The sequence below is a fragment of the Haematobia irritans genome, chromosome 3 (genome assembly GCF_050003625.1).
Source record: "Haematobia irritans isolate KBUSLIRL chromosome 3, ASM5000362v1, whole genome shotgun sequence".
NCBI lineage: Eukaryota > Metazoa > Arthropoda > Insecta > Diptera > Muscidae > Haematobia > Haematobia irritans.
The window spans coordinates 55,618,307-55,690,395 of NC_134399.1; positions in this window are offsets into that span (position 1 = coordinate 55,618,307).

Here is a 72,089-nt window from a genome sequence, read left to right on the forward strand (position 1 = left end):
CGTGCTTGTGTATCGTAGGCGCATTCAGCAAGGCAGGAACAAATTCTCTTAATGTCATGCTGCATCTGTTGCCTTTAGACATTTTGGTCAAACAGTCAACTGCAACAACGGCTGCGCGGTTGCGCGAGCTATCGCTGTGGTCGGAAAAAAGTTACGGTCACAGTTCGGTCCTCAAAATAATGCCAGATGTGTCCAACGTAGAGGATTACACTTTGGCGAGTCCACTTTTCGACAAAAAGTTTGAAACTCTAAATCCCAACAGTGCTGCATACAGGCCCCTGGGAAAAACGATATATAGATTTCTACACTGATGGCTCCAAATTGGATGGACAAGTGAGTTTCGGAGTATATTCTAAAGGTCTGGAACTTCGAATATCGAGAAGATTACCTAATCACTGTAGTGTTTATCAGTCTGAAATGTTAGCAATAAGAGAGGTGGCGAATTGGCTGAGAAGTAATATTCCAAAAAATGTTGGCATTAATATATGCTCAGGCAGTTAACCTGCAATAAAATCCTGGGACTCTGTGTTCCTTAACTCGAAAATGGCCGCAAATCTCTTAATGATATGGCTGAGCAGCACAATATTCACCCAATATGGGTGCCTGGCCATAGGAACATTCCGGGGAACTGCGAAGCAGATGAGTTAACAAGGCTAGGGACTACCTTACATATTCCAGGGAACTAGAATCTGTTGGTATATCCCTGGCTATCTGCAAGCTCATACTGCGTGAGAAGGCTGTTATGATGGCAAATGTTCGATGGGAGAATTGCGAGGGTTGTAACGATACCAAGCAAATATTACCCCATTTAAACCTAAACCGCACGCTAGATATGCTAGTGCTCTCGAGATGTCAGATATCACTCCTGATATCTGCTATAACGGGTCGCTGCTTGATAGACGATTTTGCAAAAATTATTGGCGCGAAATATAATGAGCTGTAATGATGCGGAGAAAAGGAACCAATCAAACACCTCTTTTGTAAGTATCCAGCATTTTGTGTAAGGCGTAAGCAAATTTTAGGGGCATATAGCTTTAGATTACTGGTGGACCTGGAAAACGTTAACTTAAGCAGTCTGCTAATGTTTTTGGAACAATCTTGATGGTTCAACAGAAGAAAATTAGGTTCAGCGGTTAAAACTAGAAGTGTCTATATGTAATAGGTACTTTTAGTTAATGTGGTATCACAATGGACTGAAAAGTCTAAGTGAGCCTGAAACTTAATCGGGCTGCCACTTTAACCTAACCTAACCTATATGTCTTATATAACGAAGTTTGGAAGGTGACTACTAAAACTTTCAGTTCATCAAGTGTCTCGATTTCTCTATCATCAACCCGAACAATGACGCTTCCTGGATTCGAAGAATCAACCTTAGGACCTTAGTTTTCAAAACATTAAGCGTAAACTTATTCAATGTTATCCAATCATGAATGAGTGTTAATGTGTCGTTTGCCTTCTGTATAATCTCAGCTGTACTGTGATGCAAAATTAATTGAATGTCATCTACATAAGAATACAATGAACAGAAATCAGAGTCCACAACGCCGAAAAATCATTCAGGTGCATTATGAACAACAGTGGACCTAGTACAGACCCCTGCGCTACTCCCGAGGCTACGATCTTATTCAAGAATCCTGGCCATTAAACGAAACAAACCGTCTTCGCCCAGTTAGTTAGTACGAATATGTCAATGAATTGCACTGTTAGAAAAATACTAGAGATCACAAAGTTTCCTTGACATAATTTTAAGATCAACACGACTAAACGCCTTGGACAAGTCCAAGGACACCAAAAAACAAGCGTCCCCTCTGTCCACATACTCTCTTGCCGACTCGGGACACCCAGTAATGCAGAAGAAACACCGCAACCCCTCCGGAAACCAGTTTGTTTTTTATTGAGCAGTTCATTACCCTCTAAATGTCTTGTAATCTGGTATCTAATAACATGTTCAAACACCTTTGAGAGTATGGGCAGTACGCTAATGGGCCTAAGATTACCAATATCATAAGACGTGCCATTTTTGGGAATTGGTACTACCCGAGCCACCTTCCACACACTGGGAAACGTTGAGGTGACTATATTTGTATTGAATAGACGTAGTATTTGATCACAAAGATATGGAACGATTACTTTTAGAAACCGCAAAGGAATTCCATCAACACCGCATGCATTCGACCTAATTTTACTAAAGAAAGAAAAAGATCCCGTGGTGTTGGATCAACGCCGTTCGGACTCGGCTATAAAAAGGAGGTCCCTTGTCATTGACCTTAACATGAGAGAAGTTCACCACTGTAGTATTACAATGGACTGAATAGTCTAAGTGAGCCTGATACATCGGGCTGCCACATAACCTAACCTAACCATCATCCAAATAACTTTTGTAGGCAATATCTCTAAGGGAAACCGCACCGTCCACCAGAGCTGTGGATTGGGACGCTTACAAGAAGAATCTGAGAGGATACAAGCGAGAACTGAGAAAGGCTCAGCATAACTCTTGGATGATTACTGCAGCAGTATTGAGAATACGTCCGAGGCTTCCGGACTACGGAAGGTGCTAGCATCCACGAGCTCCGCTCCAGGTTTCATTAAAACATCGGAGGGCAATTGGACAACGTCCAGTGAGGAGACGCTGGAGGTACTATTGGACACACATTTCCCGGAAATCAGACGGTTGAACCATGCACTGGCGGTGCCACAGTGGCTCAGCGGTCGTTTCCTATCGAGGAAATTGTATCAGAATCTAGAATAAAATGGGCGTTAAATAGCTTTGGATCATTCAAATCCCCCGGACCTGATGGATTTACTCCGGCGGAGTTACAAGCGGTGGCTGACAGAATTATTCCCTGGTTGTCGGCGATATATACAGGATGTATCAACTTAGCATATATTCCACGACAGTGGAGAGAATCAAAAGTCGTTTTCATACCTAGAGCGGGAAAAGCCTCTCACTCGAATGCGAAGGATTTCCGACCAATCAGCTTATCATCATTCCTACTTAAGACTCTGGAGAGGATGATAGATATTTATCTTAGAACTAGCGTCGATTCAAGGTTGCTCTCGAAACGACAACATGCATACTCGAAGGGCAGGTCTACTGAGATCGCATTTCATGAACTAGTCAGCTTTATTGAAAGCTCACTATCTGTCAAAGAATACACACTCGTGGCGTTTCTAGACATCGAAGGGGCGTTCAATAACGTCCATCCGAGCTCGATATTAAATGTACTGACAACTCTGAATGTTGATCCAGGTATACTTAGGCTGTTAGACGAACTTCTAAGGAAGAGACGCATTTCAGCCAAACTAGGACAAGCAAACATACAAAGGTATGTGAACAGAGGCACTCCTCAAGGAGGAGTTCTATCACCTCTTCTTTGGAATGTTGCTATAAACGACCTTCTGGTTTCCCTAGAAAAAGAAAGGATACAAGTGGTGGCATACGCAGATGATGTGGCGCTAGCAGTCAGGGAAAAATTCCCATCAACAGTTAGAGATATTATACAGAGAGCCCTCCGGATGACTGAGAAATGGGCGAAAGATAATGGTCTTGGGGTAAATCCTGCAAAGACAGAACTAGTCACGTACTGCAAAGATCGCAAAACTCCCACGGTTGGGCCCATTTCCCTAGGGGGTATTGAAATTCCCTTTAGGGATTGTGCAAAATACCTTGGCGTTATTTTGGACAGGAAGCTGAACTTTAAGCTTAATATTGAAGAAAGGGTGAGGAAAGCAACGGTAGCTTTATACTCGTGCAAAAAGGCAATAGGGAAAAAGTGGGGACTAAAACCAAAAATTGTACATTGGCTATACACGACAGTGGTTAGACCTATAATGCTATATGGTGTTGTAGTCTGGTGGCCGGCACTTCACCAGCCGACAAGTTTAGACAAAGTTCAGCGTATGGCGTGCTTGTGTATCTCAGGTGCATTCAGCAAGACAGGAACAAACTCCCTTAATGTCATACTATTCAGTCCATTGTGATACCACTGTGGTGAACTTCTCTCTTATCACTAAGAGCTGCCCGATTATATGTTAAGCTCAATGACAAGGGACCTCCACATTGTAGTGAAACCACTTAGAAAAGCTTTGAAACTAGAGGTGTGCACGTGATACGAAATTGTCGTAACTCACGCGTGAGTCGTGTGTCACGCTCATGTCAACGGCATGAGTGTGCGTGAGCGTGATTGACAAACCAAAATATCATGCGTGAGCGTAAGTCACGAAAATAATATCTTCGTGAGTGTGCGTGAGTAACGAATTACGCTCACGAAAATAATCCCGCTCTCCAACATAAAACGCTTAAAAGTTAAATTTTAGTGACACCTAGAATGTTAAGAGTTTAATAACGCTCTCGATTTTAATCGTGCTCATGATTTCAGACACGTCCCTCAGGTAAATTACTCATAAAATTATTCGTGAGTCACGACATATTTCGTGAGTCACCATATTTTTCGTGAGTCACGACATTTTCGTGCGTGAGACCTATCAAACAATATCGTGCGTGAGTAAGATATTTCCGTCGTGAGTGTGCGTGAGTAAAAAACTTTTTGGTGTTTGGTCGAAACTGGGTTTGAACACACGACCCTGTGTATGCAAGGCGGGCAAAATTCTCGACACACCTCTTAATATTCCTCAAATACCTCTAGAATCCAATTTCACACAAATTGGGTAAAAGCTACGAAATCTAAAATCGGGCGATCAGTCTATAAGGGGGCTATACCAAAACATAGACCGATACGGACCATTTTCGACACACCTCTTTATGGTCCTAAAGCACCTCTATATTTCCAATTTCAGGCAAATTGGATAAAAACTACGGGTTTTAAAAGCCCAAGACCCTAAATCGGGAGGTCAGTTTATATGGGGACTATATCAAAACTTGAACCGATATAGCTCTTCGAATTTGACCTGCCTGCAAACAAAAAACGAATCTGTACCAAATTTCAGGACGATAGCGCCATTATTGAAGGCTGTAGCGTGATTACAACAGACAGACAGACGGACATGCTTATATCGTCTTAGAATTTCTCCCTGATCAAGAATATATATACTTTATATAGTCGGAAATCGATATTTCGATGTGTTACAAACGGAATGACAAACTTATTATACCCCCGTCACCATTCTATGGTGGTGGGTATATAAAATATGTATGTAAAATCTAGCTTCACATACGTCTATTCCAATTAAAGTTAATATTATCATATTTATACCACGTAGGATAATTGGTTCTATATCACGCTCTTCACGAAACTACACAGAAAAAAGGTGTCTTGTTAATTTAATGACCATTTTAACTTGCACATAGTTTAAAAAATTTACGAAAATTAACATAGCTAGAGGAAAACTTGCAAAATTTCAGTAAATGTTTTTTAGTTCACTAACTACGAAATTGAACATTTTTCCATAAATAAATTTCCAACACAGTAGTTAATGCATCGTTGATTATTGATTATTATAAAAATACATAGGCAATATAAAAATCTTACTACGAAATGTGGAAATTTACAAAAAAAAAAATTGTGTCCTAAAAAAAAAATGTGTTTTGTTGCAATAGCGCGATCAGAAAGGGATAGTGTTTGTGGAGTTTTATTTTTTTGCTGCTTTTGTTTGTGTTTACGGCAGGTGTGTGTCCTTTTATGACTATTTATGTCTTCGAGTTTTATAGCTGCATTCAGTTCTTTTGAAAACAAAACATTTCGTGAGCTATTGGTGTTCGTTAATGAAAATACATTTATTTCGAAACGTTTTAGAAACTGAATTATGAATGTTGTGATGTAGAGAAATCAAAAACACTTTACATTGATAAAAAAATAATCGGTTTTTATTTTGTATATTTTTGCAAATCTTTTAAAGTTATGGTTAATTTTAAATTGATTTACATGAAAAATATACGACATCGTGGGTGGAAATAGGATGATCTATATTTACTCTACATCTGGATCGTAGGTTGGAGTTGAAACCATTTTTTATACCCACCACCATAGAATGGTGACGGGGGTATAACAAGTTTGTAATGCATCGAAATATCGATGTCGGATTATATAAAGTATATATATTCTTCATCATGGAGAAATTCTTTCCTCCCAAACGAAATTTTAGACAAACAAAGTTCGTTTCTCATTTGCTTTTCGCTGTAAGGAAGTGTATTTGGAAGAAAGGTATATACTTTTTGTGATAAACGTTTATTCTTTTCCAGGATGTAAAAACAATTTCATAAAGACAAACTCAAAAAAAAACATTCTTTTCTTGCTAATTGCATTTTCCCTCACATCCACGATGTTTTTTAGTTCTTAACACCTTTTCCTGTAATACCAACAATGTAGAAGAAATTATACGATTTTATAAATTGTTAAAATTTTTTTACCTTTCGCCTGGACGGAGAATCGAACCGCGGACCATGCCATTTGTAAGCCAACACACTAACCACTGAGCTATGTACCTGTTATGGTTATCAATAGATAAATATCCATATAAGTTATATTTATATAGCATAGCTTGCGGCGCCCACGAACCGAATAAACAAAGTTTATTTAACAGAAACAAACATTTAGTTTGGCACCGTGGAGCAGTTGCTACGTCCGACTTGCATGCCAAGGGACGTGGGTTCGATCCCTGCTTCGACCAAAGTTTTTTTGTTTTTGTTTTTTTTTTTACATATATTCCAGATATGTTCGGAAGATTCCGAAAAATGTTCAACATTACATTGTAGTATTTTAAATTTTGAACTGTAAAATGTGTCTTATTAACGACCTAAAGAACAGTGTTTGATATAAACGAAATGGACTGTGTTGTTGTTTCAAAAATAACTTTTTTTATTGAAAAAATAAAAATTTTGTAAAAAACGAATTTTTTTGGGGATAAAAGTTTAAAATTTTCGAAGCAATTCAAAACACTCTAACAAAAGAAAAACGTTTTCAGTACACGTTTTCCAAACGTTTTTTTTTTGCGTGTAGACGATCAATTAATCCAATTAATCAAAAATATCGATTTAAATCAGAAAAATGTAAAAAAAATTAAGCTCAGAAAATTTGAATGAGATGTAAATTTGATTGTAAGATAGGTTGAACAACTAATCCCATTACTATTCGAACAACTTCTAATTGATTTTATAATGGATAATTGTGCGCCGCCGAATTGTCAGACTTTTGTCGGCTTAGCCGTCAAGAAGCCGCCACCGGAAGCAAAATTTAAGTGTCAGCCGCCGCCGACAAAAATGGGTCGGCTTCATTCTCTGCCCTACAGTCTTCAATAAGAAAGCCATCTTTTGTCTGCACGCAGGCCAAGTTCTATGTTTTGATATAGCCCCTATATAGACCGATTTCCCGATTTTACTTCTTGGACTTCTCCGTAGTTTTTATCCAATTTGCCTGAAATTTGAAATCTAGAGGTATTCTAGGACCATAAAGGGGGTTTCCGGAAATGGTGATCATGGTTTGATATAGCCCCTATATAGACCTTTCTCCCGATTTTACTTCTTGGGCTTCTAGAATCCGTAGTATTTATACACTTTGAAATCTAGAGGTATTATAGGACCATAAAGAGGTGTGCCGAAAATGATGATTATCGGACCATGTTTTGATATAGCCCCCATTTAGACCGATCTCTCAATTTTACTTCTCGGGCTTCTAGAACCCGTAGTTTTTATCCAACTTGCCTGACATTTTGAAATCTAGAAGTATTCTAGGACCATAAAGGGGTGTGCCGAAAATGGTGATTATCGGATCATGTTTGGATATAGCACCTATATAGACCGATCTCCCGATTTTACTTCTTGGACTTCTAGAATCCGTGGTTTTTATCCAATTTGACTGAAATTGGAAATCTAAAGGTATTTTAGGACCATAAAGAGGTGTGCCGAATATATGGTGTATCGGTAAAGTTTTTGATACAGCCCTCTTATAAACCCGCCCTCCGATTTGGGTCTAGATTCTAGAAATACAATTAGATGTGCTGAATACTTTGTGTATCTCTCCATGTTTTTGGCATAGCCCCCATTAGACCGATCTCCCCATTTAACACCTAGGGTTTTAGAAATTGTAGTTTTTAGCCGATTTGCCACAAATTGAAAATATACTTTTTTTAGAACCACAAAAAGTGTATATGATTTAGTTTTTATCGGTCCATTTGGTAAGGCCTCCATATAGACCGATTTCAGATCTTGAGGGCACAGAAGGTGCACTGATCATGAAAATTGCTTGAAAATTTTCGGATTTTACTTCTCTTAATCATAAATGGGGTAAAAATCTACAGATTTTAGATTTCAAATCATGGCATTATTTCATCATTTTCTTGCACATTTACAAGATATTTATGTTTATGATTCCACTAAAATTCAAAATGGTTCTTATAACTCCAGAATCTGATCTAGTGTTCATAGGTAAAATTATTACATTTATCTTCGGAGAGCGTATTGGTTGAACTGATCTGCTTGGGAAAATATCTGTAATCAAACCCCCCTGAATTTTTCAAAGGCAACTATTTTATTTTAGTCATGGTGGTTGGTATTTAAAATTCGGCCCAGTCGATCTTACTGCTGTGTGCACTTGTTTATTTGTTTTTTATACCCACCACCATAAAATGGTGACGGGGGTATAATAAGTTTGTCATTCCGTTTGTAACACATCGAAATATCGATTTCCGACTATATAAAGTATATATATTCTTGATCAGGGAGAAATTCTAAGACGATATAAGCATGTCCGTCTGTCCGTCTGTCTGTCTGTCTGTCTGTCTGTCTGTCTGTTGTAATCACTCTACAGCCTTCAATAATGGCGCTATCGTCCCGAAATTTGGCACAGATTAGTTTTTTGTTTGCAGGCAGGTCAAGTTCGAAGATGGGCTATATCGGTCCATGTTTTGATATAGTCCCCATATAAACCGACCTCCCGATTTGGGGTCTTGGGCCTATAAAAACCGTAGTTTTTACCAGATTTGCCTCAAATTGGAAATCTAGAGGTATTTTGGGACCATAAAGAGGTGAGTCAAAAATGGTCCGTATCGGTCCATGTTTTAGTATAGCCCCCATATAGACCGATCTCCCGATTTTACTTCTTAGGCGTCTAGAAACAGTATTTTCTATCCGATTTGTCTGAAATTGAAAATCTAGAGGTATTTTAGGACGATAAAGAGGTGTGTCGAAAATGGTCCGCATAGGTCCATGTTTTGATATAGCCCCCATATAAACCAACCTCCCGATTTGGAGTCTTGGGCCTAAAAAACCCGTAGTTTTTATCCAATTTGCCTGAAATTGAAAATATAGAGGTATTTGAGGACCAGAAAAAGGTGTGCCGAAAATGGTTCTCATCGGTTCATGTTTTTGTATAGCCCCCATATAGACCGATCTCCCGATTTTGCTTCTTGGGCGTCTAGAAACTATATTTACCATCCGATTTGCCTGAAATTGGAAATCTAGAGGTATTGTGGGACTATAAAGAGGTGTGTCGAAAATGGTCCATATCGGTCCATGTTTTGGTATAGCCCCCATATAGACCGATCTCCCGATTTTTCTTCTTACTCGTCTAGAAACAGTATTTTCTATCCGATTTGTATGAAATTGAAAATCTAAAGGTGTTTTGGGACCATAAAGAGGTGTGTCGACAATGGTCCGCATAGGTCCATGTTTTGATATAGCCCCCATATAAACCAACCTCCCGATTTGGAGTCTTGGGCCTACAAAACCCGTAGTTTTTATCCAATTTGCCTGAAATTGAAAATATAGAGGTATTTGAGGACCAGAAAAAGGTGTGCCGAAAATGGTTCTCATCGGTTCATGTTTTTGTATAGCCCCCATATAGACCGATATCCCGATTTTGCTTTTAGGGCTTCTAGAAACTATATTTACCATCCGATTAGCCTGAAATTGGAAATCTAGAGGTATTTGAGGACCATAAAAAGGTATGCCGAAAATGGTGCTCATCGGTCCATGTTTTGATATAGCCCCTATAGAGACTGATCTTGGGATTCTAGAAACTATATTTTCTATCCGATTTTTCTGAAATTGAAAATGTAGAGTTCTTTTGGGACCATAAAAAAGTGTGCCGAAAATGGTGCCCATCGGTCCATTTTTTGGTATAGCCCCCATATAGACCGATCTCCCATTTTGCTTCTTGGGCTTCTAGAAACTATATTTAACATCCGCTTTGCCTGAAATTCTTGAGCTACAATAAACTGTATTTATTACATGATTTGCCTGAAATTCGAAATCTAGAGGGATTTTTAGACCACAAATAAGAGTGCCGAAATTGAGGTATATCGGTCCATTTTATGGTATAACCCCTATATAGACTGATCTCTCGATTTTTACTTCTAAGGCGAAAATCTGAAGGTATTTTAAGATCACAAATATGTGAGTAGCAAATGGTGCCTATCGGTCCATGTTTTGGTATAGCCCCCATATACACCGATCTCCCGGCTTTATTTCTTGGGCTTCTAGAATCCTTAGTTTTTATCCGATTTGCTGGAAATTAGTAATTTATAATAAAATTTTAGACAAACGAAATGTCTTTTTCTTATAAAGTGTTTTCGTTTATTCAACGATTGTCTCTAAAATTTGTGTCAAAAGAAAACTTTGCTTTCTCAAAAAAGAAAACACCTCTTTCAGGGTATAGCAGGCGCACTGATCATGAAAATTGCTTTAAACTGAAAGTAAAAGTTCCAGATTTTACTCATCGTATTTAAATAAATGCGGAAAAATCTACAGATTTAAGATTTTAAGTCAAGGCGTAATTTCAACATATACACGATTTGTTTATATTTTCTCTACAATTCTATATATTATCAAGTAACCCACTACGACGAAGAGTTTTCATAGTAAACTATTATACTTGATTCATGGTGGTGGGTATTTAAAATTCGGCCCGGCCGAATTTACTGCTTTATATACTTGTTATAATATTAAATTGAGCCGACGGGCTTTTTGGGCAGCAAATAAATCAATTACTTCTTCAGTCGGCACATTTATTCGGCGATGAACCGACATTAATGCCAATCCATTGAGTCTACTCTCGCTAGTCGAATTTCTAAGATACGTCTTTAATATCTTCATTGTTGAAAGTGAAACTTCGGATGAGTACGTAGTAACTGCAGGGATGGAAAATGCAGTACTATAGAACTTTTTTCAATACTTTTTCACGCCGGTCAGTACCGTAGTACCCCCGCGAATGATTTAGTACCGTTTGTGTAGACATTTTTGAGTCGATATCAGATTTATGGTACAATAGCTTTGACAAAATATTTTAATATTTTGAGAAAGTCTTTATCAATCTTATTTGCTAATAGTCTTTTATAAATATGGCAAAACAGACATGTTCATGTGGGAAGAAAATCTCGATTTTGTAAAAGACATAGTCAAAAACAGGATTTTATTGAACTTCAAGAATGTTTTAGTCGAAAAAAGAATGCGATTCTATATTATCGATTTTTTATTTCGGTAGAAAATGTTGTCAAAATTTTATTTCTATATAGAATTTTTGCAAAATTTTATTTTTATAGATAATTTTGTCAAAATTTTATTTCAATTGAAAATTTTGTAAAAATGTTATTTCTATAGGAAATTTTTGGAAAACTTTATTTCTATAGAAAAAATTTTGCAACATTTTTTATCTACAGATTTTTTTTGCAAAATTTTATTTCTGTAGAACATTTTTGCAAAATTTTATTTATATAGAAAATGTTGTCAAAATTTTATTTTCTTTAAAATTTAGTCTCTTGACAATAATTTTCCAGTGAAATTTTTGTGAAATGTAGTAAAAAGTACCTTTTCGCTCAAAAATACCTTTTTTGTACTTTCTTAAAAATTGTATTTTCCATCCCTGAGTAACTGGCAAAATGACCAAAATTTTTAAAAGAATATGCACGTTTGGAAATATCTCTTTATTGCACTCTCCAAGTGCTTCCATCGCTGAATTAGGCAGGTTCTTTTCGCAGGTTTTGCGCCATTTCATTTACACATGTGTGTTTGGCTGTTTCGTTGTTGTTGCTATGGCCAAACATAGCGAGTCATGTTCACAAAAAGAACAACAAACACAAATAAAAAGCAGAAAGACATTTTCCAAAAATGAAATTTGTGGTGCGAGAACAAAAACAATTTGTTTTTTCGACCGTCGTTTGACGGGCTTTTCAACTAGTATTCTATGATTTGTGCAAGTTTTATAGGTAAGCGGTTTTCAAAATAAAACCTTACACTGAAAAAACAGTGAACCCACCAGGAAGAAAACTTTCGGAAAATTTTAACTAAACAGTATTACAAACGTTGGCATCACGCCGATGTCATAAAAAATAAGTAAATATTTTTCGACAAATTCAAGAAAATTTATTAGACATAATTAAGTTTTTTCACTTGTTAAAGAAACTTTTGTAGTTTGAAGGAAAAACTCGGAGTTCAAAATTGCAAGAATGTCTTTAGTGACATACGAAGTTCATGATGGACGCATTTTTGGTAAAATTTACAAATTGAAAGAAATTCTGAACTATTTTGTGGAAGACACGAATTTAGTTCATCTTTATGCTTTCACTGAAAAAACAGTGAACCCTTTTCCATTGCAAAATGAACTAAACTGTAGTAATATTGACCATGATTTAGCCCTTAAGATTTTTTTCAACTTGTCTAGTTTATAATTTTCTTAAATTTTAGTTCATCTATAACATTGTAGTTTAGTTCATTTTTACAACACCATAAGATTTATATACCCCTACCAAGTTAAAAAGTCAGTATTATTTTGGTTTACTTGCTTATTTTGTGGGAAACCCGATAATAAAAATTGGTTAACAGTCTCTTTAAAATGTCGACGACTAGACTATTTTTAAACCAATCATTCCACAGTATAGAGAAATTAAATAATTAAAGGAACAACAAACTATTTTACTATTTTGAGAATTTTCATACTTTAAAATTAAACTATCTTTAAGCAAAAGTACTTTATTATAAAAACTTATGATGAAAGTTCTTAATACAATGTTTTTTGTGAATAAAAATTATGACCACATGGAAAAGAGAGTAGTTCATTTGAACCCGCTGTTTGGACATTTTGACTTATCCTTTTTTTATTCATCGTAGGTAATTTTTTCACATATCTTGCTGGAAAAAATGGAAACAATAATGAAAATTGTTAAAAATTAACACCATGTAATGAAATAAAATTTTAATTCTTCATTTGAGCTTGTAACTTACCATATTTGGGGGCATTTTATCAAATGGTGTAAGGAATTCAACTTTTCTTTGGAAAACGTATCTCATAAAATTTGTACCTGAAACAATTAGAGAAATAATGAAGTATTCTAAATAAACTCATAAAACTGTGTTGTTATCGATGTGAAAGATATAATAAAATAAATATTCTAGTTGAAAGAAAGCCAAAGTTTTAATATAAAACTTACCAATTCTCTATTAAATTGTACGCTGAGGGGAAATATAAAAAGTTGTCCAAATTTATTTGGGTTACTCTGAAATTAAATATTAAATAAAATTATTAAATAACTTTTCAAAAAATCTAATGAAAAAATAATAATATGCATAAAAAACCAAATATTCTTGATATTCCTAGACAGTCATCAAAATGACGACACGTAATTTCATTTTCGATTTAAAATGCATTTTAGTCTATTGGGAAATGGTAAATTTAAGTTATACTAATTCAACCGTTTTATGAATTTTTGTTTTATACTACTTAAAACCAAATTGAATAAGAAAATAAATGCAAGTTTGGTTCACTTTTTCGCTCACGACGAAAATTATATCGTCTTGAAATCAGCCGTAGTCAAAATGACGAAGGATGACGTTAATGTACAAAATATAAGGATTGCTGTCCAGGGTTAAAAGAAAGTTAAAGAAAACTTACCAATTCACTATTAAATTACAGGCAAAGGAGTACTAAAAATTTGTCCAAATTTTTAAGGGGTTATTCTGAAATTAAATATTTGTTTTTACATTAAAAATATTACATTGGTTTCCAAAAAACTTTATTAAAGAAATACTAAAATAAGGTATTAAAAACCTGTAATTTTGATGATAAAAAGGTCATAAAAACGTAAATATTCTAGTTGAAAGAAAGCCAATTTTTAAAAGAAAACTTACCAATTCTCTACCTTTTTAAATTTGTTTGAATCCGTCTGGAGTTGCTCTGAAATTAAATATCGCTTTTACAACAAAGAAAACCATTAAACTGGTATCCAAAAAAAAAAAAAATTAAAAAAAAACAAGTATATACGGCCGTAAGTTCGGCCAGGCCGAAGCTTATGTACCCTCCACCATGGATTGCGTAGAAACGTCTACTGAATCCGATGGCAAGGTATCATAAAACTTCCTAACAACGTAATATATACCACATAGTCCATACGTGGTATATATTAAACTACAAAAGGGCCGATTAAATACGTATATAATTAAGTTTAAAGTTTCTATAGAAATAAAATTTTGACAACATTTTCTATAGAAGTAAAATTTTGACAAAATTTTCTATAGAAATAAAATTTGGAAAAAATTTTCTATAGAAATAAAATTTTGACAAAATTTTCTATAGAAATAAAATTTTGTCAAAATTTTCTATAGAAATAAAATTTTGACAAAATTTTCTATAAAAATAAAATTTTGACAAAATTTTCTATAGAAATAACATTTTGACAATGTTTTCTATAAAAATAAAATTTTGGTAGATTATTTTTGGCTCGAGTGGCAACCATGATTATGAACCGATATGGACCAATTTTTGTGTGATTGGGGATCGGTTATATATAACTATAGACCGATATGGACCAATTTTGGCATGGTTATTAGCGGCCTTATACTAACACCACGTTGCAAATTTCAACCGGATCGGATGAATTTTACTCCTCCAAGAGGCTCCGGAGATCAAATCTGGGGAACGGTTTATATGGGGGCTATATATAATTATGGACCGATATGGACCAATTCTTACGTGTTTGTTAGATACCAAATTCTAATACCATGTTCCAAAATTCAACTGGATCGGATGAATTTTACTCCTCCAAGAGGCTCCGAAGGTCAAATTTGGGGATCGGCTTATATGGGGCTATATATAATTATGGGTCGATGTGGACCACTTTTTGCATGGTCATTAGAGGACATATACCAACACCATGTACCAAATTTCAGCCACATCGGATGAAATTTGCTTCTCTTAGAGGCTCCTCATGCCAAATCGGGGGATCGGTTTATATGGGAGCTATATATAATTATGGACCGATGTGGACCAATTTTTGCATGGTTGTTAGAGACCATGTACTACCATCATGTACCAAATTTCAGCCGGGTCGGATGAAATTTGCCTCTCTTAGAGCAATCGCAAGCCAAATTTGGGGGTCCGTTTATATGGGAGCTATACGTAAAAGTGGACCTATATGGACCAATTTTTGCATGGTTGTTAGAGACCATATAATAACACCATGTACCAAATTTCAGCCGGATCGGATAAAATTTGCTTCTTTTAAAGCAATCGCAAGCCAAATTTGGGGGTCCCTTTATATGGGGGCTATACGTAAAAGTGGACCGATATGGACCAATTTTTGCATGGTTGTTAGAGACCATATACTAACACCATGTACCAAATTTCAGCCGGATCGGATGAAATTTGCTTGTCTTAGAGCAATCACAGGCCAAATTTGGGGGTCCCTTTATATGGGGGCTATACGTTAAAGTGGACCGATATGGCCCATTTGCAATACCATCCGACCTACATCAATAACAACTACTTGTGCCAAGTTTCAAGTCGATAGCTTGTTTCGTTCGGAAGTTAGCGTGATTTCAACAGACGGACGGACGGACGGACGGACGGACGGAAGGACGGACGGACATGCTCAGATCGACTCAGAATTTCATCACGACCCAGAATATATATACTTTATGGGGTCTTAGAGCAATATTTCGATGTGTTACAAACGGAATGACAAAGTTAATATACCCCCATCCTATGGTGGAGGGTATAAAAATAATATACATAAAAAATATTATTTTCAAAAGAAAGTCATATTAAACAAATACTTACCAATTTATGAATAAACTATACGCCGAGATATTACAAAAATTTTCCAAATTCATCTGGAATTGAATATTAATTTTTTACATTGAATAATGAAAATTTCAATACACTTTCAATTTCAACATATTTTACTAAATATTCTTAATAACTTTTTGCTAAACTACCGATAAAATATTAATAACTTTCATTTAAAAGGTTTAATAAACAAACAACAATATATGTCTCAAAAATCCAAAATATTCCATGCCTTTATATTCCCTTTTCCCTTGTTGCATATCTTCTTAAAAGATGCAACAGCCCACGCCAACGCCAACTATACAACTGAAGCACGCCAAACAAAACCAAGCAAAGCCAAAACATTCACATACAACAACAAAAACACATGTGCCTTTATTGAAAACAACACCTCATCTAGCCAAATAAACCATCCGCGAATAACAAACACACACGCAAACCACTAAATGAACAAAAATAAAAACAACCCCACGCTCATGTATACACAACAAAACTCAAGTAACATCATCTTTACATTAATCACATTCCACTATTCCGATAAAGATCTCTGTACTATGCATTAGTTCATCGCATCTGCTGACAATTTACTCTAAAAATAATATTCGTAAAGGCACATCAGTTTATGAACAATGAAACGTTTAACTTAAATTTTGAAAAATTTTCAAGAAATGTTATCTACCATTTTTGACGAAAATGTCTATAAATTTAATTACATGTGAACTAAAAATATTTCATTGTGTAATTTTTTACCAACAATTATTAACTATAGGAATAGTCAGTAAGAAATTGCTATCCACTTTCAAGTTCATTTTTCGTAAAAAAATATTTTCTCATACAAAAAAATCTTATAGTAAATTGCACTTATTATTTAGAAAATACTTTACATTTCACAAGTAGTTTTATAGCATGACAACCGAATTTTTAACTACCAGCTAAGAAATTTTTTAAGGAAATTTCCATCGTATTTTGTAGGCCATGAACTAAACGATTGCTACTTAGAATTTGTAAAATTTCCTTTCGAGTAGTTAATTTTCGTTCAAGATACGAAAAATGGACTAAAGTTCTGGAAAATTCTTGTAATAAATTATTGTAAAAATCTTCTTAATTTTACGAGACACTTTTTTTCTGTGTTATTTGAGTATATTTTTTTGCTCGGTTTTAGTTAATTTAACTAACGTACACAAAAAATTATTAGAGTAAATGAAACTTTCTCCAAATATAATAATTCCATGAACTAACATAAAGTTAAATTGGCTTTAGTGAAATAGAGAGTTCACTTTTTTTTGAGTGTAAGCTTTTCTTCAACATCTTTTCTTCTTCTATGCAGCTAAAAATATATATTTATTTATATAAAAATATTCATTCATTTCGGGGGGGGTTTGATCCCCTCACCCCCCCTGAATACGGCCTTGGATATGGCCCGTTTGAAATACCATCCGACCTACATCAATAACAACTACTTGTGCCAAGTTTCAAGTCGATAGGTTGTTTCGTTCGGAAGTTAGCGTGATTTCAACAGACGGACGGACGGACGGAGATCGGAGATCGACTCAGAATTTCACCACGACCCAGAATATATATACTTTATGGGGTCTTATAGGAATATTTCGATGTGTTATAAACGGAATGACAAAGTTAATATACCCCCATCCTATGATGGAGGGTATAAAAAGAAAGAATGAATTTGATTGGTGATATTTTTATAGGTACACCAACTCAAATGTATAGGGCATATGCTCGGTTTGGCGATGTCCGTACATCCGTCTGTTGAAATGGCGATAATTTCCGAACGAAACAAGCTACAGACGTAAAAATTGATACGAGTAGTTGTTGATTCGGAGACACTACCATTTAATAGTCCCTCTGGCTTATATTGATCATACATTTTGATAAGTCCCATACGCAGAGTAGGAATATGGTTACCCTAAACATGTTTCAATAGAAAACTGCATCGTTGTCACAACGATGTTAAATTCTTGCGACAAAAGTGTTCCATGTTCCATTATGCTCATGAAACATGTTTGGGGTGATTATATTCCTACTAGAGGTGAGCACGTGTCTCGAAATTGTCGTGAGTCACACTGATGGCAACGACGTGAGTGTTCGTGATTAACAAACAAATAATATCTTCGTGACTTTGCGTGTGTAACGAATTTCGGAAAAATACACTCACGAAAATAATCTCGGCTCGGGACATAAAACGCCTACGAGTTGAATTATTTACAATTTTTGTGACACCTAGGATATTAAGAGTTTAATAAATCTGTCGATTTTAATAATTATCATGTTTTCAGACATCTCCCTCAAGTAAATTACTTATACAATTATTCGAGAGTCACGGTATTTTTCGTGAGTCACGACATTTTCATGCCTGAGTACAAATTTTCTGTTCGTGAGTGTGTGTGAGTCCTTCCAAACAATATCGTGCGTGAGTATGCGTGAGCAGGATTATTCTATAGTGAGTGTCCGTGAGTAAAATATTACTCACGAGCACACCTCTAATTCCTGCTATGCTTGCATACACAATTCTTTCTGTCCAATCTAAAAGCACTCTAGATTGGTGTATGGAATAACATTAAATTTACCACTAATAAACCTTATACCACTCACTTCATTGATACGAGAGATTATTCAAGTGGCAAACAAGAAATCAAAACTATTCATGTGTGAATAGGATAATAAGAGGTATTTATCAAATTCAGTGCTTCGGACGCTACACAAGAGTATCTTAGCCACTAAAATTGTCGAAAATTAATTCATGTCACGACATACTCCAAACAAAATAGTGGAGGACAAACTAATGCTGAAAACATTAATTCACTATTCGTGATTGCACTCCTTGGCATCGCCGTATGATTAATTCGTGCAAAGTCGTTCAAATCATCTTGCAAATTCTTTTTCAGCTATGTTGGAAATATGTACGTCACGTATTTGAATGAATTCCCTAATAGATTTATTATAAACTGATTGCTTTACAACAACATTCAATACCACCATTCAGGGGGGTGGTGAATTGGATGCAAGCCATAAAAAGAAATTGGGGTTTTATAAGGCTTAAAAGATCTTACAAATAGGTCCATAAACTAGAAGAGAGCGAAAAATAGTTTCCTCAATTACATTAGATTTCAGCATTAAAGAGACAGTTTCAGTACAAATTTGATACCAATAATTAAATATTATTTTATGCACTGAAAAAAAAAGCATACCCGGTTCCAAAGATTTTGTCTTTACTTTAAAAAATTTGGTATTGATTCCGAGCCAAAGAAGCGGAGAATACAAGTAAGGATACTTTTAAGACACAATTCTCTTTTAAAATCGGGTTTTGTGTACTTGCTTCTAGGAAGCAAATTTTAATTTTTCGCTTTTTAAGCTTGTTTTCTTCATATGCTATCAAAGTCCTTTAAAAACAAGTTAACGACGACTTTATTTTCCAAATTAAAACTCGACTTCTAGTAGAAATTATGCTGTGTTTCAAGTAAAAAACGTCTTTAAAATAAAGTGAAACATGTTCTATATTTGAACAATTTTTTGCTTTGTAGTCAAGATGCAAAAAGACAACAAATTTAAAGACAATTTCATTAAATTTAATGATTTTTTCTAAATTATTAAAGTCAAGTTAACCTTAGCCCAAACATTTTTTCTTTCATGTTATGATATCCATTTTTGAATCAAATCACTTAATTATAAGGACAATACGACTTCATTGAAAAGTTTATCGACCTTTTGTCAAGGAAAAAAACTTTATACTAGAGAAATGCGTCTTCTATGCTAAGCAAAATTTGCATTCGTATTTTAAAGACATGAAATCTTTGAACTCACGACAATATTTTTTTCAGTGTGAAATTGAATTCTACAATTAACTGAGCTTATCCATAAATAAAACATAATTTATCAGTATTATGGTAAGCGTAGCCACAGAAGGTCCGAGTAGCATTTTTTCGGTTTTATTCTGTCAAAAAGTTGTTAACGTCGAAAACGTTATATACCTGTATAAAAAGTAAAAACGTTGTAAATGTTAGAAATGGTTACAAGATCCTTAAATTTGAATTCTAGCTAATTTTTTAATATCCTAAGACATCAAAACACCATATTGAAAAATTTTCGATTTTTTATAATAGTATATAATTTATATTTTTTTATAATATACGATTTGAAATTTTTACTCAAAAGCAATTTGCAATTTTGCCCAGAGAAACAGACATGTGAAAAACGCTGAATGCAACACTTTTTAAAATTATTGAAACTGTAAATATTGTAAAAATTGTTGTTGCAAAAAACGGATTTATTTAGCTACAACTCGTGGGCGAACAAAATATCACCCACGCGATTTAGATTTATATATCATCCTCGATTTTCATATGGTTATGTGAAATCAAACTAACAACAATACGCCTATAAAATTGTATTAACTCTTTCTTCCATTCGCAAATACAAAAATAATTTCAAAAATATGAAATAAATGGTTTTAAAAACTTAGGGTATGGTCACAATAGGCAAATATTTGACCACACGCAGAGAAGAAACATGATTGTCACAATCATATTCGAAGAGCAAAATAATATGATAGGAGCTATTTTTGCGGCGACCATGTAACATTTTCACCTGCAACCATGTTGGCTCAGTGAACATGGTTTAAGAAAAATAAAATTGTCCTTATCTAAAATGTTATTATATTGATAAAAAAAAAATTGTTTGAATCAAAAGATCAAAATGTTTTTCTTCCAGGTAAAAGAACATGGTCATAACCTAAAGTGTTATGATCTTTATGAAAAAACTTTTTTCGTCGTCGAAAAAAGGACGCCACTTGAGAAAAGAAAACTCAAAATTAACATAATTTATTTGTTTTTATTTATTTATAAATTTATTCATTGTTTATTTGTATTTATAATACTTTTTCACACTCTATTTTGGTTCCGTTTCAACGATATAGGAAAATGCAGAACAAAAAAAAATAGGTATATTTTTTCAATTACACTTCCATTTTTTGTGTTCACATAAAACCACGTGCCACTTCTGAATAAATAAATTAACACAAAACACAATAATTCCCTATTCTCCGTCCATTCTGAGCAACAATCAACACACGACCCAATATTAGTTTACGACGTCTTTGACGAAGCACTGAGGGAAGTCTTCGTGATGTATTAGCCTGGAATTTCTTCTCCAGGAAGTGTCCTGAATCTTTCACAAAAATTCCGGAATTTAATTTACTTTACATATATATTTTAATTTTTCCCATTTTTAAGAAAAGAGAATGAAATCAAATCGCTTTCAAACATACATTTTGTTTTAGATTTTCATACTATGTAAGTGCACATATTCGAATCATCAGCAGTCACTTAGCTTTTTGGCTACGCTTTTTCTGGGATATAAGTCATGGACTAGCACAGACTTGCCAGACCAAAAGTCATGATAGAAATTGGCCAGGGCATTGATTTCATACACACACACACATAACGTGGTGCGGTAATTAAATTACGCCTATGTTCATTTTATTTCACCAATATTCGAGTCGCTTCTTCTTTCATATCATATGGATTATGAGTCTTATTGAGATGATTGGAATTTATTATATTCGATCTGATAAGGTCTGATGTGAACGGACGTTTGGTGCTCAGCAGGATATTAATTTAATTTGCAGGTGTTTAATTGGGCGACTGAGCATTGCACGTTTCGTGTAATGCATTTTAATTATTGAAGGAATTCAATAGGAAGGCTTTTATAGCTTTTGGCTATAATTTTTCCATTAAATTTCGTCATCACATTTGAGGAATTGTGTTACGGAAAAATATCCCGTCGAAAATATAGTAATGAGAGTCTTATGTGCTGTCCCATAAATGAATTAAAACGGAGGATACCCATATGATGCTTGTGTTGCACTTATGGTTTAAATCTTTCGTCTGTAATAAATGCAGATAAATCAAATGCAAATATCAGCGCAAACTAATATTGACTTTTAAAAGTAAATTATAAAAAAATTGAATGCACTACTTCCATTTTAATTTTTTTATCCTCCACCATAGGATTAGGTTGAGGGTTGTGGTGAAATTTAGGGTAGATCTAGCAATTTCTGTCCGGCTGTTGAAGGCGTTTTTGATAAACTTTGCAAAAATGTAGCCCCAAAAAATTTAAATGTTTGGTTGTACAATTAATCTCATTATCATTTGGATGACATCAAATTGATTTTATAATGGACAATTGTGCGCCGCCGAATAGACAAATTTATATCGGCTTAGCTGTCAAGCCGCCGCCGACAAAATTGGATCGGCTTCATTCTCTGGCTGCCACTATATCTAAGCTAACCTACCTATATCTCTAATACACTGAAAAAAAAGCATGCCCGCTTCCAAAGATTTTGTCTTTACTTTAACAATTTTGGTATTGATTCCGAGCCAAAGAAGCGCAGAATACAAGTAAGGATACTTTTAAGACAAAGTAGTCTTTTAAATTTGGGTGTTGTGAACTTGCTTCTAGGAAGCAAATTTTAATTTTTTGTTTTTTTTTCAGCTTTGTTTTCTTCATATGCTATCAAAGTCCTTTAATAGCGAGTTAAAGACAACTTTATTTTCCAAATTCAGTCTCGACTTCAAGTAGAAATGATGCTATGTTTCTAGTAAAAAAAGTTTTTAAACTAAAGTGTTGAAAAACATGTCCTATTTTTTAAGGATTTTTTGCTTGATAGACAAGATGCAAAAAGACAACAAATTTAAAGACAATTCCATTAATTTTAAATAATTTTTCTGAATTATTAAAGTCAAGTTGACCTTATCCCAAAAATGTTTTCTTAAATGTTATGATACCCATTGATACATTTAAGACAGAATTCCCACTTAAAGTAGAATTTTGCGTACTTGATACTAGGATATTCAGACGGATCTTAAGGATATCCTGGACAGATCACATCTCAAACAATGAAGTATTGAGGCGAATGATACCGAAATTCAAATAATCAGAATGATAAAAATGAGAAAAACTGCTTATTTAGGACACCTTATGAGAAATGGAAAATATAATATCCTCCAAAATATTATAAGAACCAAAATAGATGGACGCCGACCGAAAGGGAGACGAGAAATAATATGGTTAAAAAAATATTCAGGAATGGACAGGACACCAAAATGAAATAAGCCTTTTGAGTGCAGCCAGACACAGAGGATTAATTATAATTGAATAACTTTTAATTTTGTAATATATGAAAAAATATAACTCTGTAATAATTAACATTGTATGATCGTTAATATCCGAATACAGATTTGTAAATAAAGAAGGAGAAGAATTTTTTTCTGTTATTCTGCTTTTTTATTCATGTGCTACCAGAATCCGTTTAAGACGTGTTGGCGACAACTTAAATTTCCAAATTCAGATTTTTTTTCAGAATTATTAAAGCCAAGTTGTCTTTAGTCCAACAAAATTGTCTATCAAGTAAAAATACCCATTTTTAGGTCTAATCACTTAACTACAAGGACAAAACGACTTCATTTAAAGGTTTATCGACTTTTGGACAAGGAAAAATTTTTATATCAGAGAAATTCGTCAACGAATATTAAGGATTTGAGATGGTATCAAGAAAATCATTTGAAAATATCAGCTTTCATATGATTCGAGACCTAAATTGTGTAGGTTTATACATTAGCGTAGCTAGACAATTTTCCTAGGGGGGCTATAGGCCCCCTAGCTAAAACTTTATATTTAGACTGAACTTATAGGTTCAACTAATGTTTTATTTCATAAAATTGAATAAAAAAAGTAGACATCAAAATAACTCGACAATCAATTTATAATAAAGCAACTAAAAGTACCCTACGGGAAATTGGTGCAAATTGCCACTGACGGACCTATCACAGAACTGGTACCTGTGCTCCACGATCAGAATAACTTTTTTTCGACATATTTCAAAAGTTTTTTTTCATTTCAGGTTCGATTGGGAGCCCAAATTGAAAGAGATTTCTAAGAGTTTGTCCGAGACTGGTTCCTGCTAAATTGTCCCAGGACGTGTCCTTTGGGATGAGTCCAAGACGCATCCTAAAATGTAAGTTTACTCCGTCAATGACAAACCCATGTTAAAGTGGACGGTCCCTTCCATACGTTTTGATCAGAACTGGGACTGGTCCACACACACCAGGGACTAGTCCTGTACCAGTTCTGTGGTTGATCCATTTCCCGTAGGGTAGTTCCACACTTTTCCCAGCAAAAAATTGGGAGTTGTTCTAAAGGCATAACCTTAAAAGCACTTCCAAAAATGTCTTCACAAAGAAGTTAAGTAGTTTAACTACACAGGAAGTTTTTTTACTTCATTTTTTTATATTTTAATGCGTAATTTTTTGTTTTCTTTTTTCAAATAGTTTAAAAAAAGAGTGAGAATAAATAAAATGGTACAAATTATTCAAATTGTGCCACAAAAATGCTAAATCCATTATAGAAAAATCGATAATATTTGAAAGTATTCGAGGGAAAGCGTTTCAAACAAGCGTTAGAATGCATTAAAATCATAAAAAAATATAAAAATTATTTATTTGGGAAAATATCACAAAATTTTTAATTCACATTCAAAACACTGAATTCGGATCACACCTTAAGAAGTGATGCAAATTCATTGCAACAGCTGTTGAAACGGTGGACATTCGTTCTATGACAAGTTCATATTACATTCATCGCTTCTCCGCCAATTTTGTACCACTTCCAGACCCAAAAAGAACATTTTCACTTCTTTTTTGCAGCATTATTAAGATATTAATTTATGAAAGAATAGTCTTAATATCAATTACTATTTTTTATTCAACTAAATCATAAGTTCAACCACAGCTTTATTTCATAAATATCAGACTTCTACCACAACCCAAGTAATTCGATTGTGCATGAAAGTCTTTAGTGGAACTTTGTGCGTTGTACGAGTATATACTTGTTTAATTTTTATAAAAATTTAAAATCGTAAATAGGGTTTCAAATTCTGGGGGGGGGGTCTAAAATTTTTCTGGGGGTCTAAGCCCCCTCCCCAGAGGCCTTCCTACGCTTATGGGTTTATAGCGGGGAAGGTTATTGATCAAATAGATAATTTTACTCGGTCTATATCGGGGCTATATCAAACAAACTCTAATATTGCCCTTTGACTGTATGTCGGACATGCTTACAACTTCATCACCAGGATGTGAGCTTTTGCCTATAGGAAAATCTATTGTATGCGATCCATGGTGGATGGTACAAAGGATTCGCGACCTGTCGAATTTTCAACCATTCAAATGTGTTCTACATAACAATTACACCTCCCCTTTTGAAACTGCGTCTTGGCCACTGTTATTGCTGTTTATTATCGTTGATAAAAAATGTAACAAACTAGAAAACAATTAAATGAAATTGGCTGAAAAATGCAATTTAAAATTAATGATGTGTTTGTTATATATACTCACTCAATTTGCGGATTCGATATAAAGCGCTAACGAAAAATGTAACCAACTACTCCAACAACGAAGAAAATATTCTGAAGGAAATTTAATTTCCTATAACGATCTGCTTGATGCAGCACAAAATGATATTTTATAGAAAAACAAGAGAAGCGTCAACACACGGACGCGGAAAATAACTAGGATGGCTGGGTTGTAATAGCAAACGGGAAATCAATAAAATTTACATTAATACAAGCGAAGTCATTGTGAGCAAACATTTTCTTTCGTAAGTGTATCTACAGTGAGGAGCAAAACCAAGTGCATGTTGACCACTTAGCACAATGCTTTATTAGCTTAATAAAAAATGTCAATTGTGTCTAATTGCAACAAAATTTATTTAATTTTTACTTTATTGCCTGATAAAAAAACTGTACTTTCAGATAAATTATACACCTATACTAATGCATTTATTAAAATAAAATACAAGTAAGCCTGAACCCAGTTTTGAACTTTATACACAATACATTATAATCAAATGTTTTAGTATTTAGCCCATAGTTATTTGTTTCTAACTACGGGATTAGCTCATATTCACATATTTTCTTCTAAGTTGTCTGTTATTTTTTTGGTATATCCAACTAATTGTGATGAACTTGGCTCTAGATCTCATCGCTATTTTTTGGATCTCTTTGGTATAATCTCAAGCACTTGAGACCATAAATTCTCAATAGGATTGATTCAGCGTTGCCAAATTTGTTTCACCAAAAGCCGCTAGATTTGCCCAAAAAATAGCTAAACAGCAAAAAAATAGATAGAAGAAACCTAAAAAAATTTTATATCAAAAGTCACATTTTTGATTGAAATTTAAAAGGCTTAATAACTTTATTTCATTTAAAATGCATGTTAATTTAATTATATTAATTTTAATTGTACTTCTGTGAGACTGTAACAATATCAAAGTCATATTAGCTTCGTTTGCGTACTCGATTCATTTTGATTACTATTACAAATTTTTACTGGAAGTCCTTCTCTTACACCAAAAAGAACATTTTCCTCAGTAAAAACTTGCAAGAGGTAGCACACAATTATCAGCTGGTTTTAATCATCAACAAATCCAATGAGCGATATATTGCACAATGCTACATATAAATATAGTAGAAAATATCAATATGTTTCGTTGTAATTGGTTTAAAAACGCTGAATTAGTAATAAATTCGTGAATGTGTATATTATTGCTAATTTTACCCAAGAGAGTAAACTCTTGCAAGTTGTTGTCTAATTTTCGTAAATGTAATTGCATTCCATTAACAATTTTGTTTTTATCGGGCGTATAATTATGTTTTGATGCTATCAATACGATATTTTTTTATTGTATTGTTTGATGTTAAAAAAAATAATACCGCATTCAAAACTTTAGTTCCTTCATTTTCTCTAGCATACACTTAAAACAAAGCATGCCCGATTCCAAAGATGTTGTCTTTACACTAATGATTTCGATATTGATTCCGAGTCAAATTTGAATTTATTCGTTGTTTCATCTTTTTTTCATGAGCTACCAAACTCCTTTAAAAACGTGCTAACGACAATTTAAATTTCCAAATTCAGACTCGACTTCAAGTAGAAATTATTCTATGTATCAAGTAAAATACGTCTTTAAAAAAAAGTGTTGAAAAACGTCTTCTATTCTTGAACGCTTTTTTTGGTTAGTGGTCAAGATACAAAAACTCCACAAATTTAAAGACTATCTATTAATTTTAAGAATTTTTCAGAAGCCTAACAAAATTTTCTTTCATGTAAAGATACCCATTTTAAGTTGAATCATTGAACAATAAGGACACTGACAAAAAGACTATTTTGTAATAACAAAATACAAAAAGCTTTTACAATGGTCAAAATGGAGAGTCTCTTCCTATATAGTGGGATTTTTTTTGTAACATTAAAAATTGTATGGAAATGGAAGAAACTTATTTCAATGCCACCATCGTAAATCAGAGTCACTATATTTCACTATATGCATATTCCCAGAAGGAATACACCATCTATATTTGAAATTAAAGCAACTATCATTATTGCAATAAATGTGAAAATATTTTGAAATTATGTAATTGCCAATGTTGTTATATAAGGTAAAATTACCCATTGTTTATAAAGGTTTACTTAGTCCATCATTCTATTGGAATGCCGGTTTACAGAATTTTGACCAATTGGTAGGCCGATAGAACCTGGGCTAGAATCCACGGATATATATATCGGACAAGGCAACTATTATTACTTGGTACCATATTCAAATAGAAGAATGCAATTTGTATTGGGTAATAATTACGATTTCAAATTCAATTAACATAACATTAGAAATACGAATTCCAATACTAGGTCGATTATGTTGAAATATAAAATTATTGACTTTTTAAAATCTCTGTAACTTTTTTGTTTATGAATATAAGTAAATACTTCAAAAGCAAAAGTTTCATATTTTGTTAAGATCTTTATAATGGTTATCAGAAATTGGCATCATAGGGGTATACGAAGCGAAATAAAAAAATTAAAAATCAAGTCGGAGTCAAAAATGACCAATGCACCTGATCAACCACGAACAAAGATATGCGTTTCTTTTCGATCGGACTTCAAATGACGACACAGCACAATAAATTGTATTTCGGGGGGTCGTAGGGTGCACGAAAAAAAGTTTTGGTGTCCTGAAATTGACCCTATCTATTGGATATCCTGAGTTCGGTATAGAAAAGGCAGGTTGAGTATGGTTTTAAGAGCTCTGTTTGGTAGAACTGGTAGCTTTGTGATATGTATGTCAGCAGCACTTCCCCAGATAATGGACGGATAATGCTGTAGCTTGTTTTGGACATTTAGTCTAGACTTTCTGCAAAGAAGAGGCTACAGCGAGCGAAAACATTTAAGAGCTTTATTGCAAGTGGATTCTATATGATACTTGAATGTTAGATTCTTATCCAAATGTACACCAAAATATTTTACACAGCTTTCTAGTGGTATTACGACATCATCATGTTGGAGCTCTTTTGATGGCACACGTTTCATGGATCTATTGTATGTTAAGGGAAGATAATAGCTTGCGTTTTGTTTGTGTTTATTTGTACTTTCCATTTTTATAGTAGTGTGCACATTTGTCTATGTTAGCTTTAAGTCTTTTAACGATTGTATTTGAGACCTTGCCTTTTGCTATTATTGCCAAATCATCGACGTAGAGGGCAATATCAGATACGGATTTTGGGACAAAGTCCGAAATGTACAATGAATATAAAACCGGCGATAAAACGGACCCTTGTGGGATATGTCTGCCGGGATATGTCTTGCAGAGGAAGTGTGATTGTTCAGAAACACTTCAAATTAGAGGTGTGCACGTGACACGAAATTGTCGTGACTCACGCGTGAGTCGTGAGCGTGATTAACAAACCAAAATGTCGTGCGTGAGCGTGAGTCACGAAAATATTATGTTCGTGAGTGTGCGTGAGTAAAGATTTACGCTCACGAAAATAATCCTGCTCACCAACATAAAACGCTTAAGAGTTAAATTAATTTACAATTTTAGTGGCACCTGGGATGTTAAGAGTGTAATAACGCTCTCGATTTTAATAATGCTCATGTTTTCAGACGCGTCTCTAAGGTAAATTACTCAAAAAATTTTTCGTGAGTCACGACATTTTTCGTGAGTCACGATATTTTTCGTGAGTCTCGGTATTTTTCGTGAGTCACGACATTTTCGTGCGTGAGTGTGCATGAGTACAAATTTTCTCTTCGTGAGCGTGAGTCCTACCAAACAATATCGTGCGTGAGTGTGCGTAAGTAAGATTTTTCCGTCGTGAGTGTGCGTGAGCGTGAGTAAAAGATTACTGACGTGCACACCTCTACTTCAAATGTTCTGTCCGCTAGGAAAGATTTAATTAATTTAATTATATACATCGGAAATCCAAATATATGCAGCTTATATATTAGGCTGTTGTGCCAAATACTATCGAAAGCTTTTTCTATGTCCATTAGTACAATGCCTGTAGAGTACCGCTGGTGCTTGTTTTTCTTGATAAGGTTTGTTATTCTTTTAATTTGGTGAACCGTTGAGTGTTGTTTTCGGAAACCAAATTAATTAGGTTATTGTCATCAACAAACACATTTATTCTAGTGCGTAAACATTTCTCCAGGAGTTTGTCTAACGAGCTCAAAATACTGATTGGCCTGTAGCCAAGGGCGTAGCCAGGATTTTAATTCGGGGGGGGGGGGGGGGGGGGGGGGGTGGGTTCAACTTTAAAAAAAAAAATATTCATATAATCTCATGTGTAGAAAATTTTATTTATCCAAAGGTATGTATACAATATTTTTATAATATTAAATTGAGTCGACGGGCTTTTTGGGCAGCAAATAAATCAATGACTTCTTCAGTCGGCACATTTATTCGGCGATGAACCGACATTAATGCCAATCCATTGAGTCTACTCTCGCCAGTCGAATTTCTAAGATACGTCTTTAATCTCTTCATTTTTGAAAATGGACGTTCGGATGAGCACGTAGTAACTGCAGGGATGGAAAATGCAGTACTAAAGTACTTGTTTCAATACTTTTTCACCCCGGTCAGTACCGTAGTACCTCCGCGAATGATTTAGTACTTTTGTGTAGACATTTTTGAGTCGATATCAGATTTATGGTACAATAGCTTTGACAAAATATTTTAATATTTTGAGAAAGTCTTTATCAACCTTATTTGCTAATAGTCTTTTACAAATATGACAAAACAGACATGTTCATGTGGGAAGAAAATCTCGATTTTGTAAAAGATATAGTCAAAAACAGGATTTTATTGAACTTCAGGAATGTTTTAGTCGAAAAAATAATGCGATTCTATATTATCAATTTTTTATTTCGGTAGAAAATGTTGTCTAAATTTTATTTCTATATAGAATTTTTGCAAAAATTTTATTTTTATAGATAATTTTGTCAAAATTTTATTTCAATTGAAAATTTTGTAAAAATGTTATTTCTATAGGAAATTTTTGGAAAACTTTATTTCTATAGAAAAAATTTTGCAAAATTTTTTTCTATAGAATTTTTTTTGCAAAATTTTATTTCCCTTCGTTTTGTTTTGTTATTGTTGGTTTTGTTCTTTAAGCATTGTTGTTGTTTTTTTATTGCAGCTTAAAACCATACATTGACTAAACTATAAGTGTAGCTTAACCAACAGAGGAAAAGAATGTTTGTCAAATTTATTTGGGCAAAGCCCTATAGACTGCAAGATGGTTGAATGGACGCACGTTTCGGAATTACCACATTCCTCATCAGCATCCCCTACTTGCAGCAAAACTATCAACCAATTATAAGAATAAATTCAGGCAGTTCATTAAACCCAACAATAAACCACACTTGAACCTTCCGAAATAAAAGGTTTTTGTATAATAGCCGGCTATAGAAAATTTTTGCAAAATTTTATTTATATAGAAAATGTTTCAAAATTTTCTTTTCTTTTAAAATTCAGTCTCTTGACAATAATCTTCCAGTGAAATTTTTTGTTGAAATTTAGTAAAAAGTACCTTTCCGCTCAAAAAAATACCTTTTTTGTACTTTCTTAAAAATTGTATTTTCCATCCCTGAGTAACTGGCAAAGTGACCAAAATTTTTAAAAGAATATGCACGTTTGGAAATATCTCTTTATTGCACTTTCCAAGTGCTTCCATCGCTGAATTAGGCAGGTTCTTTTCGCAGGTTTTGCGCCATTTCATTTACACATGTGTGTTTGGCTGTTTCGTTGTTGTTGCTATGGCCAAACAAAGCGAGTCATGTTCACAAAAAGAACAAGAAACACACATAAAAAGCAGAAATACATTTTCCAAAAATGAAATTTGTGGTGCGAGAACAAAAACAATTTGTTTTTTTCGACCGTCGTTTGACGGGCTTTTCAACTAGTATTCTAGGATTTGTGCAAGTTTTATAGGTAAGCGTTTTCAAAATAAAACCTTCAGCTTTCCTTCAACATCTTCGATAAGATTTTTCTATGCAGCTAAAAATATATATTTATATAAAAATATTCATTCATTTCGGGGGGGTTTGACCCCCCTCATCCCCCCCCCCCCTGAATACGGCCTTGCCTATAGCTACTGGGTAGTCTAGGGTCTTTACCTGGTTTTGGTATAGCTACGACTTTTGCACATATGAAACAGTATGTAAATAATTTTGAATCGATATGTAGTCTATTTTAGGATTTGCCATTTGTACATAAATATGAAGTATAACTTGAAGCGAAGGATTGAACCGTTACATAAAAATATTTCTTCAATTTCCACGTTGTAGGCATAAAAATGACTATTAAATCCATGCTTTTTTATACTCTGTACGCATGAAATATACTCTGGAAAGTAGCAAGTATTACAAACAAGTGCAAATTTAGGTACATCATCTTCGTATATACCAAAATTGTGCATTGGCTATACACGGCAGTGGTTAGACCTATAATGCTATATGGTGTTGTAGTCTGGTGGCCGGCACTTCAGAAACCGACTTGTTTAGATAAAGTTCAGCGTATGGCGTGTTTGTGTATTTCAGGCGCATTCAGCAAGACAGGAACAAATTCCCTTAATGTCATGCTGCAGCTATTGCCTTTAGAAATTTTGGCCAAACAGTCAGCTGCAACAACGGCTGTGCGGTTGCGCGAACTGTCGCTGTGGTCGGAAAAAGGTTACGGTCACAGTTCTGTCCTCAAAATAATGCCAGATGTGCCTAACGTAGTGGATTACACTTTGGCGAGTCCACTTTTCGACAAAAAGTTTGAGACTCTAATCCCCAACAGTGAGGCGTGGTGCACACAGATCCCGGGGAATAAAGAATATATAGATTTCTACACTGATGGCTCCAAATTGAATGGACAAGTGGGGTTCGGAGTATATTCTAATGATCTGGAACTTCGAATAACGAAAAGATTACCTAATCACTGTAGTGTTTTTCAGGTTGAAATATTAGCAATAGGAGAGGTGGCGAATTGGCTGATAAGTAATGTTCCAAAAAATGTGGGCATTAATATATACTCAGACAGTCAACCTGCAATAAAATCCTTGGACTCTGTGTTCCTCAACTCGAAAACGGCCATCGACTGCCGCAAATCTCTCAATGAGATGGCTGAGCAGTACAATATTCACCTAATATGGGTGCCTGGCCATAGGAACATACCGGGAAACTGCGAAGCGGATGAGTTGGCAAGGCTAGGGACTACCTTACATATTCCAGGGGAACTAGAATTTGTTGGTATGCCCCTAGCTACCTGCAAGCTCATGCTGCGTGAGAAGGCTGTTATGATGGCAAATGTTCGATGAGAGAATTGCAAGGGTTGTAACGACACCAAGCAAATATGACCCCATTTCAACTTAAACCGCACACTAGATATGCTAATGTTCTCGAGACGTCAGATATCACTCCTGATATCTGCTATAACGGGTCGCTGCCTGATAGGCGATTTTGCAAAAACTATTGGCGTGAAGTATAATGACTATTGTATGAGCTGTCATGATGCGGAGGAAAAAGAATCAATTAAACACATCTTGTGTGAGTGTCCTGCATTTTGTGTAAAGCGCAAGCAACTTTTAGGAGCATATAGCTTCAGATTACTGGCGGATCTGGAAAACGTTAACTTAAGCAGTCTGCTAATGTTTTTGGAACAATCTGGTTGGTTCAACAAAGAAAAATAATCAAGAAGGTTCAGCGGTTAAAACTAGAAGTGCCCATATGTAATAGGTACTTTTAGTTAATGTGGTATCACAATGGACTGAATAGTCTAAGTGAGCCTGAATCTTAATCGGGCTGCTACTTTAACCTAACCTAACCTTCGTATATACCATCTAGTACTACGACATTTTATTTATACCAGATGTAATTTACATATATTTGACTCGATAATGAGATGGGAAAATGTATAATGTATAAATGCAATGTCTGATGATGTATAGTTTGTAATTTTGCCTAAAACAGAAAATTTTTGATTGTGATCTTCATAGTTTAAACTTTATTTACCAAATATCACTTTTAGTTGATATTTGGTAAATAAAGTTTTTATTAGATTAACGCGGTTGTTGCAAGAATTCGCACATTTTTTAAAAAGTTGGTGAAATGCCTTAAATCTCATAGATGAAATGTATTTTAAAGGTCCAATCTGCGCTAGAACTCTCGGATGGTGGGTTAAATTATGAAACTTCGGTTTCAAATCAGTCTTTGACAACTATAGATACAAATTATTATGTTCCGATACTATTTCTGATAAAAGAGAATAAGATTTAATTTGTAGGGAGTCTGCAATGCAATATAAACTCAAGATTTCTCTAAGCAAGTAAAGATTCCATTCCTCGCATTCCGATACAAGGTCTCCAACAAGCAAAGAGATGTTGCATTTCAGATGCTGGCAACCTAAGTTTTGATTTAAGAAGAGCGTTTTTGCTTAAACTTGGTGGTTAATTTTCACATGCTGGTCGATAATTAAATTGCTCTAAAAAACTTATATTTAGTAATCAGTGCATTCAAAATAAATGTCATGTCGTAGTGGAAAACTCCTTCTTAACAATCGTGCATAACATCTACATCAATATTGTCAACTACATGAAAATTCTTTAGATTATTCCACGGAGAGTTTTCTTTTACGTCAGTTAGTTTTGCATTTGACACCAAAATATCTTCTTCGTAATTTTCCCTATTGCGGAGTGACTCTATATCCTCGGTACACGAACTTTGCGTAGCACAACGATTCAATTTGCAGAATCTACAAAAAGAATTACTATTGAAGCTTTCCGAAAATCCTAAAATCGAATTCAACCCTAAATTGTAACCTAAGACCAAAACAGGTATTATTACAACTCTCGTGAATCCTCGTACTTCTTTCTGCTAACGTATACCTTTTGTTTCAAGGATTTTGAGACAACTTATAAATGGGTTTAATACGCGACTATTTCCTAATAGTTTCCGATCCTTGGAAAAAAAGTAACATTCCCGTAAAAATATTACAAAGTTTGGTTGGAAGCCATATAGTCTGGCAGACAAGCAAACTTAACATACACTCCGCAAACTTTCTAACTACCTGAGTGGCTTCCTAACGGGTTGTTTGGCTCAAAATCATCCGAAAATACATACATTGGCAAATATAATGTTTTTTCAGATGTAGGATACGAAGAGAGGATTCGGGCCCAGTGATTTGATTGAATATAATTAGATATTACTCCCTTATTATTCTCTGCCCACAAATAGTTCATGTATGAAATATTTTTTTCAGGGAAACTAATTTCTGAAAAAAGAACATTAAAAATTTTTAGCAAAGGAAAAATACCAACAACATAATTAATTTTTTTGAAAATAACTGAATTATGGAAGCCAATCTGTTCACATAGTTCCTGTTTAATAGTATTGTATTCAATATCAAAAAAATATCTGCTTTTCTGTAACTCCAAAAAAATATTATATATTCGGAATGACTATTTGTGGACTGAATAAGATTTTGTAACACATTTAATAAATTTAGTCTTTGAGATTTTTCTTGCCAATCGGATTTTAAGAGTACTGAATAATTTTGCACTAAATGGTATTTAAAAAACGACAAAATTATATTACAGTTGGCCAATGCTATGCTGCGTGGTATTTTTTCATTGCTATAAATTGTAAGAAAATTGTTCAGAAACTCTGTTCTTATTTTGTTGGTATTAAAAACTTTGGGATTTTCGAGGTGACCTATAAATTTTGGTTAGGATGGAACCAATTTATTTTCACAATATTCAAAACTTTTTGTAGACGAATATTCAGATTCTACATTATTGGCAAAAGAAATGTGAATTTTCAAATGGTATCGAAAAGATTCGGCATGGGTATATTTTCGATTGCAAAAATTACAACTAAAAGTTGAGCTTTTTTTGAGCTTGTTTATAATGCCTTATAATATTATTAACAGTTAAGAATGTATTTTCATATATATGGCAAATAAATGGCATGGTAAGGTTTAATCGGCTTCAAGTGATCTATAAAATCATATGTATGTTAAAAACGCAAATTAATGTATGAACATGTAAAAAATGTACACGAATATTGTTATAAAAGATAAGGTAAAAATCAGATACGTAAGTCGTTAACTAAAGATTCTACGTGTGGAACCTTAGCCTCGGGGAGTGGAATTAAAATATGGCTAATTGAATAAATTTCCAAACATGAACACAAATCCGTGGGTATGACACGTTAAAAACATAAATGCTATATTTAAAACTTCCAAGATGTCGCATGATTTATAAACATAGCCTGCTATGCTGAAGTCGGCGTATATTATTTCAGTATTATTTCGTATAAATTTTATTTGTAGATCGCTGGCTTCCGGATCTTCCTTTAGATCTGTTAGAGACTATAATTTTATTATTAGAAAATGTATATATAGTTTCTTGTTTGATTGTAGAAAAAATGTGTCAATTGCAATAAAAGGTGGCGCTCTAATTTTTAAAAGTAACACACTCTTTTATCGAAAAATACGAAGTAAATAAATTTTATATGTTTTTTTTTTTTTTTACACTGAAAACATATTGTAGGCAATGATTTCATGTCCTTAAAATACAAACGCCATTTTGCCACTAACGTCAACTTCGATTAATAATTCAGAAAAATTCATTAAAATTAATGAAATTGATTTTTTGAAATGTGTTGTTGGTATCGTGACTACAAAGCTAAAACGGACATGTCTTTCAAAACGTAATTTTAAAGACGATTTGTACTTGAAACACATCATTATTTCTATATGAATCCGAGTCTCAATTTGCAAATTTAAATTTTCGTTAATACGTTTTTAAAGGATTTTGTAATCACATGAAGAAAAAAAGCTAATAATTATTTTTTCCAAGAGACAAATACGCAAATTTCAATTACAAGAGAATTCTGTCTAAAAAGTATTCTTATTTCAATTCTCCGTTTCTTTAGCTCGTACTGAATACCAAATTCATTCGTGTAAAGACAAAATCTTTGGAACCAATCATGCTTTTTTTCAATGTGCACTTTCTGTAACTCCGTAACTTTTTTCGGTGTGAGATTATTAAGATAGGTTTTTTTTTTCAAATTAGATATAAATAAACCCAAAAATCATTTCATCTACATTTCATCGAAAATCAATTCTCTAAACTAACAGTTCATACCCTACGGGAAATGGATCATCCTCAGGACCAGTACAGGACTAGCCCCTGGTGTATATGGACCAGTCCCAGTTCTGGTCAAAACGTATGGAAAGGACCGGTCACTTTAACATGGATTTGTCATTGACGACTTGGACAATTTAGTAGGAGCACTCCATAGACAGGTACTCATGAGCCAATCTCGCACAAACTATTGGGAATTTGTTTCCTTTTTGACACGAATCGTATTAGAAGTGGAGAACTTTCGAACTATGTTGAAGAATGGGTTATTATGATAATCGTAATGTTAAGCGAGTATGGAAATCAATAAATTATGACTATTTAAAAATTGGAGCACCGGCACCAGGACTGGTGATATGTCCGTCACTGGCAATTTGCACCAATTTCCCGTAGGGTAGTAACAATGCCCGAGTTACCTACTACAGAAAATTTTCTTTACATATTTTTAATTGTGTTTTCATTGAGAAAGGAAAAATGCTCAAAATTATAGTATAAGTTAGTATAAATTATAGTATAAGTCGGTGTAACATACACCGATCTCATAAAAAGATACGGGATAGAAATTTACGGAAACTATTACACACAATATGGCAAAAAAGGCAGCACAAAATCCTTTGTGAAAAGAATCATTTTGAAATTGTTTTTACCTTATATTCTTTTATGAACCTCATCTGAATTTCGTCCACTAGACTCGCTTCTTTTTCCAGAATTTGTTAAAATGTATGGAACCAAAAGAAGGCTCAGCTGTGCCTTGTATCCTGTAAAAAGTATCAAGTTTAATATCGGAAACTATATAAAGTTTTGTCGGATATTTCATACTTTTGTCGGAAGCTTCATCTATATCAGATAGAAGTTTAAGGGAATGGTTGTCGCGCAGCTATCTAGCCCTTTTCACAATTTCTTGGTAAATTAAAATCCAATTATCCGCTTGTTTGTGGGATCAATAGCAACTAAATCAACTCCCACCATATTTTTTTATGTAGTCGTGAGTGGAAATGGAACTTTGTAGTTCCTCCATACGAAATTTGTGCGTTTCCGACCACTTGCACAGGACTAAAGTCCAGTCGGATGAATTTTTTTTCTAAAAATTCAATGCTATCGACTAATTCATCTGTATCTAAAAAAATATATATATATGATAAATCTGTTAATATTATATATAAATTAATACATATATAATATATTATATGCAGTGCTGTTCAAAACAACAAAAACTATATCGCCTTTTCTTCCTTTTACAATTTCCAAAGTTTCCATAGATTTAAGTCAGAAAAGGGGGTATTGTACTTTTCCTATTTTCGTTGTTGTTATACACCTGCATTAAAATCGTCGATAATCTGCTGTTTTAATGTGCTCATTGAACGTATTACCTCCATTTTATCAAATTATTCCACAATAGTGCATAAAGGATTACGATCAGTTTATAACAAAATTTTGCAATGAACTAAACACTATTTCTTTGATGCTCTTTTGGTACGTTTATTCTACTTTCTTTTAATAGCATTAAGGAAGAGAATAGCATTAAAGAAGAGAATAATACACGGTGCTAAGTAATTGCAAATGCTTTGAACGGATCGAATCACACGAATCTTTATCATTGTCTTTGTTGTTTTCGTTCAGTCGTTTTATTTTTAAATGCATTTATCGTCTGTGATGCGCATTTAGACTAATTATCTGTACGAAGTAATGTGTACTTCGTATCATTACATGTGCTACGGTACACTATGTATACTTCGTACAGACAATCAATCTAAATGCGAATCACATATGATAAATACATTTACGAATATTTACCTTTCAGGAAATATCAATAGTTTTCAAAAGCCCATTCATTTGCCCAATAAGAAATTATCAATACAACTCCATAAAATTCTTATTATGGGAGATTTACTGAGATTATGTTTATGGTTTAATTGTCTGACTATGTGTTGTTTAAAGGTGAGTACTATGTTCGATTAAGTACTATGTTCATTAAGTTAATTAAGTCAATGATTGAAAATTATAAAACGTTTAATTAAAAAATTAATTGGTACAATTAACTTTTTAATCAAACTCGGATTTTTTTAATTTTTAACAATAAAGAAAGTAATTGAAAATAGTTACGTTTTTAATGAAAAAATACTTAAAATTTTCAACCAACATCAATTAAATTTTTTCTTGAAACAATTAAAAAGTTAATTGAAATTTACTAATGAAATCAATTAATTTTTTAATCAACTATTTTTTTATGTCCAATTAAAACTGTGACTGATAGTATCATTTTCGTAATTAATTGGATCAATTAATTTTGTGATTGAATCAGAATTTTTTTTGTGTGTACTTAAGATAAACTTACACAGAAAAAAAAGTGTCTCGTAAATTTAAGAAGATTTTTACAATAATTTATTACAAGAATTTTCCAGAATTTTAGTTCATTTTTCGTATCTTCAACGAAAATGAACTACTCGAAAGGAAATTTTACAAATTCTAAGTAGCAATCGTTTAGTTCATGGCCTACAAAATACGATGGAAATTTCCTTAAAAAATTTCTTAACTGGTAGTTAAAAATTCGTTTGTTATGCTATAAAACTACTTGTGAAATGTAAAGTATTTTCTAAATAATAAGTGCAATTTACTATAAGATTTTTTTGTATGAGAAAATATTTTTTTACGAAAACTGAACTTGAAAGTGGATAGCAATTTCTTACTGACAATTCCTATAGTTAATAATTGTTGGTAAAAAATTACCCAATGAAATATTTTTAGTTCACATGTAATTAAATTTATAGACATTTTCGTCAAAAATGGTAGATAACATTTCATGAAAATTTTGCAAACTTTAAGTTAAACGTTTCATCGTTCATAAACTGGTGTGCCTTTACGAATATTATTCTTAGAGTAAATTGTCAGCGATGCGATGAACTAATGCATAGTACAGAGATCTTTATCGGAATAGTGGAATGTGATTAATGTAAAGATGATGTTACTTGAGTTTTGTTGTGTATACATGAGCGTGGGGTTGTTTTTATTTTTGTTCATTTAGTGGTTTGTGTGTGTGTGTTTGTTATTCGTTGATGGTTTTTGGCTGGATGAGGTGTTATTTTCCATAAAGGCACATGTGTTTTTGTTGTTGTAGGGATGTTTTGGCTTTGCTTGGTTTTGTTTGGCATGCTTCAGTTGTACAGTTGGCGTTGGCGTGGGTTGTTGCATCTTTTAAGCAGGTATGCAACAAGGGAATATAAAGGTATGGAATATTTTGGATTTTTGAGACATATATTGGTGTTTGTTTATTAAACCTTTTAAATGAAAGTTATTAATATTTTATCGGTAGTTTAGAAAAAAGTTATTAAGAATATTTAGTAAAATATATTGGAATTGAAGGTGTATTGAAATTTTCATTATTCAATGTAAAAAATTAATATTCAATTCCAGATGAATTTGGAAATTTTTTGTTATATCTCAGCGTACAGTTTAGTCATAAATTGGTAAGTATTTTTTTAATATGGATTTCTTTTAAAAAGAATATTTTTTATGTATATTATTATTTGTTAATTAATTTTTTTTGGAAACCAGTTTAATGTTTTTCTTTGTTGTAAAAGCAATATTTAATTTCAGAGCAACTCCAGATGGATTCAAACAAATTTAAAAAATAGAGCATTGGTAAGTTTTATTTTAAAAATTGGCTTTCTTTCAACTAGAATATTTACGTTTTTATGACCTTTTTATCATCAAAATTACAGGTTTTTAGTACCTTATGTTAGTATTTCTTTAATCAAATTTTTTGGAAACCAATGTTATATTTTTAATGTAAAAAACAAATATTTAATTTCAGAATAACCCCTTAAAAATTTGAAAAAATTTTTAGTACTCCTTTGCTTGTAATTTAATAGTGAATTGGTAAGGATTCCTTAACTTTCTTTTAACCCTGTACAGTCATCCTTATTTTTTGTACATTAACGTCATCCTTCGTCATTTTGACTACGGCTCATTTCAAGACGCTATAATTTTCATCGTGAGCGAAAAAGTGAACCAAACTTGAATTTATTTTCTTATTCAATTTGGTTTTAAGTAGTATAACACAAAAATTCATAAAACGGTCGAATTAGTATAACTTAAATTTACCATTTTCCAAAAGACTAAAATGCATTTTAAATCGAAAATGAAATTACGTGTCGTCATTTTGACAAATGATGACTGTCTAGGGTTAACCATAATATTTTTATGCATATTATTATTTTTTTCATTAGATTTTTTTGGAAACCTATTTAATAATTTTAATTAATGTAAAAAATAAATATTTAATTTCAGAGTAACCCAAATATATTTGGACAACTTTTTATGTTTCCCCTCAGCGTACAATTTAATAGAGAATTGGTAAGTTTTATATTAAAACTTTGTCTTTCTTTCAACTAGAATATTTATTTTATTATATCCTTCACATCGATAACAACACAGTTTTATGAGTTTATATAAAATACTTCATTATTTCTCTAATTGTTTCAGGTACAAATTTTATGAGATACGTTTTCCAAAGAAAAGTTGAATTCCTTACACCATTTGATAAAATGTCCCCAAATATGGTAAGTTACAAGCTAAAATGAAGAATTAAAAATTATATTTCATTACATGGTGTTAATTTTTAACAATTTTAATTTTTGTTTCCATTTTTTCCAGCAAGATATGTGAAAAAACTACCTACGATGAATAAAAAAAGGATAAGTCAAAATGTCCAAACAGCGGGTTCAAATGAACTACTCTCTGTTCCACGTGGTCATCATTTTCATTCACAAAAAACATTGTATTAAAAACTTTCATCATAAGTTTTTATAATAAAGTACTTTTGCTTAAAGAAAGTTTAATTTTAATGTATGAAAATTTTCATAATAGTAAAACGGTTTGTTGTTCCTTTAATTATTTAATTTCTCTGTACTGTGTAATGATTGATTTAAAAATAGTTTAGTCGTCGGCATTTTAAAGATACTGTTAACCAATTTTTATTATCGGGTTACCCACAAAATAAGCAAGTAAACCAAACTAATACTGACTTTTTAACTTGGTAGGGGTATATAAATCTTATGGTGTTGTAAAAATGAACTAAAATACAATGTTATAGATGAACTAAAATTTAAGAAAATTATAAACTAGACAAGTTGAAAAAAATCTTAAGGGCTAAATCATGGTCAATATTACTACAGTTTAGTTCATTTTGCAATGGAAAAGGGTTCACTGTTTTTTCAGTGTACCAGGTAATGGATGACCCTTTCTTTTTGAAATAAAATATTGACAAAATTTTCTATAGAAATAAAATTTTGACAAAATTTTCTATAGAAAAAAAATTTTGACAAAATTTTCTATAGAAATAAAATTTTGACAAAATTTTCTATAGAAATAAAATTTTGACACAATTTTCTATAAAAATAAAATTTTCACAAAATTTTCAATAGAAATAAAATTTTCACAAAAGTTTCTATAGAAATAAAATTTTCACAAAATTTTCAGTAGAAATAAAATTTTCACAAAATTTTCTATAGAAATAAAATTTTGACAAAATTTTCTATAGAAATACAATTTTGACAACATTTTCTATAGAAATAAAATTTTGACAACATTTTCTATAGAAATAAAATTTTCACAAAACTTTCTATAGAAATAAAATTTTCAAAAAATTTTCTATAGAAATAAAATGTTGACAAAATTTTCTATAGAAATAAAATTTTCACAAAAGTTTCTATAGAAATAAAATTTGTACAAAATCTAGAGGTATTTTAGGACCATAAAGAGGTGTACCGAAAATATTGTGTATCGGAAAAGTTTTTGATATAGCCCCTTATAAACCCGCCCTCCGATTTGGGTCTAGATTCTAGAAATCCAGTTAGATGTACTGAATACTTTGTGTATCCCTCCATGTTTTTGGCATAGCCCCCATTAGAGCGATCTCCCCATTTAACACCTAGGGATTTTAGAAATTGTAGTTTTTAGCCGATTTGCCACAAATTGAAAATATACTTTTTTTAGACCCACAAAAAGTGTATATGATTTAGTTTTTATGGGTCCATTTGGTAAGGTCTCCATATAGACCGATTTCAGATCTTGAGGGTACAGAAGGTGCACTGATCATGAAAATTGCTTGAAAATTTTCAGATTTTACTTCTCTTAATCATAAATGGGGTAAAAATCTACAGATTTTAGATTTCAAATCATGGCATCATTTCATCATTCTCGTGCACACTTACAAGATATGTTTATGATTCCACTAAAATTCAAAATGGTTCTTATAACTCCAGAATCTGACCTAGTGTTCATAGGTAACATTGTTACATTTATCTTCGGAAAGCGCATTGGCTGAACCGATCTGAATATCTGTCATCAAACCCCCTTTAAATTCTCAAAGGCAATTATTTTATTTTAGTCATGGTGGTTGGTATTTAAAATTCGGCCCGGCCGAACTTACTGCTGTATACAGTTGTTTTTTTTTTTTTTTTTGTAAATCTCTAGTTTGTATGTTACAGCAATTCCCAAAGGTGAGTACTAAGTTTGAGTTATTATACGTCTTTGACGCAAATTTTAATATAAATTAATGGGGAATAGCCAAAAACAAGTTTTTATGAAGTTTATATTCTTTAAAATGGATTATTAAAGAAAGCTAAACTCGGACTTAATATCCACCTTAAATACTAAATGATATACTGGCAAGTGGAAAATATTTCTAATTTTATAATATTTTTTTATTTCAAAAATAGTCTGAGAAGAAATGTCGAATGAGTTCATGGATATGATTCCACTAATGTACCTACGGGATGGATTTTTTTTCAATGCGGTAAGTTTTTCTATAAACGGTTTTTCGTCCGTTTGTATAGATGGTTATGGAAATTTACTTGTACGAAAAATTCCTTAGTTGTATACAGGCTTGTTCTACCTTTGATTCCTTACTGCTTTTTTGAAAAGTATACTGACAAACTGTTTATTTGAAACCAATTTCTTTATATAGTTTTCCTAAAAAATTGTTCATTGTTCAGGAATATTTTTAATGGGTGTGAATACATTCTTCCCACAGCGTAGTAATAATGAACTAAAATACTATGCAATACATGAACTAATTTATAAGAAAATCTTGAACTTATCTAGACGAAAAAATCTGTGGCGCCAATTATGGTCATTTTTACTATGGGTTAGTTCAGTTTTCGTAAATAGTTCCCTTTTTTGGTGTACAACCACAGCAATGAATACACATTCACCAGATTAGTATTATTAAATTTAAGAAAGGCATTTGATTCAATGAATCATTCAGTACTTGTCCATAAACTTTCTAGCCAGTTTCGTTTTTCGGATACTTCAGTTAAATCAATTCGATCTTTTTTGAATGGTAGGCAACAATATGTGCAAGTGAGGAATAATGTATCAGAGTATATTGATTTACACAGAGGAGTCCCTCAGGGGTCAACATTAGCCCCTCTGCTGTTCACATTAGCCCCTCTGCTGTTCACATTAGCCCCTCTTCTGTTCACATTACCCTGAATTTATGCGAATAACATCCAGTCCGAATTTGTCAGCCATATTAATAACGATTTGGAATGCATACGTCGATGGACATGTCTTAACGAAATTATAGTTAATACCTTCAAAACAGTGGCTATGCAGTTTGAAGACATTTTGCCTAATTCTCTTCCCATTTTTTCGACGGGTCTATAATACAGTACGTATCTCATAATAGTTCTCTAGGAATAATTTTGAATGAGCGTTTGTCTTTTAGTTTTTACATTAGCAAGATTAGTTCTAGGGAATATCTCACTCTCAGAAAATTAATTAAACTCAAACAGGTACTTTGTCCCATTAAAGGTAAGGAAGCTTATTGCTAGAGCAACATTGATGCCTATTTTACTATATGGTTTGGAGGTTTATACCTCAACTACTGCAGGAAATATGAAAAAACTTGAAAAATGTTTAACAGAACCATTCGAGTTGCTTGCGGTTTGAGGAACCATGATCACGTCTCGTGTGCTGTTAAAGACTGAAATACTCACGTTACTCCTTAAAACTATAAAATATTCTAAGCCTTCTTACTTACTTGATCTCTTTCAGTTTTCTCACTCTGTAAGAAAATCCATAATTCCATAAAACAGCCGTAATTTTTCACTCATGTGAATGAAATAAAGTTAATTTTTGCTACAAATACCTAAGCTGGCCATTGTTTTTCTTATTTATTATTATTAAAGGTCAAATAAAAATTTGAGAAGTTTATGCGATATGATATGATATAAGTTAGTTTTAAGATTGTAGTATTTAATAGTAAATTAAGTAAATATTATTATTCATAATTTCCCTACTCTTACTCTGAATTTACTTTGTTATTATTTTAGGCCTGTAAGGCTTTTCAATTACTAATGAAATAAATTAAATGAAAAATTCGTTACTTTAAATCCAAATGAGCCCAGATATGCAGCATCCGAAGATATTAGTTTTCTGCAAAGACATTATATTACATTCTTTGATTTAAACTAGTTGACGTAGTTTCAGCCTAAATTTACCATATGTATTTTATTTTTATCAGGAAGTCATCAAATTATCCTTCCATTGACCACGACAATGACAGTGAAGGAACTAGTTCTTATTTATAAAAGGAACGATGAGTCCGAATCACTATGGTGAACGATTTTGCCCAAGAGTAATTATGATTTCTGCAAAAATGTGTATTCTTGATTAGGAATAGGCAATAAGGATCCTACTTTGTCATATATGACTTGATTTTGTACTTTCAATATTGGCTTAAACTTCAATTAAATATATTGCCAGGACCAAACGACCTCATTTGAAAGCAATTTTGATTGTGCTGGCTATAGTTCCATACCAACAGTTGAAGCAAAGGGACAAATGCATTTCAGAGCAGGATTCTTATTGCCTGATGATGAATATAAATTTTTGCAGATATATTTCATTGGCACTTCTGAAACAGAATTCACCACGAGATATGCAATTGGTATGGGACTATGACGCAACAATGTAATGAAGGCAAACCTAATAACTAATTTAATTTAATTAGAATAAGTAAGCGATAATTTATAATTATAAAAATTACATTTCTTACATCTTAAAATACATAAATATGAAACAGCATAGAATACGAGTGCTAGCTCTGCGGGCCGGGCCCAGCTAGTAAAAAGTAAAAACCATCGGCGATTTAAATATTTAAAACTTCAAACGAAACCAAAACGATTTCCAATCTGTTTGCTTGTCTACTTAACTTCAAAGTTCAAAACCAAATTAAAGGTTTTGTGCAATAACAGGTCTATTGAGACCGCATTACATGAACTAGTCAGCTTTATTGAAAGCTTACTATCTGTCAAAGAATACACAATCGTGGCGTTTCTAGACATCGAAGGGGCGTTCAATAACATCCATCCGAGCTCGATATTAAATGGACTGACAACTCTGAATGTTGATCCAGGTATACTTAGCCTGTTAGACGAACCTCTAAGGAAGAGACGCATTTCAGCCACACTAGGACAAGCAAACATACAAAGGTATGTGAACAGACGCACTCCTCAAGGAGGAGTTCTACCACCTCTTCTTTGGAATGTTGCTATAAACGACCTTTTGGTTTCTCTAGAAAAAGAAAGGATACAAGTGGTGGCATACGCAGATGATGTGGCGCTAGCAGTCAGGGGAAATTTCCCATCAACAGTTAGATATATTATACAGAGAGCCCTCCGGGTGACTGAGAAATGGGCGAAAGAAAATGGTCTTGGGGTAAATCCTGCAAAGACAGAACTAGTCATGTACTGCAAAGATCGCAAAACTCCCACGGTTAGGCTCATTTCCTTATGGGGTATTGAAATTCCCTTTGGTGAGTGTGCAAAATACCTTGGCGTTATTTTGGACAGGAAGCTGAACTTTAAGCTTAATATTTAAGAAAGGGCGAGAAAAGCAACGGTAGCTTTGTACTCGTGCAAAATGGCAATAGGAAAAAAGTGGGGACTAAAACCAAAAATTGTACATTGGCTATACACGACAGTGGTTAGACCTATAATGCTATATGGTGTTGTAGTCTGGTGGCCGGCACTTCAGAACCCGACTTGTTTAGATAAAGTTCAGCGTATGGCGTGTTTGTGTATTTCAGGCGCATTCAGCAAGACAGGAACAAATGCCCTTAATGTCATGCTGCATCTATTGCCTTTAGACATTTTGGCCAAACAGTCAGCTGCAACAACGGCTGTGCGGTTGCGCGAGCTATCGCTGTGGTCGGAAAAAAGTTACGGTCACAGTTCGGTCCTCAAAATAATGCCAGATGTGCCTAACGTAGTGGATTACACTTTGGCGAGTCCATCTTTCGACAAAAAGACCCCGGGGAATAAAGAATATATAGATTTCTACACTGATGGCTCCAAATTGGATGGACAAGTGGGGTTCGAAAAGATTACTTGATCACTGTAGTGGTTTTCAGGAGAAGTGGTGAATAAGAGAAGTGGTGAATTGGCTGAGAAGTAATGCTCCAAGCAATATTGGTATTAATATATACTCAGACAGTCAACCTGCAATAAAATCCTTGGACTCTGTGTTCCTCAACTCGAAAACTCTCAATGAGATGACTGAGCAGCACAATATTCACCTAATATGGGTGCCTGGCCATAGGAACATACCGGGGAACTGCGAAGCAGATGTGTTAGCAAGGCTAGGAACTACCTTATATATTCCAGGGTATATCCCTGGCTTCCTGTTGGTATATCCCTGGCTACCTGCAAGCTCATACTGCGTGAGAAGGCTGTCATGATGGCAAATTTTCGATGGGAGAATTGCAAGGGTTGTAACGACACCAAGCAAATATGGCCCCATTTAAACTTAAACCGCACACTAGATATGCTAGTGTTCTCGAGACGCCAGACATCACTCCTGATATCTGCTATAACGGGTCGCTGCCTGATAGGCGATTTTGCAAAAACTATTGGTGCGAAGTATAATGACTATTGTATGAGCTGTCATGATGCGGAGGAAAAGGAATCAATAAAACACCTCTTGTGTGAGTGTCCTGCATTTTGTGTAAGGCGTAAGAAAATTACTGGCGGACCTGGAAAACGTTAATTTAAGCAGTCTGCTAACGTTTTTGGAACAATCTGGTTGGTTCAACAGAAGAAAATAATCGAGAAGGTTCAGCGGTTAAAACTAGATGTGCCCATATGTAATAGGTACTTTTAGTTAATGTGGTATCACAATGGACTGAATAGTCTAAGTGAGCCTGAATCTTAATCGGGCTGCCACTTTAACCTAACCTAACCTACAATAACACATTATTTTAAACTACTTCAGTGCAATAATATAATGCATAGAGCGTATACAAGAAGTTTTCTTCTAAGACATTTCCTCGTAACCACACGAACAGAAAACAAGTATATAAAGCAGTAAATTCGGCCGGGCCGAATTTTAAATACCCACCACCATGAATCAAGTATAATAGTTTACTATGAAAACTCTTCGTCGTAGTGGGTTACTTGATAATAAAGGGTGATTCTTTTGAGGTTAGGATTTTCATGCATTAGTATTTGACAGATCACGTGGGATTTCAGACATGGTGTCAAAGAGAAAGATGCTCAGTATGCTTTGACATTTCATCATGAATAGACTTACTAACGAGCAACGCTTGCAAATCATTGAATTTTATTACCAAAATCAGTGGCAGAAAATCCGCTTTTTTATCGACAAATTTTGTTCAGCGATGAGGCTCATTTCTGGTTGAATGGCTACGTAAATAAGCAAAATTGCCGCATTTGGAGTGAAGAGCAACCAGAAGCCGTTCAAGAACTGCCCATGCATCCCGAAAAATGCACTGTTTGGTGTGGTTTGTACGCTGGTGGAATCATTGGACCGTATTTTTTCAAAGATGCTGTTGGATGCAACGTTACGGTGAATGGCGATCGCTATCGTTCGATGCTAACAAACTTTTTGTTGCCAAAAATGGAAGAACTGAACTTGGTTGACATGTGGTTTCAACAAGATGGCGCTACATGCCACACAGCTCGCGATTCTATGGCCATTTTGAGGGAAAACTTCGGAGAACAATTCATCTCAAGAAATGGACCGGTAAGTTGGCCACCAAGATCATGCGATTTGACGCCTTTAGACTATTTTTTGTGGGGCTACGTCAAGTCTAAAGTCTACAGAAATAAGCCAGCAACTATTCCAGCTTTGGAAGACAACATTTCCGAAGAAATTCGGGCTATTCCGGCCGAAATGCTCGAAAAAGTTGCCCAAAATTGGACTTTCCGAATGGACCACCTAAGACGCAGCCGCGGTCAACATTTAAATGAAATTATCTTCAAAAAGTAAATGTCATGGACCAATCTAACGTTTCAAATAAAGAACCGATGAGATTTTGCAAATTTTATGCGTTTTTTTTAAAAAAAAAAGTTATCAAGCTCTTAACAAATCACCCTTTATATAGAATTGTAGAGAAAATATAAACAAATCGTGTATATGTTGAAATTACGCCTTGACTTAAAATCTTAAATCTGTAGATTTTTCCGCATTTATTTAAATACGATGAGTAAAATCTGGAACTTTTACTTTCAGTTTAAAGCAATTTTCATGATCAGTGCGCCTGCTATACCCTGAAAGAGGTGTTTTCTTTTTTGAGAAAGCAAAGTTTTCTTTTGACACAAATTTTAGAGACAATCGTTGAATAAACGAAAACACTTTATAAGAAAAAGACATTTCGTTTGTCTAAAATTTTATTATAAATTACTAATTTCCAGCAAATCGGATAAAAACTAAGGATTCTAGAAGCCCAAGAAATAAAGCCGGGAGATCGGTGTATATGGGGGCTATACCAAAACATGGACCGATAGGCACCATTTGCTACTCACATATTTGTGATCTTAAAATACCTTCAGATTTTCGCCTTAGAAGTAAAAATCGAGAGATCAGTCTATATAGGGGTTATACCATAAAATGGACCGATATACCTCAATTTCGGCACTCTTATTTGTGGTCTAAAAATCCCTCTAGATTTCGAATTTCAGGCAAATCATGTAATAAATACAGTTTATTGTAGCTCAAGAATTTCAGGCAAAGCGGATGTTAAATATAGTTTCTAGAAGCCCAAGAAGCAAAATGGGAGATCGGTCTATATGGGGGCTATACCAAAAAATGGACCGATGGGCACCATTTTCGGCACACTTTTTTATGGTCCCAAAAGAACTCTACATTTTCAATTTCAGAAAAATCGGATAGAAAATATAGTTTCTAGAATCCCAAGATCAGTCTCTATGGGGGCTATATCAAAACATGGACCGATGAGCACCATTTTCGGCATACCTTTTTATGGTCCTCAAATACCTCTAGATTTCCAATTTCAGGCTAATCGGATGGTAAATATAGTTTCTAGAAGCCCTAAAAGCAAAATCGGGATATCGGTCTATATGGGGGCTATACAAAAACATGAACCGATGAGAACCATTTTCGGCACACCTTTTTCTGGTCCTCAAATACCTCTATATTTTCAATTTCAGGCAAATTGGATAAAAACTACGGGTTTTGTAGGCCCAAGACTCCAAATCGGGAGGTTGGTTTATATGGGGGCTATATCAAAACATGGACCTATGCGGACCATTGTCGACACACCTCTTTATGGTCCCAAAACACCTTTAGATTTTCAATTTCATACAAATCGGATAGAAAATACTGTTTCTAGACGAGTAAGAAGAAAAATCGGGAGATCGGTCTATATGGGGGCTATACCAAAACATGGACCGATATGGACCATTTTCGACACACCTCTTTATAGTCCCACAATACCTCTAGATTTCCAATTTCAGGCAAATCGGATGGTAAATATAGTTTCTAGACGCCCAAGAAGCAAAATCGGGAGATCGGTCTATATGGGGGCTATACAAAAACATGACCCGTTGAGAACCATTTTCGGCACTCCTTTTTCTGGTCCTCAAATACCTCTATATTTTCAATTTCAGGCAAATTGGATAAAAACTACGGGTTTTTTAGGCCCAAGACTCCAAATCGGGAGGTTGGTTTATATGGGGGCTATATCAAAACATGAACCTATGCGGACCATTTTCGACATTTTCTTTATCGTCCTAAAATACCTCTAAATTTTCAATTTCAGACAAATCGGATAGAAAATACTGTTTCTAGACGCCTAAGAAGTAAAATCGGGAGATCGGTCTATATGGGGGCTATACTAAAACATGGACCGATACGGACCATTTTTGACACACCTCTTTATGGTCCCAAAATACCTCTAGATTTCCAATTTGAGGCAAATCTGGTAAAAACTACGGTTTTTATAGGCCCAAGACCCCAAATCGGGAGGTCGGTTTATATGGGGACTATATCAAAACTTGGACCGATATAGCCCATCTTCGAACTTGACCTGCCTGCAAACAAAAAACTAATCTGTGCCAAATTTCGGGACGATAGCGCCATTATTGAAGGCTGTAGAGTGATTACAACAGACAGACAGACAGACAGACAGACAGACGGACAGACGGACATGCTTATATCGTCTTAGAATTTCTCCCTGATCAAGAATATATATACTTTATATAGTCGGAAATCGATATTTCGATGTGTTACAAACGGAATGACAAACTTATTATACCCCCGTCACCATTTTATGGTGGTGGGTATAAAAACATGTTTGGACATGGTTGCCGCATCCATTTAATGCTTATCTAGAGTATGTAATTGTCGCGAAAACCATGTATTTTGTCTTTTTAAACAAATGTTCGAGCGGAGAAAAATATATGTTGGCAATAAGCATTTAAACGGTTCCCAGATGCCGCAAATATGTCCTATTATTTAAATGATAGAATTTGAGACCATTACATGGTCGGGAAAATTATGTGCCTGACCATTCAATTTTTTTACTTTTTTGCAGGGAAAAAAGTATTCTTATAAGTTACGTATAGACATGTTTAGGCCATAAAGACCATGTACATGGTTTTCGTGACCATTTAATTTTTTTGCAGCCAACATAATTTTATAAAAACATTGACAGGTACACACGATTTTCATTTTGCACGTCAGTCGTGTGTTGATTGTTTCTTGGAATTGACGGAGAATTTGGAATTACTGTGTTTTGTGTTATTTATTCAGAAGTGGCACGTGGTTTTATGTGAATACAAAAAAAGGAAAGTGTATTTGAAAAAATTTACCTGGTTTTTGTTCTGCATTTTGATATATGGTATAATTTATTTTTATTTGCAGTTACATGATGTCTGCGTTTGTACATTTGATGGGCACGAAGTAAATATTGAATGATTTCTTATTATTGAAATTGAACCAAAATAGAGTGTGTAAAAATATATGATGTTTGCTTGCACGACATTATAAATACAAATAAACAATGATTTAATTTATAAATAAATAAAAACCAATAAATAAAATTAATTTTGTGTTTTCTTTTCTCAAGTAGCGTCCTTTTTTCGACGACGAAAAAAGTTCTTTTTTCATAAAGATCAAAACATTTTAGATTGTGACCGTGTTCTTTTAACTGGAAGAAAATCATTTTTGACGAATACCATAACATTTTAGATCGTGACCATTTTCTTTTGATTCAAACAAAATTATTTGTATCAATATAATAACATTTTACATGAAGACAATGTTATTTTTCTTAGAACCATTCTCACTGAGCCAACATGGTTGCAGCTGAAAATGTTACATGGTCGCCGCAAAAATAGCTCCTATCATATTATTTTGCTCTTCGAATATGATTGTGACAATCATGTTTATTCGTGCAATTACGCGAGTACCTTGATAGATGAATATGCTATGGACCTTAAATGAAATGAAAGTCGTGCCGTAGTAGATTATGACCCATTTCATTTCTTCTTCCCATGCATATGTATGATATAATATTGAACTGGATGTTCAGCCGTTCATAATGAGACTTAATTCCTCAAGCAGCCTGAGGCCCTAATTTTTTTATTTTTCAGTAGAGACAATAAACTAGTAAAAAGGAAATAAATCTCAGAAGACAAAAAGAGGCATAACGGCATTTTTTAATGAAAGACTTGTAAAAAAGGGAGAATTTTACAGTATGTATAATTTTTTAATGAAAAGTGAAAATTTCAAAATTTTGAGTTACTACGCTTTCTCTCTGGGTGTAATTGAGTGCTGGTTAAAAGTAATTAATACTCAAAAATCACCTTATTGAGAATGAAAAAGATAAATAACTAAACGTACAGTCTTTTCTATTAAAATATTATTTCAAAAGTATATTTAGCTGGAAATATTATTGAATAGCTTGTAACTGAACATGACATAGAAAATCTGGAAATTCCTAACTGTGATACCACATTAACTAAAAGTTCTTATTACATATGAGCACTTCTAGTTTTAACGGGGTAGACTTTTGTAAATTTCATATTTGAATAATCGACTTTTGATCGTGCGCAAAATTGACTAATAGAGTTTTAACCAACTAGTCGAAATGTGGTATTGTAATCTACACCGATATTCTTCTTTTACAAGTATTTAAATCGCACGAACCATAATTGTTACACAGAGAAAAATTTCCGTAGTTAAACTAATGCTAAATTTAACTTATTTTTATTGGAAAAAATTTATTTGCTTGTAGTTAAATTTTATTATTTTTATCGAAATTTTCCACAGCTGAATGAAATCTTACTTTTTTTAACTATGTCTCAAAAATTTTATGAACTAAACGTGAGTAGAAAGTTCAATGACCGTACACATAAGTTCAATATGAACTAAAGCAAAAGAAGATTTTCGTACGATTCCCAAAAATAGTAAGAATGAACTGCTGTATGGTTAAAATGGTCATGATTTGGCGCCAATGATTTTCTTCTTTACTTTTAGTTAATTTTTTTTTTTGAGATGATGTAATTTCGTGAACTGCAGTTAAAAAGTTCAACAGGGCATTACAATTTCCTGGTTTTAACAACGCTTTGAGGAAATCTCAAAACGTGGTGTAAAATTTAGTTCAATTTTCATGCGAGGTAGTTCATTCTTCCTAAAAACAGTTCACTTTTTTTCGGTGTACCATGGTTTTATACTCAGCCGACTTCTTTAAAAAATTTGTTTAAACACAACTTCTTTTTTTCTCTTTTTTTTCCATAGAATGGTGACGGGGTATGTTATAATAAGTTTGTTATTCCGTTTGTAACACATCGAAATATCGATTTCCGACTTAATAAAATATATATTCTTGATCAGGGAGAAATTCTAAGACGATATAAGCATGTCCGCCTGTCTGTCTGTTGTAATCACGCCACAGCCTTCAATAATGACGCTATCGTCCTGAAATTTGGCACAGATTCGTCTTTTGTTTGCAGGCAGGTCAAGTTCGAAGATGGGCTATATCGGTCCAAGTTTTGATACAGTTCCCATATAAACCGACCTCCCGATTTGGGGTCTTGGGCTTACAAAAACCGTAGTTTTTATCCAATATGGCTGAAAGTGGAAATCTATAGGTATTTTAGGACTATCAAAAAGTGTACCGAAAATGGTGCCTATCTCCCGATTTTAATTATTGGGCTTCTGAATCCGTAGTTTTTACCCAATTTGCCTGAAATTGGAAATCTAGAGGTATTCTAGGAAAATAAAGAGATGTGCCTAAAATGGTGTGTATCGGTCCATGTTTAGATATAGCCCCGATATAGACCGATCTCCCGATTTTACTTCTTGGGCTTCTAGAATCCGTAGTTTTAATACAATTTGCCAGAAATTTTAAATCTAGAGGTACTCTAGGACCCGAAAATGTGAGTACAGGTCCATGTTTTGATATAGCCACCTTATAGACCAGTCTCTCGATTTTACTTCTTGGTCTACTAGATTCCGTAATTTTTACCCAATTTGCCTCAAATTGGAAATCTAGGGGTATTCTAGGACCATAAAGAGGTGTGCCGAAAACGGTGTGTATCGGTCCATGTTTTGATATAGCCCCCATATAGACCGATCTCCCGATTTTATTTCGTGGGCTTCTAGAATCCGTAGTTTTTACCCAATTTGCCTGAAATTTGAAATCTGGAGGTATTCTAGGAAAATAAAGAGATGTGCCGAAAATGGTGATTATCGGTTCATGTTTTGATATAGCCCCCACATAGACCGATCTCAAAATTTGATTTCTTGGGCTTCTAGAATCCGTAGTTTTTATCCAATTTGCCTGAAATTGTAAATCAAGAGGTATTCTAGGACCATTGAGAGTGTGCCGAATATGTTGTGTGTTGATATAGTTTTTGATATAGCCCCCTTATAAACCGGCCCTCCGATTTGGGGTCTAGATTCTAGAACTACAATTAGATGTGCTGAATACTGTGTGTATCCTTCCATATTTTGGTATAGTCCCCATTACACCGAACTCCCGATTTAATTCCTAGGGTTTCTAGAAATTTTAGTTTTTATCGGATTTGCCACAAATTGAAAATATACTGGCATTTTAGACCCATAACAAAGTGTATATGATTTAGTTTTATCGGTCCATTTGGTAAGGCCTCCGTAGAGACCGATTTCACTTATTGAGGGTATAGAAGGCACACTGATCATGAAAATTGCTTGAAACTGAATGCAAAATTTCCAGATTTTACTTCTCGTAATCATTTAAGTAATTGGGATGAAAATCTACAGATTTTAAATTTCAAATCAAGGCGTTATTTCATCATTTACTTGCACACTTACAAGAGATGTTTATGATTCCTCTAAAACTCAAACAAAAAATGGTTCTTATAAATTCAGAATCTGATCTAGTCTTCATAGTTAAAATCTTTACATTTATCTGTGGGGAGCGTACTGGTTGAAGTGATCTGCTTGGGAAAATATCTGTCATCAAACCCCCTGAAATTTTCAAAGGAAACTATTATATTTGATTCATGGTGGTGGGTATTTAAGACTCGGTACAGCTGAACTTACTACTGTATATACTTGTTTTTTTTTTTTTTGAGATACGGCACTGTTTTCTTTAATAACAGTACACGTTGAGATGAGAAAATGCAAGCAAAACTGACCAAAGGCAACACTCGCACATCAGTGATGACAAATCAAAAAGTTACTTAGGGTACAAAATTCACTTTTTAGGACAAAATTTAAACTCCACAATGTTATGTTGATAGAGTTGAATCGGTTCAGAAGAGATTTCTACTTTTTGCGTTACGTGGTTTAGGTTGGACTGATCCTCTGGATCTCCCTCCTTATGTAAATCGCTTGAAATTGATAGATTTACCGACTCTGGAGCGTAGACGTTTAGTGTTTGATGTAATTTTTATTAGTAGACTCCTGAAAGGTGAAATCAACTCACAGCAATTGATTAGTAAACTTGACATTAATGTTCCTTCACGTGTTACGCGACAATACATTCCATTGAAACTACCCGTCGTTAGAAATAATTACGAGGAACACAGTTCCTTTTACCGCCTCTGTAGACATTACAATGAATTTAGCAACGTATTTGATTTATCTGATCCGATTCATATTATTAAACGAGTTTTGATACACGTCGTCCAGCATCGTACACCACTTTAAGCTTTGCCATGGAACTTCGTTATAATTCTACCTAAGTCCTTACTCCGTACCCTGGAAAATTGGCTGTCTCGAGAACTGTTCCAGTAAAATTCTCTCCTGTTCTGATCGCATCACTGTTCCTGCCTTCCAAGTTGTTCCTGCTAACCTATATCATCTGTCAGCAAATTGTTCCTGCCTCTACCGTTCTATTTGTCTCTTCAATTTACTGCTTCCTGATTTACTGTTTCCTGATTGTTGTCTCACCAATTCCTATAATCTGATGGATTCGAATGTTCCTGTCACCAGCTTACATTTTTGTTCCCGTTTGTGACAATCCCGTTATTATGCCAACGTACACCAGTTTTTTTCTTCTCAACTTCTTTTTTTCTGGTCGTAATTGTCACATTTTAAAGAAGTTGAGGCTATCTATTTTGTTCATTTTATCCAGTTTTTTTTTTATCGTTACATAATTTTTTTTCTGGTCCGCATTTTTTGTTTAACGTTAAAGTATATATAAACCTATTGTACTAATGAATTTATCTTCAAGCTGGCTTACCATAGCTGAATAAATAAATAAATAAATAAATAAATAAATAAATCAATGTAAATCAGCCACAATAGTCGTTAATTAAACAATAACAATTATTTCTTGTATATTTTATTATGTTCGGCGTACTGATTAAAAATTTCGAGGTTACTTTATTGAAATTATTAATTTTGATGTAGATAATTTTACTCAATTAATGAGGGTGGCATTTTTCATACCCAGTTTGTCCAGATTTAAATGGAATTTGTTTGCTTTCATTTATCTTTCTAATTATTTTACAAAAAATTTCCGCTAAAATCAAGTGAGTTTAACTCAAAAAACGAACATTGCACTGGTCTTTACACACAAAAAAAAAATTTTCTGATTCAATCACGAAATTAATTGATCCAATTAATTTTTTAATTGAAATGTCTTCAATCACGAAAATGATAGTATCAATCACAGTTTTAATTGGGCATAGAAAAAATTCTTGATTAAAATATTAATTGATGTCATTGGCAATTTTCAATTAATTTTTTAATTGATTCAATTAAAAATTTAATTGATTTTGAATGCAAACCCTAATTAAGTTTTTATTTAAAAAGGTAACTATTTTCAATTACTTTCTGAATTGGCTTAGAGTTTTTATTTGGATTAAGAAATGTTCATCACTTTTTTTAACTGACTTAGTCTTCCGAATTTGATTAAAAAGTTAATTGTATCAATTAATTTTTTAATTAAAAATTTTAAAATTTTCAATCATTGACTTAATTAACTTTATGTTCTATCTTGATTAAAAAGTTAATTGTATCAATTAATTTATTAATTGAAAAAATATTCAACTTCAATTAACTTTTTAATTGGAAATATTTTGGTTAAATTTTTTTCTGATTATATATAATCAAATCAAAAGGGAACTCAAAAATGTAGTTTTTTGATTAATGTTCAAATATATATACATATATCAAAAAATAAATCAAACTACTTATTTAAATTGGTATTTAATTTTTTCACTAGAAACCAGTAATAGCTATTAAAAAAGTTTATACACAGAGAAAATTTAAATGTATTTCAGATTATGTATACCTTTATCATTTGTGTAATGTGTACCAATATAGGTATAAACGCACATTTCTAATGATTGGTACAATATTTTCCATCACTGGCATTTAGTTTCGAATCCCAGCAAAAAAATTTGGAAGTTCTTCTTAAGGCACAACTTTAAAAGCACTTCCAAAAATGTCCTCCCAAAGATGTTCTTTATTTTAACTGCACAGGAAGTTCATTTGAGTCAATTTTATAACTCGCTTCTTTCATATTTTTAATGGGAAAGAAATTAATAAAATAGTGCAAATTATTTAAAGTTTGCCGAAAAAAATGCTAAACCCTTTAAATTGCTAAGACAAATTAAAAATTATTTATCACAAAATTTCTTTATTCACATCCAAATCACTGGATTCGCATCACACCTTAAGAATTGATGCAAATTCAGTGCAACGTCTGTTGAAATGGTGGACATCCGTCCTATGACAAGCCCATGTTAAAAGCATCGCTTCTGCGCCAATTTTGCACCACTTCCGGATCATCCAAAAAGAACATTTTCACTACATTTTTGGTGACACTTTTTTTACTGGGATGGTTATTTTTGCATTTGACCCATACACTCACACATTTCCAACAAGCACGAAAACTAACTGTAATTGTTTATTCTTTGTATTCTGTTCTTTCAGATGTGGATTTAATAATGCCATATTTTTCCATATAGCTTGCATTGCCATAATTTGCAATCATTGTTGCCACACGGTCAAAAAATGGTTCCCAATTGAAAAGACAAATCTCGCAAAGACAATGAGATATTTTGGTAATATAATTTATTACACTATTAATTTAGCCTAGTACAAAGATAACATTTTCGCATGACAAATTTTTATTCTTCACATAACAAAAGTTTGAGCGGAATGATGCTTAGTACTAAGTTCAGAATGAATAACCGTGAATACATATTGATTCAACTGTGGAATTTTTGCAAGGCATGCTTATATTTCACACAAATAAGTTAATAACCGTGCTTGGGACTCTATTCACGGTGACATTTGCTGATATTCTTTTTTCAGAAACGAAAAAAATATAAAAAGATATATAATACCTCATACACATTACACTTCCAAAATCTACGTTAACTAGATTTCAACTGTCATTTGCTTTATAAAAAAGGGATTTCAAATCTACTTTTAGTAGATTTCGAGAATAATGTGAATGATCTATTATGTTTTTATTAAATTTGTCAAAACTTAAGGTGGGGACTATATTTTGTTTTCGGGATGAAAATAACTTTATTTTCGCGATCACTTTTCCTTAAATATTCAAAATTATAAATGAAAACAAGCATATTCCTGTAAAGTTTTGCCGAAATCTAGAGGAACAAGAAACTGCGCATCAGTTGAGTTAATTATTTGATTTATACTGAACTGTTTTAATAAAGTAACCTAAAGAACAGGAAGAATAAACTTTACAAAAAGTACAAAAAATCTGGCTCAGCTACTGATTACGCAAATTACTTAATCGCTCGTAATCCGAAATGATTTTACAAATTTGTTAATTCCAAACGTCAATCGAATGGTTATCCAAGAAATCTTCACTATGGCACTGTTGAGGCGGGTGATAATGTATCTATATGTAATATGTTTTCCAAATTCTTTGCAACAACATACTCCCATAAGAATTTCAAGCAATCTGATGTGTACCCATATAATATAATGGAACATTCTACACTCTCCACTCCTTTTATATAACCTTATATTGTGGTGAGTTATATGGAAAAGATAAAATGTTCTTTTCGTCCGGGGCCTGATAGGATCACCAGTAACATACTAAAGTATTGTGCTCATTCTCTATCGACTGCTCTTTCTACTCTATTTAAGGAATCTTTGCGTACTGGTCTCTTTCCCACTCTGTGGAAGGATTTATTTGTCATTCCACTATTTAAAAGTGGAAACAAGTCTGATATTACTAACTACAGATGCATTGCTAAACTGAGTGCTATTCGAAAACTAATGGAGATATAATATATATCTGATATTTTGGTTTATTAAGTCTCCTCTTTTCTATCACCCAAACAACATGGCTTCCTAAATCTTGTTCAACCATAACAAATGTCTTGGAACTGACTACAATGATTAATGAAGGCTTTAGAGATCGTTTACAAACTGATGTTTATACTGATTTTAGTAAAGCGTTTGACAAAGTAAATCACTCACTTCTACTGTACAAATTACATCGCATGGGTTTGAGTGACTTAATGGTATCCTGGTTTGAAAGTTATCAGACAAATCGTACTCATTTCGTTTCATTATTTCGGAATCGATACATGTGCCTTCTGGTGTTCCTCAAGGCAGTCATCTTGGACCTTATTGTTCTGTTTATTTATAAATGACCTTCCATCAGCAATTCGATTTGGTAATACAGTTATGTATGCTGAGGATGTTAAAATTATGAAAATTATCCGGAATAGTGATGACCAAGCATTACTTCAATCTGATCTAAATAGCATGTACAACTGGTGTTATCTAAATATGATGGAACTGCACGTAATAAAATGCAAGCACATCTTTTTGTACAGATTGAACCACGTTTATACAAATTATTTTACTATATTAATAACGACATGCTTGAAACTGTTGAATCCTTTAAGGATCTCGGAATACTGTTGGATCGGAGACTAAATTTTAGATCTCACATATCTATGACCGTCAATAAATTATATGGATCACTTGGATTGGAGTACGGAGTTTGCTGACCCATTTGTAACAACAAATTTGTACACTTCACTTGTGCGTCCATTCCTTGAATATGGATATGTAATATGAGACCCACAGTATCAAATTCATTGCAAACGTGTTGGATCTGTACAAAAGCAATTTCTACTATATTGTTTACGTCGGAACAACTGGACTCCTAAAACCATGCCATCTTACATGGAAAGACTTTCACTTGTCAAATTGCCTACACTGAAAAGCATCATCGCAGAAAATAGCATCAACATGTGAGTTTGTGTGTATGTGTGTCAGAAGTCGGTTGCAGATATTTTTTCAAGAGCACAGTTCATCAGAGGTCTACGCGACAATACAATACGGGAATAGTGGCTTCAAAAACTGGAGAACTCTTTCAGTCAAATAGTGGAAAAAGCAAAAATTTTAGAAGCTGCAAAAATAAATAGCAATGAAATATCAAATACAACCAGTGATGTGCATCATATGCGCCAATCGATCATCAGAAGAATTGTAATCGATATCAAAATAAGCGATCGGCGTTGCCACTTAGCACTCAATTACAAGGATTTGGGAATAGATGGATTATGTCTACGATGTGGTAAAGGTAACCACCTATCGAACGAGTTTAAAATCGATAAAAACGAACTTCGATGTTCCATATGTTAAGGAAGTGTGCATAACAACAAAATTGCAACAACGTAAACAGAATTCATATACAACATCATATGTCGAATCGTATTCATCGGATGACGATGAATACACCTTATGATAAAACGAAACCTATCACTTTAGTTTGTGATGCTAGTCCTACGGGAGTAGCAGCTGTCCTATCACACGTGATCGGAACTGAATATCGTCCAATTGCATTTATTTCTAGAGCGTTAACTGCTGCAGAGAAAAATTACAGCCAGCTTGACCGCGAAGCATTGGCTATAGTTTTTGCCCTCGATAATTTTTTTATGTATCTTCATGGTAGAGAATTTACATTAATTACAGATAATAGACCATTATCAAGAACATTTCACCCGGAAGCAAAAACACCAGCAATGACATCTGCGTGATTATTACGATACGCATCATTCCTTCAAGGTTTTAATTATAAAATAGAGCATAGAAAAGCTGATAAAATTTTACATGTCGATTGCCTATCAATATCTCCTATTGAAAGTCCATTATTCAAGAAACATTATCTGGACAAAGAAACAGAAGCAATTCAAGATCAAAAAATTAATGAAATTTCTACCTTATCAATTGCAGCGGTGTCTATAGCAGATGAGACAGACCGTGATATGGAACTATCGCAGTTAAAAATGTCATTAATTAATGGAGAAGTTTCAGATCCAGAATACTCAATTCAAAATGGCGTCTTATTCAGGGACAATAGGGTTGTCATATCCGCGACGAAATTCTACAGGAACTGCATACGACTCATATTGGTATTGTTAAAATGAAACAATTAGCAAGAATGTATTGCTTCTGGAAAGGGATCGATAAAGACATTGAGCATATGGTGAAGCAATGTCAAAACTGTGCGATGGTGAGAAATAATCCTCCAAAAGTTGAACAACATCATTGGGATGAGCCTACAGAACATTTTGAGCGTATACATATAGACTACGCTGGTCCACATTTAAATCATAATTTTTTTAGTACTGGTAGATGCGAAATCAAAATGGCCTGAAATTCGAGTAATTAAAGAATCGCCAACTTCAGAAAACACCATACGATTATTAAATTCAATTTTTTCAGCACATGGATTTCCTCAAATAACGCGACAATATTTCAAAGCTCTACTTTTAAGTGATATTGCGGTGAAAATGGAATGTTTAAAAAATTTATAGCTCCAGGTCACCCGGCAACGAATGGATTAGCCGAGAGATATGTTCAAATTTTAATAAAATTTGCAACTTCGTGTTACATAGCAGCCATATTTAAATCGTTACAGTATGTGTTTAATATCCAATCAGATAATGTCGTTGCGTAATTGATCATATTGTCTTTTTATTGTTTAATAAAGTAGTAGTTATGTTTTAATATAACATTACGTGTTGATCATTATTTTATAAATGGATTCTGAGCGGTAAAAACACAACAAAGGATTACGTAGACGAATAATAAAAAAAGTAACCGCAAAAAGTTCGACGCGAAAAGCCTTTAGATGGAAATGTTTAAAAACAATATAATCTTTTCAAACTAATTCAATAAAATAATAATTATAATCATAATGCTGCTTTTCGGCACGAAACCCCTTTACTAAAAATCAGTATTTTGTGCATAGTAAATAAGCGTACCGCCAGATCATTCATACATATGGCTATAAACTAGAAAACACCGTTGTCAAAGACGTAAATATATAACATTAAATTTTTAATGGCATCTAGTTGTTTGATTGTGGCATGAACCTAACATGACACCACGACATGATATTTTAACTACTTCCTGAGAGTTTCTTTATATTATGAATGAAAAATAAAGAACGCGCACAATGGTCCCAAATCGCTTTTTCGGGATATAATTCTGCAACTTTTGAACGGATAAAGATATCAACATATTTTTTCTTTGCGTGACAGCTGAGGTGTTTTTCTCGATTTAGCAAGTTTGTGAGTCCCTTCTTTGGTTGAACTGTAGGCGTTGAAAGTTGGTCACCTTGTTTTAGCTGTCAAATCCGCAATTGTGAACCGATTTCAATGGTTCTTTTATGTTGATATCTTTATCCGTTGAAAAGTTGCAGAATTATTTCCAAAAATAGCGATTTGGAACCACTGTGCGCTGGTTCAAATTTCACCAGCAGAAATTTTTGTATTAAATAGTTTCCTACAAAATTATTTTTTTTATATTATACATTGTTTTTATTTTGTTGTTTTTTTTTCGGCATATATTTCTGTATACATATATTTTCCCATTAAAAATCAAAAAATTAAAAGTGATCTTAATTTGCAAAACCTTTTCAAAGAACTTCCATGGAAGTGAAAAGATCAAACGGCACAGGCTCACACCCCAGCGGGATTTTTTTTTTTACTTTTTTATTGGTTTTCTATTCCTTTTGTGAATTTTAATTGTCCAAAACTTAAATTTTCACTTAAAACGGGATAATTCCTAACTTTCTAAGACTTGTCCAAAAGGATTGCATCGAAAGTGAAAACAAACTATAAGGGATCCTGGGATGCGCTTTAAAAGAAATGTATGTGGACTTGTCCAAAAGGACTGCAGCGGAAGTGGAAAAACTTGATGGGGGATTCCAGGATTCGCTTTAAAAGAAATGTTTGTGGACTTGTCCGAAAAGACTGCATCGGAAGTAGAAAAAACCTGATGGGGGATTCCGGGATGCCCTTTAAAAGAAATGTTTGTGGTACAACTTCAATTTTTTTTTTTGCTGGGATGCCATGCAAAATTCGCGTTTGACAGGTTATGAAATCTTTGGCCCCACGACAATATTTTTGTCAGTGTACAAAGCAATTCACATCTAATATTTTAACTTAGTAATAAGTACCTTGAGAATATTATAATAACATAATAAGGACACCATAAACGAGTCAAAAACTTTACAACAAGGAGTATTTGCTGCAAAAATGCTTCGTATTATGGTGGGAATCATTCTTAGTGTTTCAATTGAGCTTTGAAATATGTGGAAAACCTTATTCTGACAGCAAGACTTAGATAAAAACACCGTTTTGTTCATATGTCAATAGAAACATGTCGAATAAAGTTAAGAATCGCTCAAAAGGTCATGAAAAACGCTAAAAGGGTCATGGAAATCCCGATAACCGACTAGCGGGAAAATAGCTAGATTGTCAACGCTTGAAATAAGAAATATGCAAAATACAAAGAAATAAAGTTTTTTCAACATATATCCCCACTTTGGGGTTTTTGGGGATTTTTGATACCAATTTTGGGAATTGTATATTCAGCAATCTTCCTTAAAACAATTTTCCCTTCAAAAATCAATAAAAATCATAATGATATCACAGATTTTTTTGAAAAAAATTATTCCGTGACAAAAAACTTCAAAGTTTCGAATTTCTTCTGGGGCCATATCAAATACTGAAAAAATCCGGTGTTGCTGCAGAAGCCAGAGTTTTCCTAGATTTGCTCGAAATTTTGCACGAAGAGTCTAATTACTAGTACAGTGAAGTGTGCAAAATTTGGTGGAAATTGGCTCAGATTTAGATAGCTCACATATATATCTATTGTGCGATTTACGCTTACATGGCCACCGGAAATTAATTTAGGCCACAGTTTTACTCCGATTTGGAGAAGGTTTAACATTTTAGTTTTTAGTTTCGACCTTAACCCAAAAAGTTTTTCAGCGATGGATTATATCCTTTCAAAAATCCTGGTGACACAGAAATGTGAAAGGCATTCAGACTTTTATTTTTTTATTTTATTTTATTTATTTGCTTTCCCATGCACAAGACCACGAAAGTCTCATATTTCAGCATGAGAAGTTTAAAATCATAATGTACAAGTAAATAAATATAATATAATTACAATATTAGGTTTCATGAAAAAAAGAAGAATTAATCAAAATAGAACTATGAGCAAATAACCTTAATATTTTATATTGAAAAACTGATTACAGACTGAAAAAACACTATTAGAATTTAAGTTTGACAATTGTGAAAGGAGACAAATAACAAGAATTAAAGTCAAATTTATAAAATTTATAATAACAGATAATGGATAAAGAATATTAAAATTCAAAATATGAAAAACAAAAACAAACAAAAAAAATTTAACGAAAATTTTATAACAAATAAAGGAAAGTTAAAAATAAAGATAAATATTGAATAAAAATAAAAGTACATATTGCATGAATACGAAAACAAATTTTAAGAATTAAAACTGGCTAGCAAACAATATAGAGTAAAAAATGATAAAGAAACTAGTTTAATTATTACTCAAAAACGAGATAAAATTTTTCTTAAAGGCATCTGCGTTACTTATACATTAGATATTATAAGTAAGTGAGTTCCACAGACGGATGAAGTTAATAAAAAATTGCCACTCAGAGACCAAACAGTTATGACGAAGCAAAATTAATCTTTTTCCTCTATTAAATCTTGAAAAACGAAGGCGTTGAAATAAATGAACAGGGTGACCACAATAGATAACCCTATGCAAGAAAACAAGGACTCTTAACTTAAGTAGATTGGGAAATGTCATGTCATACAAGCATACTGAGAAAGCCGAAACTTGTCATTGAGATAAACGTAAAATAAGGCAGCACTCATTGATAACTTCTAGTTCACCACTTCTGGTATCACAATGGAATGAATGGTCTAAGTGAGCCTAAAATAATAGGCGGCTACTATGCCTAACCCAATATAACCTTTTAACAAATTCACTAACGGACTGTAACCTAATTCAACCCACTGTCCCACACGCATGTAAATTCCCATCGTCTAGAAAGTCATCGTTACTGTGATTACTTAAATTTATGTTGAAGTGAAAATCTCAAAATTGCAAAAAAAACATAAATATTATGCCATCTATTCGTCCAAAAGACGGCGAGGAATTCAATGAACCACTCAACGATTCTCTGTGGCGCTTTAAATAAATCCATTTATTCTCTTATGCAAATAAATGTTCTACACCAAGAACATGAAACGAATCCATTCAGCACTTTATGTTATTTTTCTTATTATTCACATAGTGTCGGGAGCACCAGTAACCACAACAGTATGTCTTCATCAAACGAAGAAAAAAATCACTTACCCTACAATTTCTGAAAAAAACAGCGATGTCCTTTAGTGCAATGGCAATAAGCAAAGCAAACATGCAGACCTTCAATCTTTATTTGTATTCTGTTCAAGGGAAAGTTTTAAAAATACCTTAAAAAAGAAAGAGTGAAAACTGAAAAATGTGCCACGAATAACGAAATATTTAGTGAACACCACAGACAAGGCAAAGGATGCGCTCTTAAGTAGACGAATCTATGGATAACAACTTCCTGGTAAAATCTTGCATACTGGTATTAAAATCTCCAACATTAAAACCTTTTTATAACCTCCACGATATAATGGTGATTGGGGTATAATAAGTTCGTCATTCCGTTTATAACTAATCGAAATATCGATTTCCGACTATAAAGTTATATATTCTTGATCAAGGAGAAATTCTAAGACGATATAATAGAAGCCCAAGTCAAATCGGGAGGTCGGCCTATATGGGAACTACACCAAAAATTGAACAGATACACACATTATACAGAATATCTTATGTTCTTCGTTAATACCTCTAGATTTCCAATTTTAGACAAACCGGATAACAACTACGGTTTCTAGAAGCCTAAGATCCCAAACCGGGATTTTGGTTTATATGGAGGCTATATCAAAACATGGACTAATATAGCACATCTTCGTACTTGACCTGCCTCCCAACAAAAAACGAATCTGCGCAAAATGTCAATATATCATCATTATTGAAGGCTGTAGCATGATTACAATAGATAGACAGACGGATGCACATACAAAAAAACCTGACTCAATTACTCAATTAATTGATCCAATTAATTTTTTAACTGAAATGTCTTCAATCACGAAAATGATAGTATCAATCACAGTCTAAATTGGGCATAAAAAAGACTTGCTTAAAAAATTAATTGATTTCGTTAGCAAATTTCAAATAATTTTTAAATTGATTCAATTAAAAATTTAATTTATGTTAATTGCACAACTCAATTCATTTTTTTAATTAAAGGCGTAACTGATTTCAATTACTTTCTCAACTGATTTAATGTTTTTAGTTTGATTAAAAAAATTGATTGCTTGAAACAATTTTTTGATAAAAAAACAAAAAAATCCATCGAATTTTTTAGCTTACTTAGTTTCCTGAATTTGATTAAAAAGTTAATTTATTTATTGATTATTTATTGATAATTTATATAAGCTTGTGTATAATAGAATACTAAGATATATACAAATTTTAAAGCGATTAGTCGTAGAGACTTTGCAACTTGAATATTTACAAAAGAGTTTTGATACATTTGATAAAACAAATTTCATAAAAAAAGTAAAGAAAAGTTAATTGTTATTGTTCTTTATTTGCTTTCCCATGCACAAGACCACGAAGGTCTCATATTCCAGCATGGGTAGTTTAAGATCATTATGTACAATTAAATAAATATTATATAATTACAATGTAAAGTTAACTTAAATTATTTAATCAAAAGAAAATCTATAAGCAAAATAACATTAATATATTAAATTGAAGGAAATTTAGAATTTGAACAATATATACATCACAGACTGAAAAATATTAAGATTTAAATTTGAGAATAGTAAAATAAATAAAATAAAATTTATAATAACATTGACTTGGGTTGTGGTAGCAGTTGCCGATGGCAATGTTTGAAGTCTGATATTTATGAGATAAAGGTGTGGTTGAACTTATGATTGGGTTAGTTTAGTCAATTTAATTAAAAAATAGTAATTGATATTAAACTATTCGTTCATAAATGAATATCTTAATAATGTTGCAAAAAAGCGTCGTCAAAAAAGAAGTGAAAATGTTCTTTTTGGGTCCGGAAGTGGTGCAAAATTGGCGGAGAAGCAATGAATGTAATATGAAATTGTCATAGAAGGACATTCGACGGACCGTCTCAACAGCCGTTGCAATGAATTTGCAATTTGATCCGAATTCAGTTTTTTGAATGTGAATTAAAATTTATTTGATATTTTCCCAAATAAATAATTTTTATATTTTATTTATGATATTTATTTTTTTTTAATGCATTGTTTGAAACGTTTTCCCTCTAATATTTTCAAAAATGATCGATTTTTCTATAATGGATTTAGCAGTTTTGTGTCAAAATTTTAATAATTTGTACCATTTTATTTATTCTTACTCTTTTTTAAACTAGTTAAAAAAAGAAAACAAAAAATTACACATTAAAATATGAGCAAAATGAACTTAAAAAACTTCCTGTGTAGTTAAAATAATTAGCTTCTTTGTGGGGACATTTTTGGAAGTGCTTTTAGAACAACTCCCAATTGTTTTTACTGTGTGGAATTATTTTAATTGTTTTATTATAAATTAATTGTCGAGTTATTTTGAAGTATAATTTTTTATTCATTTTTATGAAATAAAATGTTAATTGAACCTATAAGTTCTGTCTATAAATTTTTAGCCCCCTATGAAAATTGTCTAGCTACGCTAATGATTCCAAATCGCTCTTCTTTATGTAATAATTCTTCAACTTTTGAACAGATAAAGATACCAAAATAATTTTCTTCTTGGTGTTGAAGCTGAGGTGTTTCCTCTCAGTTTGTGGGTCCCTAGTGGGTCCACGGGCTGGCCTGTAGGCGTTGAAAGTTGGTCACATCGGGATTATGAAATTTTGTTTTAGCTGTTAAATTCGCAATTATCAACCGATTTCGATATTTTCTTTACTGGATAGAACTTGTATTACCCTTGCGAGAGTTTTGGGTGGATCCTTGTTTTATTTTCTTGTTTTGTTAAGAGGATAACACTTCAGCTTCCACACGAAGAAAAATCTTTCTTATCTTTATCCGTTCAAACGTTGCAGAGTTATTTTCAATAAAAGCGATGTGTGAGAGCTCTCATTTTCGTGGTGAAGAGTGATCAGTCCTAGGCAGTTGGTTTTCCTGATTTCTTGGAAGACAACTGGCAAACAAATGGTTGTATACCGCTCAGAATTGACTATTCTGCGTTGTTATAGTGATACTATTGCGACATGTCATGTTTTTCCGAAAAAATCCGGCGATAATTTTCTTGCAAGTAGAGGTGGGCGCGTGACACAAAATGCTAGTGATTCACGTCGGAATCTCGTTAGTCATCAATGAAATTTAAAGTAAATCTCGTGAATGGGACACAAGAATATCTAACGAAAAATAGACACTTTCAAGACATTTGTAGTGACATATATTACTACATAGGGTTACGTGTACACTTTTAATACCAACCCCCTATATACCGTGTGAATGTGAAGTAAATCGGATAAAGTAATTTGTATTTAATATATTTAACAAAAGTTTAAGAGGGTGTACTGCATTTAAATCATGGGAACATCCGTAAAATTTTCTTAGAATTTACAAAAAGCTCGACCAAAACCAAGATACATAACAACCGGCAACTTTCCATGGTTCCATTTGTATTTGTCTAATATTGAGAAATGTCAATTGAAACTGCAAAAAAAACTGGACGTTTATGTTTGGTTTATAGCGAACATCGGCCTTTAACATGTAAATAAATATTGGCCAAATAATTTCGAATTTTAATACGTAGTAAATTTAACTAATTTACTGTCAATTTGCCGCCGGAAACCCCAGGAGGCACAAAAAGTCAAATCTGGGATTTCATTGTAAATGGTCAATAGTTACACAAATTTACAATTTCATTTTTACATTTATTGACCAAAGTTTATTTACGCAGAAACTGTGAAAAAGGTGAAATTAATATCCCAACATTTTGTTGGTGTTCTTTTTTTTTTTTTGTTAATAATTAAATCATAGTAGACTATAAATTATTCTCCATTAAACATTTACGACATATCAAATACATATCTGCTCACGTTTGCAAGGCCAATTTGAACAATATTCCACTCTCGTTTATTCGATAAACAGCCGCATGCACAAGGTCTATTTATGTCAGTCACACTGTGTGCATATTAAATATGACCCATTCGCCATGGTGGTTGGTCTTGCCAAAAAGGACATTAAAAATGCATGGACATGAAATACACATACATGTCTCTGTACACCTACACATACAACATAATAATAATTTTATGTTTTATTTCACTTAGCAGGTCCTGAACTATTAATCTCAAACGCATCTGTCGTCACCATATTTGCACTAAATCAAAAGGAATTGAGTGCTGAAATCTCTTCCATAAATTTCTATTTAAATCCATATTAAAAATACGATTTTCTAAATGATTGAGAAATACAAAAATATAATAGAAAACAAATAGGGAAAATTTGAAGGCGGGCGGGATCTGTACCACTTTAGAGATCCACACTTTCGATACTATATCAAATGTGTTGGGTGCTATATATAAAGGGATTTGGACAACATTTGTTAGACTCCTAAAGAAACTGTAGACTTAACATTTAAGTCAGCTAATCCCCTGGGGTGGAACGCAATGTTAGTAAAAACAAGTAAGTAAAGTCTAAAGTAGTAGACTTATCAGGTTGGCTGATAAGTCTCCGGTCTAACAAAGAAAAACACATTTTTTTTGTCAAAATTCGTTTTTATTATTAAACATAGTTCCCTTCAAGAGCGATACAACGATTATAACGACCTTCCAATTTTTTGATACCATTTTGGTATTACTCCTTCGGTTTTGCCTCAAAATAGGCCTCAGTGTCGGCGATCACTTCTTCACTGCAGCCACATTTTTTTCCTGCGAGCATCCTTTTGAGGTCTGAGAACAAGAAAATGTCGCTGGGGGTCAGAACTGGAGAATACGATGGGTGGGCAAGCAATTCGAAGCCCAATTCATGAATTTTTGACATCGTTCTCAATGACTTGTGGCACGGTGCGTTGTCTTGGTGGAACAACACTTTTTTCTTCTTCATATGGAACCGTTTTGCCACGATTTCGACCTTCAAACGCTCCAATAACGCCATATAATAGTCACTGTTGATGGTTTTTCCCTTCTGAAGATAATCGATAAAAATTATTCCATGCGCGCTTCGGAGACGGTTCATCGGTCGCTGTCCACTCAGCCGACTGTCGATTGGACTCAGGAGTGTAGTGATGGAGCCATGTTTCATCGGGTGTATTATGAGTTAACAGCTGCAAACACCGCTCAGAATCATCAACACGTTGTTGTTTTTGGTCAAATGTGAGCTCGCGGGGCACCCATTTTGCACAGAGCTTCCGCATATCCAAATATTGATGAATGATATGACCAACACCTTCCTTTGATATCTTTAAGGCCTCTGCTATCTCGATCAACTTCATTTTACGGTCATTCAAAATCCTTTTGTGGATTTTTTTGATGTTTTCGTCGATAACCACCTCTTTCGGGCGTCCACTGCGTTCACCATCCTCCGTGCTCTTTTAACCACGCTTGAATTTTGCATACCAATCAATTATTATCGATTTCCCTGGGGCAGAGTCCGGAAACTCATTATCAAGCCAAGTTTTTACTTCCACCGTATTTTTCCCCTTCAGAAAACAGTACTTTATCAAAACACGAAATTCCTTTTTTCCATTTTTTGCACAATAACAAAAGTTGCTTCACAAAAAAGACGCTCTATCTCACAAACTAATTGACTTACAGACGTCAAATTTTGACGCGAATCATTTGAAGGTTGGTACCATATACCATATATTCTGAAGTGAAAGAAAGTGTTTTTGCAGTGTCTCTGTGTTTTATATTAAAATCTAATATATTCAGTTACTTTTTCGAGTGTTAAACACTGGAAGATTAAAATATATTATATTATCTACTTGGAAAAAGTGAAGTTTGCGACAACTGGTGAGTTTTCTATAGAAAACACTGATTTCTAAATTTTTGTTGAACGATCTTTTGCGTATGTGTTGGTAATTTTTGCTTTGGATGACTCCTTACATTGTCATAAATTGAAATTGTTTTTGTTTTCTGTGGGAATGTTTTGTTTTTCTTTTCCTCCTTTTTTGCTTTTGCCTCTTTCATTAACAGTCACTCAGATGGTTGCTCATTAATACTCATCAATCTGAATTCTAGCACACACTATAGTAATCTACTATCTTTTACTTTACTGATAATTTCACTTTATTCTCAACTTTGCACTCTCTTTGATAATTAATTTCCCTTGGGTTATTTTGCACATTCTTTTTTGTTTATTTATTTTCGGGGGGTG